Source organism: Emys orbicularis, chromosome 13 (genome assembly GCF_028017835.1).
Source record: "Emys orbicularis isolate rEmyOrb1 chromosome 13, rEmyOrb1.hap1, whole genome shotgun sequence".
NCBI classification, from domain to species: Eukaryota; Metazoa; Chordata; order Testudines; family Emydidae; genus Emys; species Emys orbicularis.
This window is the reverse complement of record NC_088695.1, coordinates 6,841,035-6,911,337: the sequence shown is the minus strand read 5'-3', so window position 1 is coordinate 6,911,337 and position 70,303 is coordinate 6,841,035. Positions and strand designations below refer to the sequence as shown.

The 70,303-nt window shown below is 52.1% G+C and overlaps 2 protein-coding genes across 2 annotated transcripts; both read left to right on the top strand.

Moving 5' to 3' along the window:
- The first annotated feature begins 945 nt into the window (after positions 1-945).
- Positions 946-4,423, top strand: LOC135888220 (zinc finger protein 850-like). The gene is made up of 4 exons (XM_065416030.1): positions 946-1,072; positions 1,697-1,810; positions 2,127-2,274; positions 2,695-4,423. The coding sequence occupies exons 1-4, from the start codon at positions 946-948 to the stop codon at positions 4,421-4,423; spliced, it is 2,118 nt and encodes a 705-aa protein (XP_065272102.1).
- A 14,351-nt stretch (positions 4,424-18,774) lies between these two features.
- LOC135888219 (zinc finger protein 436-like) lies at positions 18,775-48,356 on the top strand. The gene is made up of 12 exons (XM_065416029.1): positions 18,775-18,901; positions 19,526-19,639; positions 19,956-20,035; positions 20,888-22,188; positions 22,273-22,384; positions 30,244-30,370; positions 30,976-31,089; positions 31,407-31,486; positions 32,787-32,915; positions 39,607-39,733; positions 40,358-40,471; positions 48,166-48,356. Exons 1-12 carry the CDS (start codon positions 18,775-18,777, stop codon positions 48,354-48,356), a joined length of 2,616 nt encoding a protein of 871 aa, XP_065272101.1.
- Positions 48,357-70,303: the final 21,947 nt, after the last annotated feature.

Here is a 70,303-nt window from a genome sequence, read left to right as displayed (position 1 = left end):
TACAACCCCCTTGCACAGGGCTGGGAGTGAGACCCCACTAGCCTGAGGCTGCTGTGAAATACGAAGGGAAGCTGTTGGGATTCCTGTCCCTGTCCCCGGCTCAGAGCTCTGCTTCCCGTATCAGCCTGTGTCTGGCAGGCGTGTGGGAAATGAGAAGACCCTGCCCTGCTCCGTGTCCTGTGGGGGGACAAGGAGCTCTCACCTTCTCCCCACCCCCTGAAGCCTCCTGGCTGCTCTGAGCAGGGTGGGGGTGGGATTCTGCTACTCTGGCGCTCCCAGAGCTTCCATTTCTTTATCCTTCTGTTGCCGGCACAGAGGGCCCAAGGGGGACAACAGTGGGGTTCGTTGCCCGGTGTGCTTCACGCCAATGAACACACCAGGGTAGAGAAGCAGATAAAGTTTATTCGAGATCTCTGAAAAGGCACTAGGAGACCAGCATGTCTCAAATCAAGCGTGCAGATACAAGCAGTTTTTCCCTTTTATACCCAAGTTGTTTACTTCAGCTTAGCTTCCCCCTTCCTTCCCCCCCTCCCCCCCCCCTTCCTTCCCCTGTAGCAGTTACATTAAGCAATGTTGGCTGCTGTCATTGTAGCTTGTTAGTAATTTTCCCTTCTGCAAGTTATCTTGTCCTTCAGCTGGAGACATGTAGGCCCCCTTATCTCTACCGCTTTAGACAGGTTTGAGCTGCGTTGCAACTGACAGCTGACTGTTACACATCCTGCTTTTCACCTGCTGGCATTTTAGGTGGGTTAGAGTTCAACATGGAGGAGCTTTGGTTCACTTTGGCCTAGAGCAGGAGGGCTTCATTGACACTCGTGGTCTTCCACCCCCCTCCCCCCCGAGTTACCTAGGGTGATGCCTAGTGACACCAACACTTGCTCCCTTGTGACTAGTGGGATTGTGGCTGGAGCAGCAGGTAATGAGTGGGGGCTTTTGGTGTTCCAGATGCCGGTGACCTTCGAGGAGGTGGCTGTGTATTTTACCCAGGGGCAGGGGGCTCTCCTGGACCCCGCTCAGAGAGCCCTCTACAGGGACGTCATGCAGGAGAACTACGAGACAGTGACCTCGCTGGGTAAGGGATTCCTGTCCCCTCGGTTATTCGAAGTCATGGGGTCTGCGTGTCTGAATCTCGTCAGGTTCTTCCCCGGTCAGTTAGATCAGAGGCGAATGGGTTCCATAATGCACAGCTGCCGTGGGAGAGAGACTTGCATCTCCATGCCCTCTCCAGTGGGACATGGGTGTCAAAACCTAATGGACAAGCTAAACCATCTCCACCCATCCAGCTTTCAAAGGGGCATAAATCCAGCATTGTCCTGTCTGTGTTGTTTCTCGCTGCACACACAATCCCTGTTCACCTCCCTCCCTGGGAATAGCTCCAGCCATGGGGAGGGCTCTGGGCTCTGCAGGTTTAGAAAGAGGCAGAGGTTTAAGTCCAGAGCTGTTTGTGAGTCAGCAAGGCCCCCAGAGCGCACAGATCTTGGGAACGCCTAGTGAGGGTGTAGTAATAATTCAACTCACCTCCACAGACAACTTACTCTGCATAAGGGGGCTCAGTGACCATTTTCCCGTCCTCTTGGCTTCCACGTTCCTTCAGCAGAGCGCACGGACAGGTTCCACTCACGGAATGTCCTTTCTGACAAATACTCCACCAATGCTCCATGCACCCTGATCTGGTCTGATTTCACCCTCTGCACAGGATTCCCCTTTCCCCAACCTGAGCTGATCGCCCGGCTGGAACGAGGGGAAGAGCCGTGGGTGCCCGATCTCCAGGCCTGCAAGGAAAGAAGGCTTCCGAGATGCACCCATACAGGTGAGGATTGACACATAAACCATCTAGGGAATGAAGGAAAAAGCTGAGAATCCCAAAATATGGTGTGAGTAAGCGCCCTCAGTTCTTCCTAATCTCAGCCAGGACAGGGCTGCAGTCATCAGATATAGCTCACGCCATTCCACCCAGCCTCTTATCTGCAGGAGTTTGCTTCCCAGCTTTCCTTCCCTGTGAGTGTTTGGGTGGGATGTTGAGGCAGAATCCAATTGCTCAGTCTTTGTGTTGGGTTTTCCCTTTGTGCTATTCCTCTTTCCCCCCAACACAATGACTCCTGTCTGGATTGTGTCTCTCCCAGCAGGTGCTGAGCGAGGGAGTGAGAATGAGGAGGGGAAACATCATGAAGAAGTTCCCGGGGAAGTGGAACCACAGGGGACCTTTGTGGGAAGAGCTGAAGGGAATTTTTCCCAGTGCTTGGAGCAGGCAGAAGCCTGGAGAAGTTGGCAAAGGTCAGAGAGGCTTCTGGGAAACCACCCAGGGAAGAAAGTGGATGAATCTATTAACAGTGGGGGAAGAGAGGAGGATCCTAGAGTACAGCAGACAAATCCCAAGGAAGAGACACCATGGCACTACCTTCAGTGTGGGAAAGGATTCACTGTGAGATCGCAGCTTGTGACACATCAGACAATCCATACTGGAAAGAAACTCCTTCAATGCTTGGACCATGGGGAAAGCTTCAATAAGCTCTCAGATCTTAATAACCATGGGAGATGCCACACTGGAGAGAAACCCACTCAGCCCCTCGAGTGCGGGAAATGTTTGATTTCGAAGACACAAATAATTAGACATCAGTTTAGCCACAGAGGGGAGAGACCCCATAAGTGCTTGGACTGTGGGAAAAGTTTCATACGAGGGTCAGACCTTGTTAGACATCAGGCAATCCACACAGGAGAGAAACCCCACAAGTGCTTGGACTGTGGAAAAAGTTTCACACAGAGGTCACAACTACTTCGTCATCAGGCATTACACACAGGAGAGAGACCCCACAAGTGCTTGGACTGTGGGAAAAGTTTCATACAAGCGTCAGACCTTGTTAGACATCAGGCAATCCACACAGGAGAGAAACCCCACAAGTGCTTGGACTGTGGAAAAAGTTTCATACAAGGGTCAGACCTTGTTAAACATCAGGCATTACACACAGGAGAAAGACCACACAAGTGCTTGGACTGTGGGAAAAGTTTCACACAGAGGTCAAACCTACTTCATCATCAGGCATTACACACAGGAGAGAGACCACATAAGTGCCTGGACTGTGGGAAAAGTTTCACACAGAGGTCACACCTAATTCATCATCAGGCAGTCCACACCCGAGAGAGACCCCACAAGTGCTTGGACTGTGGGAAAAGTTTCATAAGAAGGTCACACCTACTTTGTCATCAGGCATTACACACAGGAGAGAGACCCCACAAGTGCTTGGACTGTGGGAAAACTTTCATACAGAGGTCAGACCTTGTTAAACATCAGGCATTCCACACAGGAGAAAGACCGCACAAGTGCCTGGACTGTGGGAAAAGTTTCATAAGAAGGTCAGACCTTGTTCAACATCAGGCTATCCACACAGGAGAGAAACCCCACAAGTGCTTGGACTGTGGGAAAAGTTTCACACACAGGTCAAACCTACTTCATCATCAGGCATTACATACAGGAGAGAGACCACACAAGTGCCTGGACTGTGGGAAAAGTTTCATACAGAGGTCACACCTTGTTCAACATCAGGCTATCCACACAGGAGAGAAACCCCACAAGTGCTTGGACTGTGGGAAAAGTTTCACACAGAGGTCAAACCTACTTCATCATCAGGCATTACACACACGAGAGAGACCCCACAAGTGCTTGGACTGTGAGAAAAGTTTCATAAGAAGGTCACACCTTGTTCAACATCAGGCTATCCACACAGGAGAGAAACCCCACAAGTGCTTGGACTGTGGGAAAAGTTTCACACACAGGTCAAACCTACTTCATCATGAGGCATTACACACAGGAGAGAGACCACACAAGTGCTTGGACTGTGGGAAAAGTTTCATACAGAGGTCACACCTAATTCATCATCAGGCAATCCACACAGGAGAGAGACCCCACAAGTGCTTGGACTGTGGGAAAAGTTTCACACAGAGGTCAAACTTACTTCGTCATCAGGCATTACACACAGTAGAGAGACCCCACAAGTGCTTGGACTGTGGGAAAAGTTTCATACAGAGGTCACAACTTGTTCAACATCAGGCTATCCACACAGGAGAGAAACCCCACAAGTGCTTGGACTGTGGGAAAAGTTTCACACACAGGTCAAACCTACTTCATCATCAGGCATTACACACAGGAGAGAGACCACACAAGTGCTTGGACTGTGGGAAAGGTTTCATACAGAGGTCAGAGCTAATTCATCATCAGGCAATCCACACAGGAGAGAGACCCCACAAGTGCTTGGACTGTGGGAAAAGTTTCATTAGAAGGTCACACCTAGTTCGTCATCAGGCAATCCACACAGGAGAGAGACCCCACAAGTGCTTGGACTGTGGGAAAAGTTTCATACAAAGGTCAGACCTTGTTAATCATGAGGCAATCCACACAGGAGAAAGACCTCACAAGTGCTTGGACTGAGGGAAAAGTTTCATAAAGAAGTCAAATCTTGTTTAACATCAGGCAATCCACACAGGAGCGAGACCCCACAAGTGCTTGGACTGTGGGAAATGTTTCACAGTGAGGTCAAACCTTGTTAAACATCAGGCAATCGACCCATGAGCGAGACCCCACAAGTGCTTGTACTGTGGGAAAGGTTACATACAAAGGTCAGACCTTGTGCAACATTAGGCAATCTTCACAGGAGAGACTCCAGAGGTGCTTGGACTGCTGGAAAAATTTCATATGGAGTTCTGACCTCATTAAACATGGAAGAATCCACACAGAATCTAAACTTCTGTGACACATGGCAAGAAAGGGTTCAGCAACTTGCATGTAATTGACTCAGGGTCAACGTTTAGAGAGAGATTTTAAAAGTGTGTCCACCTTAGGTAGCTAGAGTTTGAAATGTAAATGTGTATTTTCAAAGATTTGGAAGAAGAGGGCAAGTCATGTCTGAGTAACCTAATTGCCTTCTATGACGAGATAACTGGCTCTGTGGATGAGGGAAAAGCAGTGGATGTGTTATTCCTTGATTTTAGCAAAGCTTTTGATATGATCTCCTACAGTATTCTTGTCAGCAAGTTAAAGAAGTATGGGCTGGATGAATGGACTATAAAGTGGATAGAAAGCTGGCTAGATCGAAGGGCTCAATGGGTAGTGATCAGTGGCTCCATGTCTAGTTGGCAGCCGGTATCAAGAGAAGTGCCCCAAGGTTCGCTCCTGGGGCCAGTTTTGTTCAGTATCTTCATTAATGATCTGGAGGATGGCGTGGATTGCACCCTCAGCAAGTTTGCAGATGACACTAAACTGGGAGAAGTGGTAGATACACTGGAGGGTAGGGATAGGATACAGAGTGACGTAGACAAATTAGAGGATTGGGCCAAAATAAATCTGATGAGGTTCAACAAGGATAAGTGCAGAGTCCTGCACTCAGGGTGAAAGAATCCCATTCACTGCTACAGACTAGGGGCTGAATGGGTAGGCAGCAGTTCTGCAGAAAAGGACCTGGGGTTACAGTGGATGAGAAGCCGGATATGAGTCAACAGTGTGCCCTTGTTGCCAAGAAGGTTAACGGCATTTTGGGCTGTATAAGTAGGGGCATTGCCAGCAGATCGAGGGACGTGATCGTTCCCCTCTATTCAACATTGGTGAGGCCTCATCTGGAGTATTGTGTTCAGTTTTGGGCCCCACACTACAAGAAGGATGTTGAAAAATTGGAAAGAGTCCAGCGGAGGGCAACAAAAATGATTAGGGGGCTGGAGCACATGACTTATGAGGAGAGGCTGAGAGAACGGGGATTGTTTAGTCTATAGAAGAGAAGAAAGAGGGGGGATTTGGTAGCTGCTTTCAACTACCTGAAAGGGGGTTCCAAAGAGGATGGATCTAGACTGTTCTCAGTGGTACCAGATGACAGAACAAGGAGTAATGGTCTCCAGTTGCAGTGGGGAAAGTTTAGGTTGGATATCAGGAAACACTTTTTTACTAGGAGGGTGGTGAAGCACTGGAATGGGTTACCTAGGGAGGTGGTGGGATCTCCTTCCTTAGAGGTTTTTAAGGTCAGGCTTGACAAAGCCCTGTCTGGGATGATTTAGTTGGGGATTATTCCTGCTTTGAGCATGGGGTTGGACTAGATGACCTCCTGAGCTCCCTTCCAACCCTGATATTCTATGATTCTAAGAGGGGTAACTGTAGTAGTCTATGTTTAGCTATCCAAAGGATTCCTGTGTTCTGTTAATTCAGGGATCAATAATTCAGCGATTATACCCATCTCCCATGCCACTTGCCCAATTCTAGCTCAGTCTCATTGAATTCACTGGGGTAGGGGCTGAAGGAGGGAATGTTTATAGCTGAAATCACCAAAATGTGTTTTGCCAGGTTAGTGTTAATCGGATCTGTTCCGCTCTCCTGCTCGGACATTTTCTCTGGGGATCCCGGAGACGGAAAGGAGCAGGTGTTACCATCTTGACTACGCATCCCCATGGTGACTCTCTACACTATCAATTCTCAAAGTGTGGGCAGAGCATCCCAGTGGAGGCACAGGAATGTGTCAAGGGAGGCGTGATCAGTGCGGGTTGTTTGGTTGGTTTTTTTAAAGAGCACTGGCTTTCGGCCCCACGTGGCTGGGGCTCATGAAGAAGGAAGAGGCCTAGCTGGGAGGTGGGGATAAATGATCAGGCTCTCAAACCCAGGTGCAGCAGCAGCACAGAAGTAGGGCTGGCAATGGGGTGATAAGTCAGCTGTGAACAGCGATATTGATGAATATTATTTTTCACGTGGCCACCCTAACTTGTGTGCTGCTATTGGAGGCCTTCAGAGCTGTGCACATCGCCAGCAACTGCTCTGCCTTTAGAGCTGGGTGGTGATATATGTGCTTTTGATGGTGGGGGCGTAAATGACCACAGACACCATGGGGGGGGGGCAATGAAACACATTTGAGAACTACTGGTCTACACTATTATGGTCACCACGTTTATAAAATGATAAATCTTCTCCAAAGTATGTCTTGTGAGGTATCATAGGAAACGTCATCGCCTGCTGAATATTAGTGTCCCATTAAAATGTGTCTATCAGCACTGTCCATGGAGCTCTGAGAGTTTGCTGTATGTTTGTTACATGCTGTAAAGCTGGAAAACGCCCACAGATGAGCTCCTCAGAGACAATGGTACCTGCACACCAGCTATGTGCTAAGTGGCCATTAATTGCTTAGTTGGCCATTCTCCAGCTGTGGAGCTGGGAACAGGAGAGTTACAATTCACCGGAAGGACGGCTGGACGCTCACTTAGGCCACAGACTGACTGTCGGCTGCCCCCCGGCTCGGGGATGAACCTCAAAGAGGAGAGTGGTATAAAAGCACAAGGGAGAATTGCCTCCATTTTTACCTCTCTCCCATCTTTACAGAAGGCAACTAGATGGCTTGAAAGGCAACAGGGGCCTTGGAGTGGGGAGGACGGACCAAGGCTGGAAGGAAATCCAGCCTGGGTACTAAGAACTGTGAACTGCCTGCAACAGCAGGTGGGGTGAGAAAACCTGCTTGCTTCGCATTTTCCTTAGATTGGTAAAATTTAAAATGCATGTTTTAATTTTATAGTTTTAACCGGTTCTGACCTTTTACATCTTTCTCCCTTGTAATCCCTGAAAACCCACTTGCTCCAGTTAATAAACTGGTTTTAGTATTTTGTCTGGACCTGTGTGTTTTCATTGAAGTGTTTGGGGGATTTGACTGGAGAGAACAAGGCTGTGGCCTAATCCGGCCCCTTTGAATGCTGGTGGCTGTGTGGGAGCAGAGCGTGGGGGGGTTTGTTGTTCACACAGGGAAGCTGCAGGGTGGATTTGATTTAAATCACTAGTCAGGAAGACTCAATTTAATCATGGTTTTCTACATAAAAACGTATTCTTGTTGGTTGTTATAACCTTAATACATATTCTTCACAACTCAGAGATAGATGTAGGTTTCATTTTTAGAAGGTACACACTATACATTTTTAAACAGTGATTTATTTTGAAAACTTTTCAGATTAGTTTTACAGCTATATCAGACAATGAATGTTTGTTTGGTTATTTCATTACCAAAGGTAATTGAAGCAGATATTTATGAAGTCATTAGGAGTGAACTATCTCCAATTCAACAGGTTAACCATTAATAGTTGGAGGATTTTCTTGCCATGCTGTATTAGGAGGAGAACATCACCAGACAGACATTTAAATTGTTTTATTTAACTAAAACAACAACGTTCAGTATTCTGGATTTGTTTCTTCAACAGCAAACATATAATATTTTAACAGAAAAGCGTATGTCCCTCTCTTCTCACATTTGTCTCCAGACTTCTCCTTCTCCAGATCTATTCCGCCTCCAACAGTCTTGTATTCATTGAACTTTTTGAAACTTTGCACTTTTTGAGAGCGGTAAGGGATTGACTCTGTGTACACAAATTTGCAGAGGGACAATAGCGGTGAGGTCTGTTATTTCTCACCTCTATATTTTAATTTATTTTAAAACATTTTTGCTGTTAACAAGCATGTTAACTTTGGAGATACAAAGTCACAGTTTTAGAACTGGAAAACTAAGCATCTCTAATGGTATCTTCTAGACTGAGCACTGAGTCACATTGGTTAGATAGAAAGATTAACCTAAGTAATCTATACAGAAGTCTGTGGAACCCAATAAGACTGGGTCCTTAATGCATGAACTAGAGGAACTCATTTACAAAACTTTTTTTAAACATGACATGACTATATTGTCTCATACTATAGAATTGGAATGTATAATCCCTATTCCATGATGAGAGATCTTTGAGCTATAATGTATCTTAATTTAAACTATCTTTAGATAAAATGGTTTTTGAGGAAAAAAATTATCAAAAAAATCCGATTTAAATAACAAAAATCTGATTTTCTTGATTTAAAAAAACAAACAAACATTGATTTTTATTCACCCTGGGAAACAGTGTAAACCATGCCCTGGGATGGAGACTTAAGAAGTTCAACAGTCCAGATTGTACCCTGGTCTATGTCTCACACCCACTGTCTCCTGGAACCCAGAATGGCACTGTTGGGCTTTCATCATCCTGATCCTGAAAGGCAAGCTGAGCAGGGCAAACCAGAGAAGAGGAACCAGCCGACATCCTCAACTCCACTGACGTTGGTTTTGGCTAAATCCTGAACTCCCCCTGGCATGGGAGACTTGAGGTTCTGCTGCCAGCCTTCCCCTCATGCGTCTGTTTCCTTCCCAATGGTCAGGGGTGAAAGTAACTTAAAGGACTTAGCACAGGGGTGAGCAAACTTTTTGGTCCGAGGGCCACATCGGGGTTGTAAAATTGTATGGTAGGTAGGCTGTGCCTCCGCAAACAGCCTGGTCCCACCCCCTATCCGCCCCCTCCCACTTCCCACCCCCTGACTGCCCCCCTCAGAATCCCCAGGAGCCTCTCCCAGGGCAGAGCCCCCAGCCTGGCCAGGGACTCTTCCCGGCCCTGCCCCTGCCCCAGGGCGGCCCCGTTCGGAGGGAAGGTAAGAGAGACCCGCTCCCCCCGGCACACCCGGGCTGCAGCGGGATGAGGATATAGAGGTGCAGGGGGGTGAGGGCAGGCGGGGGGCCACAGAAGGCGGGTGCTGGGGATACGGGTGGCAGGCTGGGTTGGGGGCAGGGGCGCACTGAAGGTAAGATGGGGAGATGCAGGGCGATCAGGGGGATTGTGGGGCTGAGGGGAGTGAGGCTGGAATGGGGGAAGATGTGAGTGTGGGGAACTGCGACAGAAGGGGGGATGTGGGGAGGCTGGCGGGGGAAGGGGGAGAGATGCCAAGGCAGCTTCTCCGCCACATGGGACATGAGGGGGGAGGGCGGAGAGAAGCTCTTCTTCTCCTGGAACTGGTCAAACCAGCTGTGGGAGTGATCAGGGGACAAACCCCACAGGGCACAGAGGCTACAAGGCAACCCCCCCCCCCCCCCCCCACAAGTGGCCCCTTTGGTTCTTCTCTTTTTCTAGCATTTGGCTCAGAGTTGCTGTTACTGGGAGGGTCTGAAGAGCCTGGGGGGGATGTGGAAGTGTGAGAACGGAAAAGGGGATTTGCAGCAGCCATCTTAGTGGTGTTAAGAGACAGAGCAGAAGACAGGCTAACCTTAACCCTAACACCGCGAGATTTGTAGAAGCTGGCATTGTGCGAGGCGGATGGGAAAACTACATGGGAAGCTGTTTTCTAACCCAGCTTTAAGCTGAGAATGGACTGCTGACTAAGATAATGGGGAGGAAAATGTATAAACAAGATTCAGCTGTATCCGTTGACATATGTGAGGGGAATCTATAAATACGTGCTTGAAACTGTTGTACTTTGGAGACCTGCCTAAGGAAGGGGACCCCCCTGTCCGTAGGCTCCCCCTGCAATTGCTTGAAATAAACTGCCTCTGACTTGCTGCTAACAAACACAAGAGTGAAGACTCAGTTTCTTCCACAGGAATCTGGGGGTGACATGGACTGAAGCCCCTTCTGTAACCTCCCCCACTGCCCCTCTCGCCCCGACAGGCTGAGGAATCACGTCCATGTTTCGCTCCAGATCGTCCTGTCTTCCAGGAGACGGGGAAAGGGAATGGCTGTGATGGAGCCAGCTCAGGTAGGGGATTTTCAGGGAGCTGCTGGGCAGAGGGAGGGAGAGGAAGGGCAGAGACAGGGTGTGATAAACCTGCTGATTTTCTGAGTAGGCCCATTGGTGATGGGGGAGGCGAGAGGGGACATTCCCCCATTTCTCAAACAGGATATAACCCCCCTCGGCAGGGCTGGGAACATTTTCCAGACTCGCAGTGCTGGAGCCTGACCCCACTGGCTTGAGGCTGCTGTGAAATACGAAGGGAAGCTGTCGGGATTCCTGTCCCTGTCCCCAGCTCAGAGCTCTGCTTCTCGAATCAGCCTGTGGCTGGCAGGCGTGTGTGAAATGAGAAGTCCCTGCCTTGCTCTGTCTGCTGAGGGCGACGGAGCTCTCACCTTCTCCCCACCCTGAAGCCTCCTGGCTGCTCTGAGCCGGGTGGGTTTGTGATTCTGCTACTCTGGCGGAGCAAAAAATTGTGGCGGAGTAAAAAAAAAAAAAAAACAGTTTTGCAGGGGCTGGGGGCATTAACAGGCCCCAGCCGTGCCACCGGATCGCATACAGCGCCCCGGCTGCGCGCGCTGCCTTCCCCGCGGAGCCTCCCACCCCCCGGCCCGCCCTGAGCACATGCAGCGCGTCCTGCCACTGGCAGGGAGCCCTGCGCCTCTCCCACTCGGCTGCGCTCTAGCGGCTCCTTCCCGGCGGGGCAAGCCGCTGGAGCGCAGCCGAGCAGGAGAGGCGCAGGGCTCCCCGGCAGCGGCGGGGAAGTTTATCGGTTCGCCAGCTGCCCCGTCTGGGACAAGTCTCGGCCCCGCAGCCCCTCTCCGCCGCGTGTCTCCAGCGGGCGGCCCACGCCCCCAGGCCGCGCCGCCCACCCGGGCCCTGCCTGCTCCGCACTGCCTCCGGACCCACCACGCTGCCCCGTGCTCTGCAGGGCTGGAGCGACCTCCGCGCTGCACTTCAGGGCTCCCGGCCCGGCCGGCCATGGCCCATGTGCCTAGGCTGCTGCACAGGGGCGTCTCCTCCCCAGGCCCAGCTCAGGATCCAATGGGGCAGGGATTTGGGGAGGGATCCAATGGGGGAAGGAAGGGGGTAGAGTCGGGGAGTGGGGGCGAGAACCCCTCCGGGCTCCGCCTGTGCGCTGGAGCGGAGGGCAAAATTGTTTGTTTGTCCAGTGTCCCGACCGAACATCGGTCGGGAAGCGGGACAAACAAGCAAAAATCGGGACAGTCCTGATAAAATCGGGACGTCTGGTCACCCTAACTCTGGCCCTCCCAGACCTTCATGGTTTTTTTCCTTTCCCATGACGAGTGGGATTGTATCTGGGGCAGCAGGTGCTGAGTGAGGGACTCTTGTTGTTTCAGATGCCGGTGACCTTCGAGGAGGTGGCTATTTATTTCACCAAAGGGCAGGGGGCTCTGCTTGACCCCGCTCAGAGAGCCCTCTACAGGGACGTCATGCAGGAGAACTACGAGACGGTGACCTCGCTGGGTAAGGGATTCCCGTCCCCTCGGTTATTAGAAGCCGTGGGGTCTGCGTGTCGGACTCTGGTCAGGTTCTTCCCCGGTCAGTTAGATCGGAGGCGAGTGGGTTCCATAATGCACAGCTGCCATGTGAGAAATACTTGCATCTCTGTGCCCTCTCCAGTGGGACGTGGGTGTCAAAACCCAATGGACATCCCCACCCCTCCAGCTTTCAAAGGGGCATATATCCAGCATTGTGTCGTTTCTCGGCTGCACACGCAATCCCTGTTCACCTCCCTCCTTGGGAATAGCTCCAGCCACGGGGAGGGCCCTGGGCTCTGCAGGTTTAGAAAGAGGCAGGGGTTTAAGTCCAGAGCTGTGTGTGAGTCAGCAAGGCCCCCAGAGCGCACAGATCCTGGGAACGCCTAGTGACGGTGTAGTAATAATTCAACTCACCTCCACAGACAACTTACTCTGCACAAGGGGGCTCAGTGACCATTTTCCCGTCCTCTTGGCTTCCACGTTCCTTCAGCAAAGATTTAGTATCCACTGGCATAGGGAGGTTAACGATATACTTAACCCTTTCCTTATCTACAAATCTTCCCCCTGCACTGAGCCGAATTCCAAGGTATTGCACTTCTCTTTGTTTGAGCTGGGATTTAGAGAGGTTAAGTTTCAAGGCCTACTTTCTGCAGCTAGTCAACAACCGCTGCATTAACGCTTCGTGTTCTTGCTCTGTTTCAAGCCCATCCCCACCTCGGCTGCTTAAGTGGGGGCGTCCCAGACATCTATTGTCATGGGTTGCTGGAAAATGCATTCCGAGTTACAGAGAGGGCTGTCCTATTCTGTTGAATTAGTGACAATCGGGTCATTCAGTCCAGATGCCAAGACCGTCGCCTGAGCTACCTTCATCCCTGTCTTATCTTCCTCCTTTCGAGACTCCTTGCCAATCATACATGCCTGCAACTGTGCCCGCAGCTTCTCAATCTCTCCCTTCAGATCTAAGTTCTCCTGTTTCAAAACTCCAGGCGCTACCCGTTCACTCTCTCCATTTCTTCCTCTGCCTTTATTCATTCCGTGACCTCTCCAACCCCGGCCACAGCCGCGGGGAGAGTATCCAGGACCCTCTGTTTTCCACTGTCCTAACTGTGTACGCCACTCAATGACAGGAGTTCTTTCCTGTTGTTTAACTGCAGTTTCCACTTTTTCAATCCATTCATTCCAGGTAGGTGACCAGACAGCAAATGTGAAAAATCGGTACGGGGGTGGGGGGTAATAGGAGCCTATATAAGAAAAAGACCCAAAAATCGGGACTGTCCCTATAAAATCGGGACATCTGGTCACGCTAATTCCAGGGTATATCTCTACCTCCGTTCTTGCACCAAGCCTTCATCCAATCTAACACCCCAGAAGGCATTGCCTCTAACACAAGTTGCTTCAAATCCTCAAGATTTGTAGCCGCCGCTGTTAACCTAGTGTATGTTTGTATTCTATCAGCTAGCTTTGCCGGAGCTTCCCCTGGCATTCTTGTAATTCCTTTAAGTATCGCTAACTCACTAGATAGCTTAAAATGCTTTTGAACCACAGGTTTAACCATTTGCATAACATTATCATCAAAACCAAGGGTATAACAGTTCAGTGGTCCCAAAAGCGTTTGTACCAGGATTGGTTCCTGTAACATGTCAATTCCCACAGCTTTTAATAACTATGAGCATTTATGGAGCCATGCCATAAATTCGTTAAAATTCTCGGAAGGCGGGGGACCGACGGCTCCAGCTACCGCAGTTAGCTCATTAATTTTTAAAGCATTGAGTCTGGCACTTAAGCCGCTTACTCGAGGCGGGTGAGGTGTGTATGTACTTTTAGATGCCTGATATCTTTCCCTCTCTATATAATTAGGTGCCTGGTTTATTTCTCTTTCTGCATAATTGCCAGGGGACCATGGTTCTCTTAAATTGTCAGTTAGTCTTTTTGTTGCCGTTTCCACTGCATTCCATGGCCTCAATGATGGTGGACTCTCAGTGCGTGGGGTAGTATCAAGGGTAAATTGGGGTGTATGCGGAGTATTGGGGTCAGGTTCTTTGGCAGGGGTTTCTCCCTCAATTTCTCCCATTTCTCCTGTTTTAACTGGAATTGATCTAGGTTTGGGGGAGGGTTTGCCCATAACCTGGTTCTCATCATAAGGTGGCGGATGTGGTGCTGTAGCCCCTACCCATGGGTCAATAGAGGATGATTCAACTGGGTCATTCCACATGTCCCCATTGCAGCATCCATTCCAATTGTCCCATGTCCCATCTTTTAATTTAGCTAGGGCTACCTGTTTCCATTTCTGTCCCCACACTTCAGGTACAATAAAAGCACTTGAAGCCTGCTGAACTAAGGGGGACGGTACCTTTGGCTTTTGCAGGTTTTCTACAGCTATCTCTAATCTCTTATTTCCCTGCTGTGTTTGCTGGAGCATATCATGAGTTTGAACTGCCTGTTGCCCTGTTAAAAGGGCTTGGGCTTTCCAGTGCTCGACTGCCTGGGTTGCTTCCTCCAAAGCTTTAGTTACCTCTTCTACTTCCCTAGTCTTTTCCATTACCTGTCTGGCTAGCATAGTGGCGTGCTGTTTAAGCCATCGTATTGCTATAGACATTAATTGCAAAATTCTTGCTTTTTTACTTTTATTATTATTCTTTAAAGCGTCTGTTTCTGCCATTGCTTTACATATGCCAGTCCATGTTTCCCCACTTTCTTTTTGAAATTCATATGGACCCCCTTTACTGGCAATCCAGAGAGTCCAGGAGTTATGAAACTCCATGGGGATTTGAAGGGAGGGGAAAAGGGGGTTCCCTAGCTCGTGGTTTTCTGCCATGTTAGATCACGATTCCTACAGCGGACAGCTTGCTTACTCACCAGATCAGAGGTCAGGGTCACCAGTGTTGTCCGTAGCTACCGGTGTGGTGCTCTACTCTTGTTCGATGATGATAACAGTCGGCGGCATGCGTGTTCCCTCTGACTGCTGCCCCAGCTCTGTGCAGATAGCTGACACAGCAGACCCCGAGAGAACCCCCAATGACCACACACTTTAGTAAGGTACGAAGGAACCCGAGCCTGGTTTATTCTCAAATGAAGCACAGTAATAGTTTCCTATAGACTCTACAGGACATACTACGAATATGTGCCCCCTGGCAATGGACACAGCTCAGTCAGTGGCGGGACTTTCCACTGCCCCCTAGGCTGGCCAAAGAGACGTACTCCGGGACCTACTTTTATACAGTTACAGGACAAATTACTCATCCCTCCTGATGTACTGAGGTACAGCCTCTTGGCTCATTAGGGTCTGTCTCCCCTTTGATCATGTTGTTCCAGACATACAGATCTATCCATCATGCTGTCCTGTCTTTAAGATGCACCTGCCTGTTCCTTGTTATGTCTATGGAGTGTCCTTGTATCGGGTTATCCAGGTGCCATCTTGGCACAAGTTCCTCTTATTAGCACTTATATGTTAAGCACCTGCTTCTAACAACCTTCTTCTCACCAACTTCTGTGAGCGGGGCCTGCCTCTGGCTCACAGCCCAGCTTTTGCTTAGCAGTGCCTGGAAGTACTTTGGTTCAGGCTTCAGGCCTCAGACTAGGCCTCTGACACAAGAATTTATATTTCAGGGCCTCATCTTACTACAACCCCATGACTGTTGGCCCCTTACTGAAACTTAGTGGGGGGGAGAGGGGTTGGTTGGCTTCTCCCAGTACCAAAAGACAGGAAGGGCCAATGAGAAAAGAAAACCCTGAGGCAGGCAGGCCAATGAGGGAGTCAGGTGCCCGTTCTCTGTGTGAGCTGGAGTTGCCTGCCAGAGAAGGACAGAGGAGCAGACAGAGCTGGGTCGGAGGCAGAGCAGCAGAAGCACTGATGCAGAGGGAAGCTGGGTCTGGAGCAGTCTGGAGCTGGGTGTGGTGAGCAGCTGGGGAGAGCGAGGGGGGGACCCTGGGCAGCGTGGGATGGCATCATGTTTTCCTTTCCCCCTTCCCATTTTTTACTTTTTTTTTTTATTACTTGCTGTTTAATAAATCGTATTTGTTCTGAACTCTATGCAATGCTGAATGGCGACATCAGGGATGCGTCTGGAGTGAAGAGAGCACCCCAGAGTGGGGATACGACACCCTAGCCTCTGTCCTGAGTGATCGCAACAAAATTGGGGATGAAGACACTGCAGGAATCTTGGGGCCAGCTTTGTCAGGGTTTCAGACACCAGAGTGGAAGGGGGGTCTCCAGGTAAAGGGAGTGGGAGCGAGGACTCAGCTCCTTTTGCTATTCGATTCTATCAGGGTGGTGTATAAGCCAGAAGAGTTCCCCACAATAGTAAGACCATTTCCCCCTCTTACCTCTCTGCATATTTATTGGCTTCTTGATAAGTTAGTTAGGATTATAGGGGAAAGTGTCAGAGCGGCCACCAGGGAGAGTTGCTGGCCACACTGTGAGGCCACCAAATTTGGTCGTGAGAACCCCTGGGCTAGATGCTCATGATGGGCCCTTCTGACCGTAGAGCCTGTGAGTGGAACAGAAGCCAGACACAACAGAGATGCTGCAGAGCGGTGGGTTGAGCGCTAGGACCCAGGAGCAGCTGGGAGGCGGCTCTGTGGGGAGCGATCGCTGCGGTCAGACCCGGCAGCGGGAAGTGACTCGCAGCCGCTGCGGTGACTCTGGCTCCCAGGCTCCTGGCGAGATCCCCGAGCCCCGGCGGCTGGTGCTGGAGCCCGGAGCCCTGGCTGCAGCCGGGAGAGGGGAATCTCCAGCAGGGCCCTTCCCGCTGCTCCCCAGGAGCCTCTCCCAGGGCAGAGCCCCCAGCCTGGCCAGGCCCCTTCCCGGCCCGGCCCCTGCCCCAGGGGGGCCCCGCTCGGAGGGAAGGTAAGAGAAACCCGCCCCCCCCCCCCCAGCACACCCGGGCTGCAGGGGGAGGAGGATAAAGAGGTGCAGGCGGGGGGGGGACGCAGGAGGCGGGTGCTGGGGATGCGGGGGGCAGGCTGGGATGGGGGCCGGGGTGCACTGAAGAGAAGATGGGGCGATTCGGGTGGATTGTGGGGCTGAAGGGTGCGAGGCTGGAATTGGGGATGATGTGAGTGGGGGGCACTGCGAGGGAAGGAGGGTGTGGGGAGACTGGCGGGGGACAGAGGCAAAAACCCAGCCCCCACACCCTGCTCCCAGTTTGTTATTGTCAGACACTCCCGTGCTGGTGGGGTCTGTGTGTCCTGAGTTTTGGGGTCGCCCAGGGCCCTGGTCTGATTTCTGGGCAGGATTCACATCTCAGCCACACCGGAGTCACTGCTGCTTTGGGCAGGCAGGGAGTGTGGATGGGCCAATGGGATCAGCCTCTCCCTGCCTGTCCCTGGGGGCTGCTGGGGGAGTCCAGGGCAGCTCATTCTTTAGGTGATGCCATCAGAGGGCTCCTGCTGCTCCTAAGGCAGAGGAGTTTACACGGCAGTGTGGGGAAATCCCCCAAAGTGGCCCCTTTAGTTCTGCTTTTTTTCTAGCATTTGGCTCAGAGATACTGTTACTGGGAGGATCTGAAGAGTCTGGGGGGGAATCGGGGTGTGACATGGACTGAAGCCCCTTCTCTAACCTCCCCCATCGCCCCTCTCGCCCTGACAGGCTGAGGAATCATATCCACATTTCGCTCCAGATGGGCCCGTCTTCCAGGAGACAGGGAAGGGAAATGTCTGTGATGGAGCCAGCTCAGGTAGGGGATTTTCAGGGAGCTCCTGGGCAGGGGCAGCGAGGAGACAGGGTGTGATAAACCTGCTGATTTTCTGAGTGGGCCCATTGGTGATGGGGGAGGGGAGACGGGACAGTCTCCCATTTCTCAAACAGGATACAACCCCCTTGCACAGGGCTGGGAGTGAGACCCCACTAGCCTGAGGCTGCTGTGAAATACGAAGGGAAGCTGTTGGGATTCCTGTCCCTGTCCCCGGCTCAGAGCTCTGCTTCCCGTATCAGCCTGTGTCTGGCAGGTGTGTGGGAAATGAGAAGACCCTGCCCTGCTCCGTGTCCTGTGGGGGGACAAGGAGCTCTCACCTTCTCCCCACCCCCTGAAGCCTCCTGGCTGCTCTGAGCAGGGTGGGGGTGGGATTCTGCTACTCTGTCGCTCCCAGAGCTTCCATTTCTTTATCCTTCTGTTGCCGGCACAGAGGGCCCAAGGGGGGCAACAGTGGGGTTCGTTGCCCGGTGTGCTTCGCGCCAATGAACACACCAGGGTGGAGAAGCAGATAAAGTTTATTCGAGGTCTCTGAAAAGGCACTAGGAGACCAGCATGTCTCAAATCAAGCGTGCAGATACAAGCAGTTTTTCCCTTTTATACCCAAGTTGTTTACTTCAGCTTAGCTTCCCCCTTCCTTCCCCCCCCTCCCCCCCCCTTCCTTCCCCTGTAGCAGTTACATTAAGCAATGTTGGCTGCTGTCATTGTAGCTTGTTAGTAATTTTCCCTTCTGCAAGTTATCTTGTCCTTCAGCTGGAGACATGTAGGCCCCCTTATCTCTACCGCTTTAGACAGGTTTGAGCTCCGTTGCAACTGACAGCTGACTGTTACACATCCTGCTTTTCAGCTGCTCGCATTTTAGGTCCGTTAGAGTTCAACATGGAGGAGCTTTGGTTCACTTTGGCCTAGAGCAGGAGGGCTTCATTGACACTCGTGGTCTTCCACCCCCCTCCCCCCCGAGTTACCTAGGGTGATGCCTAGTGACACCAACACTTCCTCCCTTGTGACTAGTGGGATTGTGGCTGGAGCAGCAGGTAATGAGTGGGGGCTTTTGGTGTTCCAGATGCCGGTGACCTTCGAGGAGGTGGCTGTGTATTTCACCCAGGGGCAGGGGGCTCTCCTGGACCCCGCTCAGAGAGCCCTCTACAGGGATGTCATGCAGGAGAACTACGAGACGGTGACCTCGCTGGGTAAGGGATTCCTGTCCCCTCGGTTATTCGAAGTCATGGGGTCTGCGTGTCTGAATCTCGTCAAGTTCTTCCCCGGTCAGTTAGATCAGAGGCGAATGGGTTCCATAATGCACAGCTGCCGTGGGAGAGAGACTTGCATCTCCATGCCCTCTCCAGTGGGACATGGGTGTCAAAACCTAATGGACAAGCTAAACCATCTCCACCCCTCCAGCTTTCAAAGGGGCATAAATCCAGCATTGTCCTGTCTGTGTTGTTTCTCGCTGCACACACAATCCCTGTTCACCTCCCTCCTTGGGAATAGCTCCAGCCATGGGGAGGGCTCTGGGCTCTGCAGGTTTAGAAAGAGGCAGAGGTTTAAGTCCAGAGCTGTTTGTGAGTCAGCAAGGCCTCCAGAGCGCACAGATCTTGGGAACGCCTATTGAGGGTGTAGTAATAATTCAACTCACCTCCACAGACAACTTACTCTGTACAAGGGGGCTCAGTGACCATTTTCCCATCCTCTTGGCTTCCACGTTCCTTCAGCAGAGCGCAGGGACAGGTTCCACTCACGGAATGTCCTTTCTGACAAATACTCCACCAATGCTCCATGCACCCTGATCTGGTCTGATTTCACCCTCTGCACAGGATTCCCCCTTCCCAAACCTGAGCTGATTGCCCGGCTGGAACGAGGGGAAGAGCCGTGGGTGCCCGATCTCCAGGCCTGCAAGGAAAGAAGGCTTCCGAGATGCACCCATACAGGTGAGGATTGACACAGAAACCATCTAGGGAATGAAGGAAAAAGCTGAGAATCCCAAAACATGGTGTGAGTAAGCGCCCTCAGTTCTTCCTAATCTCAGCCAGGACAGGGCTGCAGTCATCAGATATAGCTCACGCCATTCCACCCAGCCTCTTATCTGCAGGAGTTTGCTTCCCAGCTATCCTTCCCTGTGAGTGTTTGGGTGGGATGTTGAGGCAGAATCCAATTGCTCAGTCTTTGTGTTGGGTTTTCCCTTTGTGCTATTCCTCTTTCCCCCCAACACAATGACTCCTGTCTGGATTGTGTCTCTCCCAGCAGGTGCTGAGCGAGGGAGTGAGAATGAGGAGGGGAATCATCATGAAGAAGTTCCCGGGGAAGTGGAACCGCAGGGGACCTTTGTGGGAAGAGCTGAAGGGAATTTTTCCCAGTGCTTGGAGCAGGCAGAAGCCTGGGGAAGTTGGCAAAGGTCAGAGAGGCTTCTGGGAAACCACCCAGGGAAGAAAGTGGATGAATCTATTAACGGTGGGGGAAGAGAGGAGGATCCTAGAGTACAGCAGACAAATCCCAAGGAAGAGACACCATGGCACTACCTTCAGTGTGGGAAAGTATTCACTGTGAGATCACAGCTTGTGACACATCAGACAATCCATACTGGAAAGAAACTCCTTCAATGTTTGGACCATGGGGAAAGCTTCAATAAGCTCTCAGATCTTAATAACCATGGGAGATGCCACACTGGAGAGAAACCCACTCAGCCCCTCGAGTGCGGGAAATGTTTGATTTCGAAGACACAAATAATTAGACATAAGTTAAGCCACAGAGGGGAGAGACCCCATAAGTGTTTGGACTGTGGGAAAAGTTTCATACAGAGGTCACACCTTGTTCAACATCAGGCATTCCACACAGGAGTGAGATCCTACAAGTGCTTGGACTGTGGGAAAAGTTTCATACGAGGGTCAGACCTTGTTAGACATCAGGCAATCCACACAGGAGAGAAACCCCACAAGTGCTTGGACTGTGGGAAAAGTTTCATAAGAAGGTCACACCTTGTTGAACATCAGGCAATCCACACAGGAGAGAGACCCCACAAGTTCTTGGACTGTGGGAAAAGTTTCACACAGAGGTCACACCTACTTCGTCATCAGGCATTACACACAGGAGAGAGACCCCACAAGTGCTTGGACTGTGGGAAAAGTTTCATACAAGGGTCAGACCTTGTTAGACATCAGGCAATCCACACAGCAGAGAAACCCCACAAGTGCTTGGACTGTGGAAAAAGTTTCATAAGAAGGTCACACCTTGTTGAACATCAGGCATTACACACAGGAGAAAGACCACACAAGTGCTTGGACTGTGGGAAAAGTTTCATACAAGGGTCAGACCTTGTTAAACATCAGGCATTACACACAGGGGAAAGACCACATAAGTGCCTGGACTGTGGGAAAAGTTTCATACAGAGGTCACACCTTGTTCAACATCAGGCAATCCACACCCGAGAGAGACCCCACAAGTGCTTGGACTGTGGGAAAAGTTTCATAAGAAGGTCACACCTACTTCGTCATCAGGCATTACACACAGGAGAGAGACCCCACAAGTGCTTGGACTGTGGGAAAACTTTCATACAGAGGTCAGACCTTGTTAAACATCAGGCATTACACACAGGAGAAAGACCGCACAAGTGCTTGGACTGTGAGAAAAGTTTCATAAGAAGGTCACACCTTGTTCAACATCAGGCTATCCACACAGGAGAGAGACCCCACAAGTGCTTGGACTGTGGGAAAAGTTTCATACAGAGGTCAGACCTTGTTAAACATCAGGCTATCCACACAGGAGAGAAACCCCACAAGTGCTTGGACTGTGGGAAAAGTTTCACACACAGGTCAAACCTACTTCATCATCAGGCATTACACACAGGAGAGAGACCACACAAGTGCCTGGACTGTGGGAAAAGTTTCATACAGAGGTCACACCTTGTTCAACATCAGGCTATCCACACAGGAGAGAAACCCCACAAGTGCTTGGACTGTGGGAAAAGTTTCACACACAGGTCAAACCTACTTCATCATCAGGCATTACACACAGGAGAGAGACCACACAAGTGCTTCGACTGTGGGAAAAGTTTCATACAGAGGTCACACCTAATTCATCATCAGGCAATCCACACAGGAGAGAGACCCCACAAGTGCTTGGACTGTGGGAAAAGTTTCACACAGAGGTCAAACTTACTTCGTCATCAGGCATTACACACAGTAGAGAGACCCCACAAGTGCTTAGACTGTGGGAAAAGTTATATGAAAAGATCACACCTTGTTAAACATCAGGCATTACACACAGGAGAAACGCCACACAAGTGCTTGGACTGTGGGAAAAGTTTCATCAGAAGGTCACACCTTGTTCAACATCAGGCTATCCACACAGGAGAGAAACCCCACAAGTGCTTGGACTGTGGGAAAAGTTTCACACAGAGGTCAAACCTACTTCATCATCAAGCATTGCACACAGGAGAGAGACCACACAAGTGCTTGGACTGTGGGAAAAGTTTCATACAGAGGTCAGAGCTAATTCATCATCAGGCAATCCACACAGGAGAGAGACCCCACAAGTGCTTGGACTGTGGGAAAAGTTTCATTAGAAGGTCACACCTTGTTAAACATCAGGCATTACACACAGGAGAAAGACCACATAAGTGCTTGGACTGTGGGAAAAGTTTCATACAGAGGTCACACCTAGTTCGTCATCAGGCAATCCACACAGTAGAGAGACCCCACAAGTGCTTGGACTGTGGGAAAAGTTTCATACAAAGATCAAACCTTGTTAAACATCAGGCAATCCACACAGGAGGGAGATCCCACAAGTGCTTGGACTGTGGGAAATGTTTCACAGAGAGGTCACAACTTGTTAAACATCAGGCACTCCACACAGGAGAGAGACCCCACAAGTGCTTGGACTGTGGGAAAAGTTTCATACAAAGGTCAGACCTTGTTAATCATGAGGCAATCCACACAGGAGAAAGACCTCACAAGTGCTTGGACTGAGGGAAAAGTTTCATAAAGAAGTCAAATCTTGTTCAGCATCAGGCAATCCACACAGGAGCGAGACCCCACAAGTGCTTGGACTGTGGGAAATGTTTCACAGTGAGGTCAAACCTTGTTAAACATCAGGCAATCGACCCATGAGCGAGACCCCACAAGTGCTTGGACTGTGGGAAAGGTTACATACAAAGGTCAGACCTTGTGCAACATTAGGCAATCTTCACAGGAGAGACTCCGGAGGTGCTTGGACTGCTGGAAAAATTTCATATGGAGTTCTGACCTCATTAAACATGGAAGAATCCACACAGAATCTAAACTTCTGTGACACATGGCAAGAAAGGGTTCCGCAACTTGCATGTAATTGACTCAGGGTCAACGTTTAGAGAGAGATTTTAAAAGTGTGTCCACCTTAGATAGCTAGAGTTTGAAATGTAAATGTGTATTTTCAAAGACTTGGAAGAAGAGGGCAAGTCATGTCTGAGTAACCTAATTGCCTTCTATAACGAGATAACTGGCTCTGTGGATGAGGGAAAAGCAGTGGATGTGTTATTCCTTGATTTTAGCAAAGCTTTTGATATGATCTCCTACAGTATTCTTGCCAGCAAGTTAAAGAAGTATGGGCTGGATGAATGGACTATAAAGTGGATAGAAAGCTGGCTAGATCGAAGGGCTCAATGGGTAGTGATCAATGGCTCCATGTCTAGTTGGCAGCCGGTATCAAGAGAAGTGCCCCAAGGTTCACTCCTGGGGCCAGTTTTGTTCAGTATCTTCATTAATGATCTGGAGGATGGCGTGGATTGCACCCTCAGCAAGTTTGCAACTGGGAGAAGTGGTAGATACACTGGAGGGTAGGGATAGGATACAGAGTGACGTAGACAAATTAGAGGATTGGGCCAAAATAAATCTGATGAGGTTCAACAAGGATAAGTGCAGAGTCCTGCACTCAGGGTGAAAGAATCCCATTCACTGCTACAGACTAGGGGCTGAATGGGTAGGCAGCAGTTCTGCAGAAAAGGACCTGGGGTTACAGTGGATGAGAAGCTGGATATGAGTCAACAGTGTGCCCTTGTTGCCAAGAAGGTTAACGGCATTTTGGGCTGTATAAGTAGGGGCATTGCCAGCAGATCGAGGGACGTGATCGTTCCCCTCTATTCAACATTGGTGAGGCCTCATCTGGAGTATTGTGTTCAGTTTTGGGCCCCACACTACAAGAAGGATTTTGAAAAATTGGAAAGAGTCCAGCGGAGGGCAACAAAAATGATTAGGGGGCTGGAGCACATGACTTATGAGGAGAGGCTGAGAGAACGGGGATTGTTTAGTCTATAGAAGAGAAGAAAGAGGGGGGATTTGGTAGCTGCTTTCAACTACCTGAAAGGGGGTTCCAAAGAGGATGGATCTAGACTGTTCTCAGTGGTACCAGATGACAGAACAAGGAGTAATGGTCTCCAGTTGCAGTGGGGAAAGTTTAGGTTGGATATCAGGAAACACTTTTTTACTAGGAGGGTGGTGAAGCACTGGAATGGGTTACCTAGGGAGGTGGTGGGATCTCCTTCCTTAGAGGTTTTTAAGGTCAGGCTTGACAAAGCCCTGTCTGGGATGATTTAGTTGGGGATTATTCCTGCTTTGAGCATGGGGTTGGACTAGATGACCTCCTGAGCTCCCTTCCAACCCTGATATTCTATGATTCTAAGAGGGGTAACTGTAGTAGTCTATGTTTAGCTATCCAAAGGATTCCTGTGTTCTGTTAATTCAGGGATCAATAATTCAGCGATTATACCCATCTCCCATGCCACTTGCCCAATTCTAGCTCAGTCTCATTGAATTCACTGGGGTAGGGGCTGAAGGAGGGAATGTTTATAGCTGAAATCACCAAAATGTGTTTTGCCAGGTTAGTGTTAATCGGATCTGTTCCGCTCTCCTGCTCGGACATTTTCTCTGGGGATCCCGGAGACGGAAAGGAGCAGGTGTTACCATCTTGACTACGCATCCCCATGGTGACTCTCTACACTATCAATTCTCAAAGTGTGGGCAGAGCATCCCAGTGGAGGCACAGGAATGTGTCAAGGGAGGCGTGATCAGTGCGGGTTGTTTGGTTGGTTTTTTTAAAGAGCACTGGCTTTCGGCCCCACGTGGCTGGGGCTCATGAAGAAGGAAGAGGCCTAGCTGGGAGGTGGGGATAAATGCTCAGGCTCTCAAACCCAGGTGCAGCAGCAGCACAGAAGTAGGGCTGGCAATGGGGTGATAAGTCAGCTGTGAACAGCGATATTGATGAATATTATTTTTCACGTGGCCACCCTAACTTGTGTGCTGCTATTGGAGGCCTTCAGAGCTGTGCACATCGCCAGCAACTGCTCTGCCTTTAGAGCTGGGTGGTGATATATGTGCTTTTGATGGTGGGGGCGTAAATGACCACAGACACCATGGGGGGGGGGGGCAATGAAACACATCTGAGAACCACTGGTCTACACTCTTATGGGCACCATGTTTATAAAATGATAAATCTTCTCCAAAGTATGTCTTGTGAGGTATCATAGGAAAAGTCATCACCTGCTGAATATTAGTGTCCCATTAAAATATAAAAAGCAACAGAGGGTCCTGTGGCACCTTTAAGACTAACAGAAGTATTGGGAGCATAAGCTTTCGTGGGTAAGAACCTCACTTCTTCAGATGCAAGTCTTTAAAATATGTTAAAATATGTCTATCAAATATTAAAATATGTCTATCAGCACTGCCCATGGAGCTCTGAGAGTTTGCTGTATGTTTGTTACATGCTGTAAAGCTGGAAAACGCCCACAGATGAGCTCCTCAGAGACAATGGTACCTGCACACCAGCTAGGTGCTACGTGGCCATTAATTGCTTAGTCGGCCATTCTCCAGCTGTGGAGCTGGGAACAGGAGAGTTACAATTCACCGGAAGGACGGCTGGACGCTCACTTAGGCCACAGACTGACTGTCGGCTGCCCCCCGGCTCGGGGATGAACCTCAAAGAGGAGAGTGGTATAAAAGCACAAGGGAGAATTGCCTCCATTTTTACCTCTCTCCTCTCCCATCTTTACAGAAGGCAACAAGATGGCTTGAAAGGCAACAGGGGCCTTGGAGTGGGGAGGACGGACCAAGGCTGGAAGGAAATCCAGCCTGGGTACTAAGAACTGTGAACTGCCTGCAACAGCAGGTGGGGTGAGAAAACCTGCTTGCTTCGCATTTTCCTTAGATTGGTAAAATTTAAAATGCATGTTTTAATTTTATAGTTTTAACCGGTTCTGACCTTTTACATCTTTCTCCCTTGTAATCCCTGAAAACCCACTTGCTCCAGTTAATAAACTGGTTTTAGTATTTTGTCTGGACCTGTGTGTTTTCATTGAAGTGTTTGGGGGATTTGACTGGAGAGAACAAGGCTGTGGCCTAATCCGGCCCCTTTGAATGCTGGTGGCTGTGTGGGAGCAGAGCGTGGGGGGGTTTGTTGTTCACACAGGGAAGCTGCAGGGTGGATTTGATTTAAATCACTAGTCAGGAAGACTCAATTTAATCATGGTTTTCTACATAAAAACGTATTCTTGTTGGTTGTTATAACCTTAATACATATTCTTCACAACTCAGAGATAGATGTAGGTTTCATTTTTAGAAGGTACACACTATACATTTTTAAACAGTGATTTATTTTGAAAACTTTTCAGATTAGTTTTACAGCTATATCAGACAATGAATGTTTGTTTGGTTATTTCGTTACCAAAGGTAATTGAAGCAGATATTTATGAAGTCATTAGGAGTGAACTATCTCCAATTCAACAGGTTAATCATTAATAGTTGGAGGATTTTCTTGCCATGCTGTATTAGGAGGAGAACATCACCAGACAGACATTTAAATTGTTTTATTTAACTAAAACAACAACGTTCAGTATTCTGGATTTGTTTCTTCAACAGCAAACATATAATATTTTAACAGAAAAGTGTATGTCCCTCTCTTCTCACATTTGTCTCCAGACTTCTCCTTGTCCAGATCTATTCCGCCTCCAACAGTCTTGTATTCATTGAACTTTTTGAAACTTTGCACTTTTTGAGAGCGGTAAGGGATTGACTCTGTGTACACAAATTTGCAGAGGGACAATAGCGGTGAGGTCTGTTATTTCTCACCTCTATATTTTAATTTATTTTAAAACATTTTTACTGTTAACAAGCATGTTAACTTTGGAGATACAAAGCCACAGTTTTAGAACTGGAAAACTAAGCATCTCTAATGGTATCTTCTAGACTGAGCACTGAGTCACATTGGTTAGATAGAAAGATTAACCTAAGTAATCTATACAGAAGTCTGTGGAACCCAATAAGACTGGGTCCTTAATGCATGAACTAGAGGAACTCATTTACAAAACTTTTTTTAAACATGACATGACTATATTGTCTCATACTATAGAATTGGAATGTATAATCCCTATTCCATGATGAGAGATCTTTGAGCTATAATGTATCTTAATTTAAACTATCTTTAGATAAAATGGTTTTTGAGGAAAAAAATTATCAAAAAAATCCGATTTAAATAACAAAAATCTGATTTTCTTGATTTAAAAAAACAAACAAACATTGATTTTTATTCACCCTGGGAAACAGTGTAAACCATGCCCTGGGATGGAGACTTAAGAAGTTCAACAGTCCAGATTGTACCCTGGTCTATGTCTCACACCCACTGTCTCCTGGAACCCAGAATGGCACTGTTGGGCTTTCATCATCCTGATCCTGAAAGGCAAGCTGAGCAGGGCAAACCAGAGAAGAGGAACCAGCCGACATCCTCAACTCCACTGACGTTGGTTTTGGCTAAATCCTGAACTCCCCCTGGCATGGGAGACTTGAGGTTCTGCTGCCAGCCTTCCCCTCATGCGTCTGTTTCCTTCCCAATGGTCAGGGGTGAAAGTAACTTAAAGGACTTAGCACAGGGGTGAGCAAACTTTTTGGTCCGAGGGCCACATCGGGGTTGTAAAATTGTATGGTAGGTAGGCTGTGCCTCCGCAAACAGCCTGGTCCCACCCCCTATCCGCCCCCTCCCACTTCCCACCCCCTGACTGCCCCCCTCAGAATCCCCAGGAGCCTCTCCCAGGGCAGAGCCCCCAGCCTGGCCAGGGACTCTTCCCGGCCCTGCCCCTGCCCCAGGGCGGCCCCGTTCGGAGGGAAGGTAAGAGAGACCCGCTCCCCCCGGCACACCCGGGCTGCAGCGGGATGAGGATATAGAGGTGCAGGGGGGTGAGGGCAGGCGGGGGGCCACAGAAGGCGGGTGCTGGGGATACGGGTGGCAGGCTGGGTTGGGGGCAGGGGCGCACTGAAGGGAAGATGGGGAGATGCAGGGCGATCAGGGGGATTGTGGGGCTGAGGGGAGTGAGGCTGGAATGGGGGAAGATGTGAGTGTGGGGAACTGTGACAGAAGGGGGGATGTGGGGAGGCTGGCGGGGGAAGGGGGAGAGATGCCAAGGCAGCTTCTCCGCCCCATGGGACATGAGGGGGGAGGGGCGGAGAGAAGCTCTTCTTCTCCTGGAACTGGTCAAACCAGCTGTGGGAGTGATCAGGGGACAAACCCCACAGGGCACAGAGGCTACAAGGCAACCCCCCCCCCCACAAGTGGCCCCTTTGGTTCTTCTCTTTTTCTAGCATTTGGCTCAGAGTTGCTGTTACTGGGAGGGTCTGAAGAGCCTGGGGGGGATGTGGAAGTGTGAAAACGGAAAAGGGGATTTGCAGCAGCCATCTTAGTGTTGTTAAGAGACAGAGCAGAAGACAGGCTAACCTTAACCCTAACATCTCGAGATTTGTAGAAGCTGGGATTGTGTAAGGTGGATGGGAAAACTACATGGGAAGCTGTTTTCTAACCTAGCTTTAAGATGAGAATGGACTGCTGACTAAGATAATGGGGAGGAAAATGTATGAACAAGATTCAGCTGTATCCGTTGACATATGTGAGGGGAATCTATAAATACGTGCTTGAAACTGTTGTACTTTGGAGACCTGCCTAAGGAAGGGGACCCCCCTGTCTGTAGGCTCCCCCTGCAATTGCTTGAAATAAACTGCCTCTGACTTGCTGCTAACGAACACAAGAGTGAAGACTCAGTTTCTTCCACAGGAATCTGGGGGTGACATGGACTGAAGCCCCTTCTGTAACCTCCCCCATCGCCCCGACAGGCTGAGGAATCACGTCCATGTTTCGCTCCAGATCGTCCTGTCTTCCAGGAGACGGGGAAAGGGAATGGCTGTGATGGAGCCAGCTCAGGTAGGGGATTTTCAGGGAGCTGCTGGGGAGAGGAAGGGCAGAGACAGGGTGTGATAAACCTGCTGATTTTCTGAGTAGGCCCATTGGTGGCGGGGGAGGCGAGAGGGGACATTCCCCCATTTCTCAAACAGGATATAACCCCCCTCGGCAGGGCTGGGAACATTTTCCAGACTCCCAGTGCTGGAGCCTGAACCCACTAGCCTGAGGCTGCTGTGAAATACGAAGGGAAGCTGTCGGGATTCCTGTCCCTGTCCCGAGCTCAGAGCTCTGCTTCTCGAATCAGCCTGTGTCTGGCAGGCGTGTGGGAAATGAGAAGTCCCTGCCCTGCTCTGTCTGCTGGGGGCGACGGAGCTCTCACCTTCTCCCCACCCTGAAGCCTCCTGGCTGCTCTGAGCCGGGTGGGTTTGTGATTCTGCTACTCTGGCGGAGCAAAAAATTGTGGCGGAGTAAAAAAAAAAAAAAACAAACAGTTTTGCAGGGGCCGGGGGCATTAGCAGGCCCCAGCCGTGCCGCCGGATCGCATACAGCGCCCCGGCCACGCGCGCTGCCTTCCCCGCGGAGCCTCCCACCCCCCGTCCCGCCCTGAGCACATGCAGCGCGTCCTGCCACTGGCAGGGAGCCCCACGCCTCTCCCACTCGGCTGCGCTCCAGCGGCTCCTTCCCGGCGGGGCAAGCCGCTGGAGCGCAGCCGAGCAGGAGAGGCGCAGGGCTCCCCGGCAGCGGCGGGGAAGTTTATCGGTTCGCCAGCTGCCCCGCCTGGGACAAGTCTCGGCCCCGCAGCCCCTCTCCGCCGCGTGTCTCCAGCGGGCGGCCCACGCCCCCAGGCCGCGCCGCCCACCCGGGCCCTGCCTGCTCCGCGCTGCCTCCGGACCCACCACGCTGCCCCGTGCTCTGCAGGGCTGGAGCGACCTCCGCGCTGCACTTCAGCGCTCCCGGCCCGGCTGGCCATGGCCCATGTGCCTAGGCTGCTGCACAGGGGCGTCTCCTCCCCAGGCCCAGCTCAGGATCCAATGGGGCAGGGATTTGGGGAGGGATCCAATGGGGGAAGAAAGGGGGTAGAGTCGGGGAGTGGGGGCGAGAACCCCTCCGGGCTCCGCCTGTGCGCTGGAGCGGAGGGCAAAATTGTTTGTTTGTCCAGTGTCCCGACCGAACATCGGTCGGGAAGCGGGACAAACTAGCAAAAATCGGGACAGTCCCGATAAAATCGGGACGTCTGGTCACCCTAACTCTGGCCCTCCCAGACCTTCATGGTTTTTTTCCTTTCCCATGACGAGTGGGATTGTATCTGGGGCAGCAGGTGCTGAGTGAGGGACTCTTGGTGTTTCAGATGCCGGTGACCTTCGAGGAGGTGGCTATTTATTTCACCAAAGGGCAGGGGGCTCTGCTTGACCCCGCTCAGAGAGCCCTCTACAGGGACGTCATGCAGGAGAACTACGAGACGGTGACCTCGCTGGGTAAGGGATTCCCGTCCCCTCGGTTATTAGAAGCCGTGGAATCTGCGTGTCGGACTCTGGTCAGGTTCTTCCCCGGTCAGTTAGATCAGAGGCGAGTGGGTTCCATAATGCACAGCTGCCATGTGAGAAATACTTGCATCTCTGTGCCCTCTCCAGTGGGACGTGGGTGTCAAAACCCAATGGACATCCCCACCCCTCCAGCTTTCAAAGGGGCATATATCCAGCATTGTGTCGTTTCTCGGCTGCACACGCAATCCCTGTTCACCTCCCTCCTTGGGAATAGCTCCAGCCATGGGGAGGGTTCTGGGCTCTGCAGGTTTAGAAAGAGGCAGGGGTTTAAGTGCAGAGCTGTGTGTGAGTCAGCAAGGCCCCCAGAGCGCACAGATCCTGGGAACGCCTAGTGAGGGTGTAGTAATAATTCAACTCACCTCCCCAGACAACTTCCTCTGCGCAAGGGACTCAGTGACCATGTTCCCATCCTCTTGGATTCCACGTTGCTCCAGCAGAGCACAGGGACAGGTTCCACTCACGGAATGTCCTTTGTGACAAATACTCCACCAATGCTCCATGCACCCTGATCTGGTCTGATTCGACCCTCTGCACAGGATTTCCCATTCCCAAACCTGAGCTGATCGCCCGGCTGGAACGAGGGGAAGAGCTGTGGGGGCCCGATCTCCAGGCCTGCAAGGAAAGAAAGCTTCCGAGATGCACCCGCACAGGTGAGGACTGACATAGGAACCATCTGGGGAATGAAGGAAAAAGTTGAGAATCCCAAAATATGGTGTGAGTAACGCCCTCAGTTCTTCCTCATCTCAGCCAGGACAGGGCTGTAGTCAGCTGATATCGCTCACGCCATTCCACCCAGCCTCTTATCTGCAGGAGTTTTCTTCCCCGCTTTCCTTCCCTGTGAGTGTTTGGGTGGGATGTGGAGGCAGAATGCAATTGGTCTGTCTTTGTTTTGGGTTTTTCCTCGGTGCTATTCCTCTTTCTCCCCAGCACAATGACTCCTGTCTGGATTGTTTCTCTCTCCCAGCAGGTGCTGAGGGAGGGAGAGAGAATGAAGAGGGGAATCACCATGAGAAAGTTCCTGGGAAAGTGGAACCACAGGGGACCTTTGTAGGAAGAGCTGAAGGGAATTTTTCCAAGTGCTTGGAGCAGGCAGAAGCCTGGGGACATTGGCACAGGTCAGAGAGGCTTCTGGGAAACCACCCAGGGAAGAAAGTGGATGAATCTATTAGCGGTGGGGGAGGAGACAAGGATCCCAGGGCGCAGCAGACAAATCCCAAGGAAGAGACACCCTGGCACTACCTTCAGTGCGGGAAAGGATTCATTGTGAGATCACAGCTTGTGACACATCAGACAATCCATACTGGAGAGAAACCCCTTCAATGCTTGGACTGTGGGAAAAGCTTCAATAAGCGCACAGATCTTAATAACCATGGGAGAAGCCACACTGGAGAGAAGCCCATCCAATGCCTCAAGTGCGGGAAATGTTTCAGTTCAAAGTCAGCACGAAAGTCATTTAAGAAAAGCCACACAGGAGAGAGACCCCATAAGTGTGTGGACTGTGGGAAAAGTTTCATACAGAGGTCACACCTTGTTCAACATCAGGCATCCACATAGCAGAGAGACCCTTCAAGTGCTTGGACTGTGGGAAAAGTTTCATGCAGAGGTCATACCTTGTTAAACATCAGGCAATTCACATAGGAGAGACATCCCACAAGTGCTTGGACTGGGAAAAGTTTCAAGCGGAAGTCAGACCTTGTTTATCATCAGTCAATCCACACAGGAGGGAAACCCCACAAGTGCTTGGACTGTGGGAAAAATTTCAAGCGGAAGTCAGACCTTGTTTATCATCAGTCAATCCACACAGGAGGGAAACCCCACAAGTGCTTGGACTGTGGGAAAGGTTTCAAACGGAGATCAGCCCTGGTTAAACATCAGAGAATCCACACAAAGAGTGACTCTGTAAGTTTTTTGGTTGAAGGATGGCAACTTTTAAATCTGTTATTGAATGTCCGGGAGGTTGCCATCCTTCAACCAAAAAACCATGGTAGAGGGGCATTGCTGGCACATGATGGCATATATTACGTTAGTAGATGTGCACCAGAATGTGCCCCTTATAGTGTGGCTGATATGGTTGGGTCCTATGATGGTGTCGCTAGAGTAGATATGGGGACAGAGTTGGCAACGGGGTTTGTTGCAGGGATTGGTTCCTGGGTTAGTGTTTCTGTGGTGTGGTGTGTAGTTGCTGGTGAGTATTTGCTTCACATTGGGGGCTGTCTGTAAGCGAGGACTGGCCTGTCTCCCAAGGTCTCGATGGAAGCTGGAGTCAGGTAGGTAAGTATAGCGGTCAGTAGGTTTCCGGTATAGGGTGGTGTTTATGTGACCATCACTTATTTGCTGTGGTGTCCAGGATCTCTTGTGTGGAGTGGTCCAGGCTGAGGTGGATGGTGGGGTGGAAATTGTTGAAATCCTGGTGGAATTCTTCAAGGGCCTCCTTCCCATGCGTCCATATGATGAAGATGTCATCAATGTAGCGCAAGTAGAGGAGGGGGCTCTAAGGGATGAGAGCCGAGGAAGCGTTGTTCTAAGTTGGCCATAAAATGTTGGCATGCTGTGGGGCCATGTGGATACCCGCTGACTTGAAGGTATAAGTTGTTCCCAAATCTGAAATTGTTGTGGGCGAGGACAAAGTCACAAAGCTCAGCCACCAGGTGTGCTGTGGCCTCATCAGGGATACTGTTCCTGACAGCTTGTAGCCCATCCTCGTGTGTCATATTGGTGTAGAGAGCTTCTACATCCATGGTGGCCAGGATGGTGTTTTCAGGAAGATCACCAATGCATTGTAGTTTTCTCAGGAAATCGGTGGTGTCTTGAAGATAGCTAGGAGTGCTGGTAGCGTAGGGTCTGAGAAGAGAGTCCACGTAGCCAGATAATCCTGCTGTAAGAGTGCCAATGCCTGAGATGATGGGGCGTCCAGGATTTCCAGATTTATGGATCTTGGGTAGCAGATAGAATACCCCTGATTGGGGCTCTAGGGGTGTGTCTCTCTAGATTTGTTCCCGTGCTATAGCAGGGAGTTTCTTGAGCAGTTGGTGTAGTTTCTTTTGGTACGTCTCAGTGGGATCGGAGGATAGTGGCCTGTAGAAAGTGGTGTTGGAGAGTTGCTTGGCAGCCTCCTGTTCATAATCCGACCTATTCATGATAACTACAGCACCTCCTTTGTCAGCCCCTTTGATTAGAATGTCAGGGTTGTTTCTGAGGCTGTGGATGGCCTTGCGTTCTGTGCAGCTGAGGTTATGGGGCAAGTGATGCTGTTTGTTCAGAATCTGAGCCTGTGCACGTCTGCGGAAGCACTCTGTGTAGAAGTCCAGTCTGTCATTTCGACCGTCAGGAGGAGTTCACGCAGAATTCTTCTTCTCGTAGTGCTGATAGGAGGGTTCCTTTTGGTCAGTGCGCTGTTCAATGGTGTGTTGAAACTATTCCTTGAGTCGGAGACGACAAAAGTAGGCTTCCAGATCACCACAGAATTGTATAGTGTGCGGGCGGGTGGTGGGGCAGAAAGAGAGTCCCCAAGATAGGACAGACTCTTCTGACAGGTTAAGTGTGTGGTTGGATAGATTAACAATATTGTTGGGTGTGTTAAGGGTACCCTTGTTGAAGCCCCCTGTGGCATGTAGGAGTTTAGATCATTTACTGCCCTTTATAGGCATCAGAAAATAAACACAGGAGAGAGACCCCATAAGTGTTTGGACTGTGGGAAAGGTTTCACAGAGAGATCACCACTTCTTACACATCAGACACTTCACACAGGAGAGGGACCTCATAAGTTCTTGGACTGTGGGAAAGGTTTCATACTAAGCTCACAACTTATTAGACATCAGAGAATCCACACCGTAGTGAACCCTTTTAAATGCTTGGACTGTGGGGAAAATTGTAACTGTAGCTCAAAACTCACTCAACATGAGAAAACCCACATGTGAGAAAGACACTATAAATATTTTGAAAGTGGGAAAAGTTTAATTGGAGCTCTCGTCTTATTGCACACCTCACATTCCTTCTTAAGACAAACCTCAGAATTGCCTCGACTGTCGGAAATGTTTCCTGTAGAAGTCAGCCCTTGTAACACATCAAAGGATCCACACAGGAGAGAGACCTCATCAGTGCTTGGACTGTGGGGAAAGCTTCATTCAGCGATCACCCCTCATTAAAAGTAAGAGAATCCACAGAGGTATGAGGGAGCCTAGGAATAGCCGGACTGCAGGAAAAGATTCAATTTGACTTCACACCTCAGTGATCCACACAGCAGAGAGGCCTTGAATGCGGGGGAAGCTTCATTAGCTGCTCCCGGAGTATCAAGCATCTAGAAATCCGCACAGGGAAGAAACCTCTGAGATGTTCTCAGTGCGGAAAATGCTCCAAGTGGAGCTAACACCATGTTGGACATCAGAGACTCCCCCACACAGCAGGGAAATTCTCTCAGGGCCCTGACTAGGCCATAGGAACAACCCCATTTCCTCGTTCCCACACACGTCAGGGGCTTTTGGCTCCCAAGGATCCAGCTGCCCCTGACTGGGGTGAGGATCCATCAGCAGCCGAGCATCAGCTGGTCAGTGACCCACTGGCTCTGCCTGGTCTAAGCAAACCCCAGGCAGAGGAGGAGAAGCCCCGATCAGCCCCTCCTCCCTGCTGCAGCCCTGGCTGCTGAGCTGATGGGCCATAGGTGGGGGAAGGGAGAGAGAGAAACTCCTCCAGCCGCTCCCTCTGCCTGGCTGAAGTTCCCCCCTCTCCCTTCCCCTGCCAGCCAGGATCCCTTTGCCATGGAGATGAGGAGAAGGACACTTGGGCCAGGCCCACCTTCACTTTAGACACCTGTACCCATCCCCCATCTTCCACCAGCCCCTGAGCTGGGCTCCCCCACTGACTTGAGCTGTTCCCTTTTGGACAAGTGTCCCCGGGGGCTGCTAATTCCTCCCCTCCCCCAATCCCCCAGGGTGCTGGGCTCTGGGGGAATCAAATGTTAAGGGACCAGGACTTTGGGTTCTGTGGATGTCTCTGGGGATTGAATGGCTGGGGCTGGTGGAGCTTGATATCAGGGGAACTGGGTGCTGGGGTATCGAGTGTTTGGGCATCATGGGATAAGCGCATTCAGACAGCACCACTGAGAGGCACTGATTCCCACAGGACCTTTTGTCAGAGGCCTGGAGATCCCACCTCTGCCTCCGCAGCATCACCCTCTGAAGTTCTGGCTACGCTAGGAGGTGTGGTCGGGATTAGCCAGCAGATCTCTGTGACCCTCCACCAGATTTCCTAGTGTAAACTCACTCTGAGCATCTGATGTGTTCTGACCAGTGTTCCCTCAGTTTTTACATCCATGTGTGGAATGAATTTGGTTCTATGCACCGGTATGTGATGCATCATCTCCATACTAGTTCACATGGGGGTGGGGCCAAGGGGTTTGGAGTGGGGGGGGGGCTCCGGGCTGGGACAGAGGGATGGTGTGCAGAGGGGTGAGGGCTCTGGCCAGGTGTGCGGACTGTGGGATGGGGATGCGGATGAGGAGTTTGGGGTGCAGACTGCGGTGGGGAGAGGACTCCCCCCAGCCCTCTCTCACCACAGCTGCTTGGGACTGGGTGAGAGGCACCTCTCCCCAGCTGTGGCAGCTCCTGTGGTCCTGGGCTGGGCTGAGGGAGGGGTTCCTCTCCCCAGCAGCTCCAGTGGACCTGGGCCAAGCCTGGGGAGGGGCTCCTCTCCCTGCCTTCCTCCACGGCCCTCGATAGCCAGCCGGTCATGCCCTCCCCATGTCCCACCGTGTCCTGCATTGGGATGACAGAGAGTTTCTTTGACCCACTCGCCCCACACTGATCCCTCTTGTGATAACCTCTGCACCCCATGTTCACCACTTGTGTAGGGTTATGATATTTTGTGTGCAAAGTGTGCCTGGTGAGGGATCATTGGAAAACTCATGATCTGCTGAATGTTGTGCTGTTGAAATGCGTGTGACACCAGTGCATGTAGAATGGTGAGATTTTAATGTATGTTTGTTGCTAGGCTGACCATATTCCAGGTGCCCCAAAAGAGGACACTAATGGGGGGTGGGAGCTGATGGGGGGTGTAGAGTTAGGGGTGCTGGAGGGGGTGCGGTGGGGATACTCATGAGGTGAGGGCAGTGTTGGCAGCTGTCACAGTGGCAGAGTGCTGGCAACAGCTGTCAGTCAGCGCCGACCTGCGGGACACCCCCCAGGACTGGGAGTCTGAGCCTGGGTGGGAGGGATCTCACAGCAATCAATCACCTATGGATGCAGGGCGATTTGCTAGTTGGGAAGGTGACTAATCAGGGATGTTTCTGAGCTTCAGTGGTTGTGCTCTGCAAACACCCCCGGACATTTGCTGTTATGGCAAAACCCCTCAGCAGGCTCAAAGAAGAGGATCTGTCCATAAAGACCCAGACATATGTCAAAGTTTTTGTTAGTGAAATATTTCATAGTTCAAGGGATTGTCCCACTCAAACTCCTGAGAGATGACAAAGGACCGACTGTGGGTATTAGAAAACTCTTATCTGGCCGTCCATCACCAACAGGAAGAAAGGGGTAAACAAAGAAATTTATAATTCACCTGAAGGATGCTTTGGAGCTCACACACACCATGAAGTTGCCTGACCCCATGACGGTTGGCCCCTTACTGAAACTTAGTGGGGGTGGGAGGGGTTGGTTGGTACCAAAAGACAGGAAGGGCCAATGAGAAAAGAAAACCCTGAGGCAGGCAGGCCAATGAGGGAGTCAGGTGCCCGTTCTCTGTGTGAGCTGGAGTTGCCTGCCAGAGAAGGGCAGAGGAGCAGCCAGAGCTGGGTTGGAGGCAGAGCAGCAGAAGCATTGATGCAGAGGGAAGCTGGGTCTGGAGCAGTCTGGAGCTGGGTGTGGTGAGCAGCTGGGTAGAGCGAGGGGGGACCCTGGGCAGTGTGGGATGACATCATGTTTTCCTTTCCCCTTTCCCATTTTTTCCTTAATCTTTTTTATTACTTGCTGTTTAATAAATCGTATTTGTTCTGAACTTTATGCAATGCTGAATGGTGACATCAGGGATGTGTCCGGAGTGAAGAGAGCACCCCAGAGTGGGGATACGACACCCTAGCCTCTGTCCTGAGTGATCGCAACAAAATTGGGTATGAATGCCCTGCAGGAATCTTGGGGCCAGCCTGGTCGGGGTTTCAGACACCGGAGTGGAAGGGGAGTCCTCGAGGTCAGGCAGGTCTCCAGGTAAAGGGACTGGGAACAAGGACTCAGGTCCTTATGCTATTCCATACTATCAGGGTGGTGTATAAGCCAGAAAAGTTCCCCACAATAGTAAGACCGTTTCCCCCTCTTACCTCTCTGCATATTTATTGGTTTCTCCTAAAGTTAGTTAGGATTATAGGGGAAAGTGTCAGAGCGGCCACCAGGGAGAGTTGCTGGCCACACTGTGAGGCCACCAAATTTGGTCGTGAGAATCCCTGCGCTAGATGCTCATGATGGGCCCTTCTGACTGTAGAGCCTGTGAGTGGAACAGGAGCCGGACACAGAGATGCTGCATCGCGGTGGGTTGATCGCTAGGACCCAGGAGCAGCTGGGAGGCGGCTCTGGGGGGAGCGATCGCTGGGCTCAGGCCCGGCAGCAGGAAGTGACTCGCAGCCGCTGCGGTGACTCTGTCTCCTGGCGAGATCCCCGAGCCCCGGCGCCTGGTGCTGGGAGCCCGGAGCCCTGGCTGCAGCCGGGAGAGGGGAATCTCCAGCAGGGCCCTTCCCGCTGCTCCCCAGGAGCCTCTCCCAGGGCAGAGCCCCCAGCCCGGCCAGGCCCCTTCCCGGCCCGGCCCCTGCCCCAGGGGGACCCCGCTCGGAGGGAAGGTAAGAGAGACCCCCCCCCCGTCACCCCCGGGCTGCAGGGGGAGGAGGATAAAGAGGTGCAGGGGGTGAGGGCAGGCAGGGAGGGCGCAGGAGGCGGGTGCTGGGGATGCGGGGGGCAGGCTGAGTTGGGGGCCGCGGCGCACTGAAGAGAAGATGAGGCCATGCGGGGGGATTGGGGGGCTGAGGGGAGGGAGGCTGGAATGGGGGAAGATGTGAGTGGGGGGCACTGCGAGGGAATGGGTTTATGTGGGGAGACTGGCGGGGAACAGAGGCAAAAACCCAGCCCCATCCCCCCACACCCACACCCTGCTCCCAGTGTGTTATTGTCAGACACACCCGTGCTGGTGGGGTCTGTGTCTCATGAGTTTTGGGGTCGCCCAGGGCCCTGGTCTGATTTCTGGGCAGGATTCACATCTCAGCCACACCGGAGTCACTGCTGCTTTGGCAGGCAGGGAGTGTGGATGGGCCAATGGGATCAGCCTCTGCCTGCCTGTCCCTGGGGGATGCTGCAGGAGTCCAGGGCAGCTCATTCTTTAGGTGATGCCATCAGAGGGCTCCTGCTGCTCCTAAGGTGAGAGGGGTTTACACGGCAGTGTGGGGAAATCCCCTAATGTGGCCCCTTTAGTTCTGCTTTTTTTCTAGCATTTGGCTCAGAGACACTGTTACTGGGAGGGTCTGAAGAGTCTGGGGGGGAATTGGGGTGTGACATGGACTGAAGCCCCTTCTCTAACCTCCCCCATCGCCCCTCTTGCCCCAACAGGCTGAGGAATCACGTCCACGTTTTGCTCCAGTCTTCCAGGACGCAGGGAAGGGAAATGTCTGTGATGGAGCCAGCTCAGGTAGGGGATTTTCAGGGAGCTCCTGGGCAGGGAGGAGACAAGGTGTGATAAACCTGCTGATTTTCTGAGTGGGCCCATTGGTGATGGGGGAGGGGAGACGGTACATTCTCCCATTTCTCAAACAGGATACAACCCCCTTACACAGGGCTGGGAACATTTTCAAGGCTCCCAGTGCTGGAGTGAGACCCCACTAGCCTGGGGCTGCTGTAAAATACGAAGGGAAGCTGTTGGGATTCCTGTCCCTGGCTCAGAGCTCTGCTTCCCGTATCAGCCTGTGTCTGGCAGGTGTGTGGGAAATGAGAAGACCCTGCCCTGCTCCGTGTGCTGGGGGGGGACAAGGAGCTCTCACCTTCTCCCCATCCCCTGAAGCCTCCTGGCTGCTCGGAGCAGGATGGGGGTGGGATTCTGCTACTCTGTCGCTCCCAGAGCTTCCATTTCTTTATCCGTCCTCACACATGACTAGTGGGATTGTGGCTGGAGCAGCAGGTAATGAGTGGGGGCTTTTGGTGTTCCAGATGCCGGTGACCTTCGAGGAGGTGGCTGTGTATTTCACCCAGGGGCAGGGGGCTCTCCTGGACCCCGCTCAGAGAGCCTTCTACAGGCACGTTATGCAGGAGAACTACGAGACGGTGACCTCGCTGGGTAAGAGATTCTTGTCCCCTCGGTTATTCGAAGTCGTGGGGTCTGCGTGTCTAACTCTGGTCAGGTTCTTCCCTGGTCAGTTAGATCAGAGGCGAGTGGGTTCCATAATGCACAGCTGCCGTGTGAGAGAGACTTGCATCTCTGTGCCCTCTCCAGTGGGACATGGGTGTCAAAACCCAATGGACAAGCTAAACCATCCCCACCCCTCCAGCTTTCAAAGGGGCATAAATCCATCATTGCCCTGTCTGTGTTGTTTCGCAGCTGCACACACAATCCCTGTTCACCTCCCTCCTTGGGAATAGCTCCAGCCATGGGGAGGGCTCTGGGCTCTGCAGGTTTAGAAAGAGGCAGGGGTTTAAGTGCAGAGCTGTGTGTGAGTCAGCAAGGCCTCCAGAGTGCACAGATCTTGGGAACGCCTAGTGAGGGTGTAGTAATAATTCAACTCACCTCCCCAGACAACTTCCTCTGCGCAAGGGACTGAGTGACCATTTTCCCGTCCTCTTGGCTTCCATGTTCCTCCAGCAGAGCGCAGGGACAGGTTCCACTCACGGAATGTCCTTTCTGACAAATACTCCACCAATGCTCCATGCACCCTAATCTGGTCTGATTTCACCCTCTGCACAGGATTCCCCCTTCCCAAACCTGAGCTGATTGCCCGGCTGGAACGAGGGGAAGAGCCGTGGGTGCCCGATCTCCAGGCCTGCGAGGAAAGAAGGCTTCTGAGATGCACCCATACAGGTGAGGACTGACACAGAAACCATCTAGGGAATGAAGGAAAAAGGTGAGGATCCCAAAATATGGTGTGAGTAATCGCCCTCAGTTCTTCCTCATCTCAGCCAGGACAGGGCTGCAGTCATCAGATATAGCTCACGCCATTCCACCCAGCCTCTTAGCTGCAGGAGTTTGCTTCCCAGCTTTCCTTCCCTGTGAGTGTTTGGGTGGGATGTGGAGGCGGAGTCCCGTTGCTCAGTCTTTGTGTTGGGTTTTCCCTTTGTGCTATTCCTCTTTTTCCCCAGCACAATGACTCCTGTCCGGATTGTGTCTCTCCCAGCAGGTGCTGAGCGAGGGAGTGAGAATGAGGCGGGGAATCATCATGAGGAAGTTCCCAGGGAAGTGGAACCACAGGGGACCTTTGTGGGCAGAGCTGAAGGGAATTTTTCCCAGTGCTTGGAGCAGGCAGAAGGCTGGGGAAGTTGGCACAGGTCAGAGAGGCTTCTGGGACACCTCCCAGGGAAGAAAGTGGATGAATCTATTAAGGGTGGGGGAAGAGAGGAGGATCCCAGAGCGCCGCAGACAAATCCCAAGAAAGAGACACCCTGGCACTACCTTCAGTCCCTCGAGTGCGGGAAATGTTTCATTTCAAAGACACAAATAATTAGACATCAGTTAAGCCACACAGGGGAGAGACCCCACAACTGCTTGGACTGTGGGAAAAGTTTCACAGAGAGGGCAAACCTTGTTCAACATCAAGCAATCCACACAGGAGAAAGACCCCAAAGGTGCTTGGACTGTGGGAAAAGTTTCATACAGAGGTCACACCTAGTTCGTCATCAGGCAATCCACACAGGAGAGAGACCCCACAAGTGCTTGGACTGTGGGAAAAGTTTCATAAGAAGGTCAGACCTTGTTAAACATAAGTCATTACACACAGGACAAAGACCACACAAGTGCTTGGACTGTGGGAAAAGTTTTTTACAAAGATCAAACCTTGTTCAACATCAGGCAATCCACACAGAAGAGAGACCCCACAAGTGCTTGGACTGTGGGAAAAGTTTCATAAGAAGGTCACACCTTGTTTATCATCAGACAATCCAAAGAGGAGTAAGACCCCACAAGTGCTTGGACTGTGGGAAAGGTTACATACAAAGGTCAGACCTTGTTAAACATCAGGCATTACACACAGGAGAAAGACCCCACAAGTGCTTGGACTGTGGAAAAAGTTTCATACAGAGGTCACACCTAGTTCGCCATCAGGCATTACACACAGGAGAGAGACCCCACAAATGCTTGGACTGTGGGAAAAGTTTCATAGAGCGGTCAAACCTTGTTAAACATCAGGCAATCCACACAGGAGAAAAACCCCACAGGTGCTTGGACTGTGGGAAAAGTTTTTTAAAAAGATCAAACCTTGTTCAACATCAGGCAATCCACACAGAAGAGAGACCCCACAAGTGCTTGGACTGTGGGAAAAGTTTCATAAGAAGGACACACCTTGTTTATCATCAGACAATCCACAGAGGAGTAAGACCCCACAAGTGCTTGGACTGTGGGAAAGGTTACATACAAAGGTCAGACCTTGTTAAACATCAGGCATTACATACAGGAGAGAGACCCCACAAGTGCTTGGACTGTGGGAAAAGTTTCATAAGAAGGTCAGACCTTGTTAAACATCAGGCATTACACACAGGAGAGAGACCCCACAAGTGCTTGGACTGTGGGAAATGTTTCACAGAGAGGTCAAACCTTGTTAAACATCAGGCACTCCATACAGGAGAGAGACCCCACAAGTGCTTGGACTGTGGGAAATGTTTCACAGAGAGGTCAAACCTTGTTCAACATCAGGCACTCCACACAGGAGAGAGACCCCACAAGTGCTTGGACTGTGGGAAAAGTTTCATAAGAAGGTCACACCTTGTAGAACATCAGGCAATCCATACAGGAGAGAGACCCCACAAGTGCTTGGACTGTGGGAAAAGTTTCATAAGAAGGTCAGACCTTGTTAAACATCAGGCATTACACACAGGAGAGAGACCCCACAAGTGCTTGGACTGTGGGAAAAGTTTTATACAGATGTCACACCTTGTTCAACATCAGGCAATGCACACAGGAGAGACTCCAGAGGTGCTTGGACTGCGGAAAATGTTTCATATGGAGGTCTGACCTTATTAAACATGGAAGAATCCACACAGGATCTAAACTTCTGTGACACGTGGCAAGAAAGGGTTAAGTAACTTGCATGTAATTGACTCAGGGTCAACGTTTAGAGAGAGATTTTAAAAGTGTGTCCACCTTAGATAGCTAGAGTTTGAAATGTAAATGTGTATTTTCAAAGACTTGGAAGAAGAGGGCAAGTCATGTCTGAGTAACCTAATTGCCTTCTATGACGAGATAACTGGCTCTGTGGATGAGGGGAAAGCAGTGGATGTGTTATTCCTTGATTTTAGCAAAGCTTTTATATGATCTCCTACAGAATTCTTGCCAGCAAGTTAAAGAAGTGTGGGCTGGATGAATGGACCATAAAGGGGATAGAAAGCTGGGTAGATTGACGGGCTCAACTGGTAGTGATCAATGGCTCCATGTCTAGTTGGCAGCCGGTATCAAGAGGAGTGCCCCAAGGGTCGATCCTGGGGCCGGTTTTGTTCAGTATCTTCATTAATGATCTGGAGGATGATGTGGACTGCACCCTCAGCAAGTTTGCAGATGACACTAAACTGGGAGAAGTGGTAGATACGCTGGATGGTAAGGATAGGATACAGAGAGGATTGGGCCAAAATAAATCTGATGAGGTTCAACAAGGACAAGTGCAGAGTCCTGCACTTAGGATGAAAGAGTCCCATTCACTGCTACAGACTAGGGACCGAATGGCTAGGCAGCAGTTCTGCAGAAAAGGACCTAGGAGTTACAGTGGATGAGAAGCTGGATATAAGTCAACAGTGTGCCCTTGTTGCCAAGAAGGCTAACGGCATTTTGGGCTGTATAAGTAGGAACATTGCCAGCAGATTGAGGGACGTGATCGTTCCCCTCTATTCAACATTGGTGAGGCACATCTGGAGTATTGTGTCCCGTTTTGGGCCCCACACTAAAAGAAGGATGTGGAAAAATTGGAAAGAGTCCAGCGGAGGGCAACAAAAATGATTAGGGGGCTGGAGCACATGACTTATGAGGAGAGGCTGAGAGAACAGGGATTGTTTAGTCTACAGAAGAGAAGAAAGAGGGGGGATTTGGTAGCTACTTTCAACTACCTGAAAGGGGGTTCCAAAGAGGATGGATCTAGACTGTTCTCAGTGGTACCAGATGACAGAACAAGGAGTAATGGTGTCCAGTTGCAGTGGGGAAAGTTTAGGTTGGATATCAGGAAAAACTTTTTCACTAGGAGGGTGGTGAAGCACTGGAATCGGTTACCTGGAGAGGTGGTGGAATCTCCTTTCTTAGAGGTTTTTAAGGTCAGGCTTGACAAAGCCCTGTCTGGAATGGTTTATTTGGGGAGTGGTCCTGCTTTAAGCAGGGGGTTGGAGTAGATGACCTCCTGAGGTCCCTTCCAACCCTGATATTCTATCATTCTAAGAGGGGTAACTGTAGTAGTCTATGTTTAGCTATCCAAAGTGTTCCTGTATTCTGTTAAATCAGGGATCAATAATTCAGTGATTATACCCATGTCCCATGCCACTTGCCCAATTGCAACTCAGTCTCATTGAATTCGCTGGGGGTAGGGGCTGAAGGATGGAGGGAAAGTTTATAGCTGAAATTTTGCAAGGTTAGTGTTAATTGGATCTGTTTCGCTTTCCTGCTCGGACATTTTCTCTGGGGATCCCGGAGACGGAAAGGAGCAGGTGTTACTATCTTGACTACGCATCCCCATGGTGACTCTCTACACTATCAATTCTCAAAGTGTGGGCAGAGCATCCCAGTGGAGGCACAGGAATGTGTCAAGGGAGGCGTGATCAGTGCGGGTTGTTTGGTTGTTTTTTTTAAAGAGCACTGGCTGTGGGCCTCAGTTGGCTGGGGCTCATGAAGAAGGAACAGGCCTATCTGGGAGGTGGGGATAAATGCTCAGGCTCTCAAACCCAGGTGGAGCAGCAGCACAGAAGTTAGGGTGTCAATGGGGTGAAAAGTCTGCTGTGAACAGCGATATTGAGGAATATCACTTTTCACGTGGCCACCCTAACTTCTGTGCTGCTATTGGAGGACATCAGATCTGTGCACGTCGCCAGCGACTACTCTGCCTTTAGAGCTGGGTGGTGATATATGTGCTTTTGAGGGTGGGGGCGTAAATGACCACAGACACCAAGGTGGGGGGGGCAATGAAACACATCTGAGAACCACTAGTCTACACTCTTATGGGCACCACGTTTATAAAATGATAAATATTCTCCAAAGTATGTCTTGTGAGGTATCATGGGAAAAGTCATCATCTGCTGAATATTATTATCCAATTAAAATGTGTCTATCAGCACTGTCCATGGAGCTCTGAGAGTTTGCTGTATGTTTGTTACATGCTGTAAAGCTGGAAAATGCCCACAGACGAGCTCCTCAGAGACAATGTCACCTGCACACCAGCTAGGTGCTACGTGGCCATTAATTGCTTAGCCGGCCATTCACCAGCTGTGGAGCTGGGAACAAGAGAGTTACAATTCACCGGAAGCACGGCTGGACGCTCACTTAGGCCACAGACTGATTGTCGCCTGCCCCCCGGCTGGGGGATGAACCTCAAAGAGGAGAGTGGTATAAAAGCACAAGGGAGAATTGCCTCCATTTTTACCTCTCCTCTCCCATCTTTAAAGAAGGCAACAAGATGGCTTGAAAGGCAACAGGGGCCTTGGAGTGGGGAGGACAGACCAAGGCTGGAAGGAAATCCAGGCTGTGTACTAAAAACTATGAACTGCCTGCAACAGCAGGTGGGGTGAGAAAACGGGCTTGCTTTGTATTTTCCTTAGGCCTTGGCTACACTTTCAGATGTACAGCGCTGAGAATTAAACCAGACTTCATACAGCTGAGTAGGGAAAGCGCTGCAGTCTGTCCACACTGACAGCTGCCCAGCGCACTGTCGTGGCCACATTTGCAGCATTTGCTGCGCCATTGGGAGCGGTAGATTATGGGCAGCTATCCCACAGAGCACTTCTTCCCATTCTGGCGCCGTGGGTTGTGGGAAGGGGGCATGGGTGCGGGGGATTCTGGGTCCTGTCCCAATGCCCAGTTATGCATCGCTTCGCATCCCAGAAATCCCTTTCTTTTCATCCACCTTTGGCGCCATCTTTCAACGGTTTCTGTGCAGCGTGATCTGTCTGCGGGAAATGGAGCCCGAACTGGTGAGGCGTATGATGACTTATCTCGCCAGCACGTCACGTTTGGCTGTCGAACTATTCCTTAAGATCCAAAGTGACAGTGAGAGTGAGAGTGAGGAGTCCGATGATGCTATCGAGCCGCGTAACGCGTACGACACGAAATTGCTTGTGGCATCCACGAACATGCTCAGCACCGTGGAACACCGCTTTTGGGCTCGGGAAACAAGCACTGAGTGGTGGGATCACATCGTCATTGATGTCTGGGATGACGAGCAGTGGCTGCAGAACTTTTGGATGAGAAAAGCCACTTTCATGGGACTGTGTGAGGAGCTCGCTCCCACCCTGCGGCGCAAGGACACGAGATTGAGAGCTGCCCTGCCAGTGGAGAAGCGGGTGGCTATTGCAATCCGGAAGCTGGCAACTCCAGACTGCTACCAGTCGGTCGCAAACCAGTTTGGAGTGGGAAAGTCGACCGTTGGAATCGTGTCGATGCAAGTTTGCAAGGCCATTAATCGCATCCTACTCAGAAGAACCGTGATTCTGGGTAACCTGCAGGAAATAGTGGATGGCTTTGCACAAATGGGGTTCCCTAACTGTGGAGGGGCGATAGATGGGACGCACATTCCTATTCTGCCACCACCCCACCTAGGATCCGAGTATGTTAATCGGAAGGGGTATTTCTCTATGGTTCTCCAGGCGCTTGTGGATCACCGTGGGCGTTTCATTGACATTAACACAGGCTGGCACGGAAAGGTGCATGACGCACGCATCTTTCAGAACACTTGGCTGTTCAGGAAGATGCAGGCCAGTACTTTTTTCCCAGAGCGGAAGATCACGGTAGGGGAACTCTAAATGCCCATTGTGATCCTTGGAGATCGTGCTTACCCGTTAATGCCATGGCTCATGAAACCCTACACAGGGAGACTTGACAGCAGCAAGGAACGGTTCAACTACAGGCTGAGCCGGTGCCGAATGACTGTGGAGTGTGCCTTTGGCTGTTTAAAGGCCCGCTGACGATCTCTGTATGGGAAGCTGGACTTGGGCGAAAACAGCATCCCCGCGGTTATATCCGCGTGCTGTGCCCTCCATAATATTTGTGAAGGGAAGGGTGAAAGCTTCACTCAGGCATGAACCTCCGAGGTTGAACACCTGGAGGCTGAATTTTCACAGCCAGAGAGCAGGGCTAGTACAGGGGCCCAGCGTGGGTCTGCAAGGATTAGGGATGCCTTGAGGGAGCAATTTGAGGCTGAAAACCAGCAGTGATATCTGGTGCCCTGCACGGGAGTGAAGTGCAGTAGTTCCAATCTTTAGGAATCAGTGTTTGCTAAGCAGACAAGCAGTCTTGCAGTGCCTGTTTATTTCCTGGGCTAAGGAGTCTTTTACTTTATGCAATAATAAAGAATGTTTTCAAAGCCAAAAAATCCATTTATTAAAAAGAAAACAAATGTATTTATTGAAAAGAAACAAGGGGGTGGAGTGGGGAACGGTACAATCACAGATTCGCGTATGTCCTGTCTGGTGTGCTGTGCAGTGAGTGCTGCACTTCAGGACAGCTATACTGCATGGTGATGGGGGTTGAGTGCAGAGGATAAGGGTCGTGGTTTTCAGGGCTGGGTGGTGAAGATACTTGTGTTGGAGTAAATGGGGAAAGTGGGTTGGAGGTGACAGTGGGGCACAACGGAAAGAGTTTTGGGACAAGGGCTTAAGAGGGGGTGGCGTTTGCATTTCTGGTATTGCTCCTTCTGCATGGCTACGAGCTCCTGGATAGCGTCTCCTTGGTGCTCCAGGATGCTTATGAGCCTATCAGTGCTTTGCTGCCGGTGCTCCGTGCTTTGCCGCCGGTGCGCTACGTTTTCCTGGCGGATCCTGCTTTCTCTCTCCCTCCAGTCCTGTGCTTTCTCATTCTCTTTAATAGATTGCCACATCACTTCTTGCAGCATGTCTTCTTTGCTTTTTCGCGGTCTCTTCCTGAGTCTTTGCAGTCTCTGAGCAGGCGATAAGCGGGACGGCTGAGATCTCAAGGTTGATGCAGCTGTATAGGCAAAATGCAACATTTAACAGAGACAGCACTGTTTATACCAGACAGTAGTGACTCCCCCCGCACTTAAGGAGTAGAAAACACATAGGGTCTACACAATAGCATAATTTTCCCGTCCGAACCAGAGCACACATATCCCACGGGAGCCTCAAAATGGTGAGTAAGGGGGACTGATTGTTTCAGGGCTGGGCTGCACTGTCCTCTGGGTTTCTGTGCCTTGGGGAGAGCCAATAGCTTCAGGGGGCACGTACACTGAACACTGTCCCAACATTTTCCACAGGAGTTCGTCCTGGACGATATCTCGCTGCTGAGGGTGACCTGGGAAGCAAGGGAGGGTCTTCTACTGCAATGCGGCTTCCGCCCTGGCCCATATGCAGCTTGCCTGTGTGCAGCAATGGTCCCCCCGCCCCTCGTGGCACAGTGGCGCGGACACGTTAGCCTGGCTGGGACAAGGACCACGGTGGTTCTCCCGATAAACCTACGCAAGTGCATTGCACACGTTCTGGATGAGACATTCGAGGAGATTACCAAGGCCGATTACCGTGATGTGATAAACCACATCAATGCACTATTCCGCATCTAGGCATGCATGCCTAACCCTCCTCTCCCAAAGAGGCCGCACGGAAAAAATTTCTTCCCGAAAAAAACCCCGCTTACCGGGAACCTGCTCTTCTGTTTGTCCTCCACCAAGTACTGGCCACTGCGACTGGCTACCTTTCTCCTGGCTCAAGAAGAGCTCCTGGCTGCATGGCTCCAGGGTGTCTCCATCCGCCCCACCACCCTCACTGCCGTTTACCTCCTCCACTTCCCCCCCCCCAGCTCTGAAGTGTCCATGGAGGTGCTCGGAGTGGAGGTGGGGTTAACCCCAAGTATCACATCCAGCTCTTTGTAGAATCGGCAGGTCGTGGGGGGAGCACCCGAGCGGCCGTTTGCGTCGCGGGCTTTGCGGTAGGCACTCCGCAGCTCCTTCACTTTAATCCTGCACTGCAGGGCGTCCTGGTCATGGCCCCTTTCCATCATGTCCTTTTATACCTTCCCAAAGGTATAGTAATTCCTACGGCTGGAGCGCAGCTGGGACTGGACAGCTTCCTCCCCCCCAAACACTGATGAGGTCCAGCAACTCGCCATTGCTCCATGCTGGGGCTCGCTTGGCGCATGGAGGCATGGTCACCTGGAAAGATTCGCTGATAGCACTCCACGCCATGCCGGGCTGAGCAAACAGGAAGGGGATTTTTAAAATTCCCAGGGAATGTAAAGGATGGGTCACATGGTTGGTTACCTGAGGCCAGGGCAGTAGAGTTTGAACCGATGACCAGAGTGGCTAGAACAGGCATTGTGGAATACTGCCGAATACTTCTGGAGTCCATTCACCGCACATTGGGCGGCCACACTGGCGCCGCAGCGGCAGCGCAATACTCGCTATTCCTCTCGGGGAGGTGGAGTACATGTAGCGCTGCACCACGGAGATACAGCGCTGCAAATGCCTTGCCAGTGTGGACGGGGAGTGAGTTACAGCGCTGGGGGCGGCTTTACAGCGCTGCACCTCGCAAGTGTACCAAAGCCTTAGGTTGGTAAAATTTAAGATTTAAAATGCATATTTTAATTTTATAGTTTTAACCGGTTCTGACCTTATATCTTTCTCCCTTGTAATCCCCTTGCTCCACTTAATAAACTGGTTTTAGTGTTTTGTCTGGACCTGTGTGTTTTCATTGAAGTGTTTGGGGGATTTGACTGGAGAGAACAAGGCTGTGGCCTAATCCAGCCCCTTTATGGGGGCGACCCACTAATTATTGAGTTTGTCCATCACAGTGGACAGACTGAGCAGTCCAAGATGCACATTCCCAGGTGCAAGGCTGGGAGTAGAAAACTGGCTGATGTTGCTGTGCCGTTTGGTACATTCCCGAGTGTCTGGCTAGTTGCACTCAGTACAGTGCAGCCAGGAGTGACTTTGAAGGCTGGTGGCTGTGTGGGAGCAGAGCGTGGTGGGGTTTGTTGTTCACACAGGGAAGAAGCAGGGTGGATTTGATTTAAATCACTAGTCAGGAAGACTCAATTTAATCATGGTTTTCTACATAAAGATGTATTCTCGTTGGTTGTTATAACCTTAATACATATTCTTCACAGCCAGGGCCGGTGGAAGGCTTTTTCACTGCCCTAGCTCCCTCCATCTAAATGCCAGCGGCGACAGGGCGGCTGAAGATCCGGCTGCCGCGGTCGCTGCCGAAAAATATGGCGCCCCCCGAATTCTAGTGCCCTAGGCGACCACTTAGGTCGCCAAAATGTTTGCACCGGCCCTGTTCACAATGCAGAGATAGATGTAGGTTTCATTTTTAAAGGTACACACTATACATGTTTAAACAGTGATTTATTTTGAAAACTTTTCAGATTAGTTTTACAGCTATATCAGACAATGAATGTTTGTTTGGTTATTTCATTACCAAAGGTAATTGAAGCAGATATTTATGAAGTCATTAGGAGTGAACTATCTCCAATTCAACAGGTTAATCATTAATAGTTGGAGGATTTTCTTGCCATGCTGTATTAGGTGGAGAACATCACCAGACAGACATTTAAATTGTTTTATTTAACTAAAACAACAACATTCAGTATTCTGGATTTGTTTCTTCAACAGCAAACATATAATATTTTAACAGAAAAGCATATGTCCCTCTCTACTCACGTTTGTCTCCAGCTTTCTCCTTGTCCAGATCTATTCCGCCTCCAACAGTCTTGTATTCATTGAACTTTTTGAAACTCTGCACTTTTTGAGAGCGGTAAGGGATTGACTCTTTGTACACAAATTTGCAGAGGGACAATAGAGGTGAGGTCTGTTATTTCTCACCTCTCTATATTAATTTATTTTCAAACATTTTTACTGTTAACAAACATGTTCCCTGTGGAGACACAAAGCCACAGTTTGAGAACTGGAAAACTAAGCATCTCTAATGGTATCTTCTAGACTGAGCACTGAGTCCCATTGGGTAGATAGAAAGATTAACCTAAGTAATCTATACAGAAGCCTGTGGAACCCCATAATACTGGGTCCTTAATGCATGAACTACACGAACTCATTTACAAAATGTTTCTTAAACATGACATGACTATATTGTCTCATACTATAGAATTGGAATTTATAATCCCTATTCCATGATTAGAGATCTTTGAGCTATAATGTATCTTAATTAAAATTATCTTTAGATAAAATGGTTTTTGAGGAAAAAAGTTATCAAAAAAATCCAATTTAAATAACAAAAATCTATTTTCTTGATTTTTCTTTAAAAAAAAAGTCATTGATTTTTATTCACCCTGGGAAACAGTGTAAAACATGCCCTGGGATGGAGACTTAAGAAGTTCAACAGTCCAGATTGTACCCTGGGGTATGTCTCACACCCGCTGTCTCCTGGAACCCAGCATGGCACCATTGGGCTTTCATCATCCTGATCCTGAAAGGCAAGCTAAGCAGGGCAAACCAGAGAAGAGGAACCAGCCGACATCCTCAACTCCACGGACGTTGGTTTTGGCTCCCCCTGGTATGTGAGACGCGAGGTTCTGCTGCCAGCCTTCCCCTCATGCATCTGTTTCCTTCCCCATGGTCAGGGGTGAAAGTAAGTGAAAGGACTTAGCGATTTGCCAGAGTCCTGAGCAGGGGGTGGGGCCTCAACCGGAATTGGCAGCATCTTCAAATCCCTGGGCCCTTTACATTGAGATTTAAAGGGCCCGGGACTCCGGCTGCAGTAGCAGGGAGCCCCTGGCCCTTTAAATTGCCACCAGAGTCCTGCTGCCAGAGTGGTGGCCGGGAGCACCGGGATTTGGGAGGTGATTTAAAGGGCCAGTGCCAGGAGCCCCGAGCCCTTTAAATCGCTGGCCTGGGGAAGCTGCCCCCTGCCAGTGCGGTCGGTGGTGTACCGGTTCTTGCCAGTATGCCTGACCAGATCGGCTTATTTTCATCTCTCCCAGTGGTCTAAACTATTATGCCAGACCTCACTTCTACGCTCTCTCCTTTGGCCTTCTCTCTCTCCCCTACAATTCTGGCCCAGCCAGCTGAGACACCCAGATGTTTTGCACCAGTGCCGGTAGCCTGTGACCAGGGAGGCAGGTTAGAGCACGGCCTTAGCCAGCCCAATGCGGAGAGAAGTTTTTCAAGTCTCAGATGGGCTGATCAGCCAGGACCCATGCCCGGGTTTGTCCTGCAGGGAGGCTGCAAGCGGAACTGAATGCTGACAGGAGAAGTTTCTACAGAGGACTGGGAGAAGCTGCCTGAGCCCAAGGGAGGTGGGTCCCCAGGGGGAAGGGTCTGGGGCAGAGGGGCTGCAGTGCGATGGGTTTATCGCTAGGACCCAGGAGCAGCTGGGAGGCGGCTCTGGGGGAAGCGATCGCTGGGCTCAGTCCCGGCAGCAGGAAGTGACTCGCAGCCGCTGCGGGGACTCTGGCTCCCAGGCTCCTGGCGAGATCCCCGAGCCCCGGCGGCTGGTGCTGGGAGCCCGGAGCCCTGGCTGCAGCCGGGAGAGGGGAACCTCCAGCAGGGCCCTTCCCGCTGCTCCCCAGGAGCCTCTCCCAGGGCAGAGCCCCCCAGCCTGGCCACGGCCCCTTCCCGGCCCGGCCCCTACCCCAGGGTGGCCCCCACTCGGAGGGAAGATAACAGACCCCCCTCCCATCACACCCAGGCTGCAGGGGAAAGAGGATAAAGAGGTGCAGGGCATGGGGGTGGGCAGGTGATGCACAGGGCCGGCTCTAGGTTTTTTGCTGCCCCAAGCAACAACAACAAAAATTTGGCTGCCCTCCACCCCAGCCCTGGGCTGCCCTCCCCCACCCGCACCCCCTGATGCCCCAGCCCTGGGCTCTCTCTTCCCCCTCCCACCAGCACCCCCTGCTGCCCCAGCCCTGAGCTCCCCCCCAAACATGACCTCCTTGTTCACCACAGCAAACCCCATTTACACTTGCAGTGGGGATCAAACCGTTTCTCCTATTTTTATTTCACTTTAGTATAAATCTCGCCCCCGCAACCCCATCTTTAGTGCTCCAAATGCACATGGAAGGCATAGGGACTAACCCTCAAACCTTGTACCCAGAAAGGGATGGGGATCTAGTAAAGAGGTTCAGGCAGAGGAGCAGGTGTGGGGGTGCTTGGGGGCTCTACACTGGCACAGAAGCGGGGTGTGATGTACTCGCGAAGCAGGGTGGAGGAGAGGGGGTATCAGGAGGGTTGCGGGAGAAGAGGTGCGGGGAAGGGGGGAGGAGAGGGCTGTGGGAGGGTACAAGGGAAGAGGTGTGGGTGAAGGGAGAGTACAAGGGGAAGGGGTGTGGTGAAGGAGCGATGGGGGAGGTACAAGTGGAGGGGCTGCGAGCGGGATAGGGGGTAAAAGGATGAGAGGGGCAGGCGCTGACAGCTGCTTCCCCAGCCCCGTGCAGGCAGAGCCGAGAGGACAGACACTGACCCCCAGGTGCCCGAGCCACGGGGGATCCCCCAGCAGGGCAGTATCCCCCGCTGCCCCGCTCAGAGCCGGGCTCTGCCTCTCCCCGCCCAGGGCAGGCAGCGCGGAGCTGAGGCAGGGGAGGTGCGTGGCGGGCTGGGTCCGGGGGCAGGAGGGGGCGGCGGCAGCTCCCTGGCAGCTCGGGCTGCCCAGCCACTCGCCCTGTCAGTGCGCGAGCCGGGATCCGCGCCCCCTGCCCAGCCCGGCGGTGCCTGCACAGCCCCCTCGGGCGGGGAAACGCCGCGCCGCCCTGGGGAGACTCAGAGCAGCAGCGGCAACAGGACCCCTCCCCCCTCCCTGCATCCCGGGCCCCACTTCCCTCCCTCCCGCCCCGGCTCCTCACACCCAGGCTGGGCTGCAGCTCAGGGTGCCCGGCCGCTGGAGAGCCGGAGCATCATCCCCCGGAGCTGAGCCCCTCTCGCCGCCGCAGCCGGGCTCAGCTCCGGGGATGACGCTCCGGCTCTCCAGCGGCCGGGCAGCCTGAACTGCCGTCCAGCCTGGGCGACTCAGGCTGCCGTGAGCGCCATCTAGCGTCTGCAGCCAGAACTGCAGCGTCAGTTCCAGCTCAGCCTGAAAGCCTCCGCTGACAGGGAACAGCTTGGTTCAGGGCCGGCTCCCGGCTCTTTACGCCCCAAGAAAAAAAAAAAAAGCGGAGGGGGGGGCTGGAGTGCCGCCCCTTGGAAAGTGCTGCCCCAAGCACATGCTTGGAGCGTTGGTGCCTAGAGCCGGCCCTGGTGATGCAGATGCTGGATCAATTCTCCAAAGAGGATCGGGAGAATGTCACCTCATATGTCAATGACATATTAGTTTGGGGAGAGACTGAGGAGGTGCTGACTGAGTGGACTAAAAGGGTGTTGAGACTTATTCAGGGAACGGGTTTTAAGGCTAATCGAGAGAAAGCCCAATTAGTGCAACAGAGGGTGAATTATTTGGTGGTGACCCTAGGGGAGCAAGGAATTCAGGTAGATCAATAAAAGGTGACGACATTGCTGAAAAGAGTCCTGTGGCACGTTATAGTGGGTATTCACCCATGAAAGCTTATGCTCCAATACGTCTGTTAGTCTATAAGGTGCCACAGGACTCTGTTGCTTTTTACAGATCCACACTAACACGGCTACCCCTCTGATACTTGACATCATTGCTGAAATTACCCAGGCCAGCGGATTCTCGTGCATTGAGAGTAATGTTAGGAGGGTTAAACTATTTAAGGAAGCACATTTCGAATTTTGCCATTATAACTAGACCCTTGTGGCATTGATTGAAAAAGAAAGTAGAATGGGAGTGGGGACCTGAGCAAGAAAAAGCTTTTTGTGACTTAAAACAGGCTTAAAACTGTTGTTACCATATGTTCTCCTGACCATATGTTCTCCTGACACAAGGAGAAGAGCATGAATGCCCACTTCTAGAAACTGAACCAAAGTTAGTTGAAGAAGCACCCCGGTAGATGAAGTGTTACGTCTTGGAGAAAAAGAGGTTTGGTTCACAGATGGTTGTTCGTATCATGAAAGGTGTAAGCAATATATGGGTGATGCTGCTGTGCAAGTTAATGGGGAGACTCTCTGGATCCATGGCAGGACTTCAGCTCAGGTAGCAGAGATCAGAGCTCTTAGGCCAGGTCTACACTGACACATTACAGCGCAGTAACTTGCTCGGTCAGGTGTGAAAAAAAGTCACCCTTCCCCAAGTGCAGCAAGTTTGTGCCCCGTAACGCGCCAGTGTAGACAGGCTCCCGGCGCTCGGAGCTATTCCCCTCATCGAGGTGGAATACATAGAGTGCTGGGAGAGCTCTCACCCGAGCACTCGTGGGTGGCCAGACTGTCAGAGCAAAGCGCTGACGCGGGAGCGCTTTGAGGTTTTTACTGTAGACTTAGCCTTTGTGATCTGCTTAAACAGAAAAAATAATGTTGCACTTTGCCTTTATGTCTATATGGATTCAGACTTTGTGGTACAGGGACTGTTACCCTGGATTTGGAAAAAGAACGATAGCTGAGGGTGGAAATTTGGTCCAAAAGGAAAACTGAAAATGTATCTATGATTGGTTGAAAGAACATCTGCGAAAATTAAAAGTAAGACATACTAAACGTCATCCAAAGGGAGAAGGGGATGAAAAATATCGGAATGATGAAGTGGCTGCTTTAGCTAAATTAGCAAAAAAGGAACCTTTGGGGGTTATGGTAATTACCAGAGCTCACTCCATAAAACAGGAGGCTGAACCTAAAGATTGGGAACCTGGAGTATGAAAGGGGGTTATTCAGTGAATAAGAAAACAAGAGAGGTAAAGTGGGTACCTGACAAACTTTAAAGAGAAGAGATCATTAACCTGTGTCACTCTATGGCCCAGTGAGGAATAGAAAATACTCTTTTAAGCTAAACACAGATTGGAATACGGCCTAAGGTGCAAGAGGACGTAGAAAATTTGGTTAAAAACTGCATAAGGTGTGCAGCAGATGGGAATAGACCACTGAATTTGGGACCCTTGTGGCACCAAAGACTTGTAGGGCCATGGAGTAGAATACAGGTTTGTAATCAGATGCAGACTCACCCTTGCAGCGCCTCCTACTGGTCATCTCAGGAATTAGTTCACCAGTCATCAGAGCGCCCTCTGCAGGCCAGGTGTCCTGCCTGTCATGGGCCCCCATGTCCCTCCCGGACCCCAGTGTCCTTGGCTTAGGTGCTGCCCCCCTGACAGTACCCCACTCTCTCTCTGGGTCTCCCCACCCAGGGGAACCCCCACCACCTATCCCAATGTTGCCTCAGTCATTGCTACTGCCAGTCACCATCTAGCCCCCATGCCCTGGGGCAAACTGCAGTCTATCAGCCAATCATCACAGGCAACAAGGAGTTTGGTCTGGCTGCCTTTACCCACCCTCAGGTTGCCCCTCTGCAACCCCAATACCTATGTGGGCCTAGGACCAGGCCCTGCAGCCTGGGGAGTTGCTGGCCTAGGGCTTCCCAGCCCCCAAGGCCTTTCCCAAGCCCTGCCTCACTCTAAGTCCCCAGTGAGCTCTCTGCAATCAGAGGAAGACTCCTCAGCTTCTGGCTACCCTGGCCTTCTTATACGGCTGAGTTGCTCTGTTTGGGGCATGGCCCCAGCTGCAGCCACTTCCCCAATCAGCCGGGGTTTTGCCCCTTTACAGAGCCCCAGCCTTCTCCCAGGGCTGTTCCAAACCCCTGAGAGCAGGAGTGGGTGTCCACCCCTCTACAGAGCATGCTCAGTATCCTCTCTGGCTGCCCTGTTGGCTGGAGCTCTTCCTCCTTCTCCTCTCCAGTTGCCCTGCTAGCTGGAGCTCCTTCACCCTTCTTTCCTGGACTACTGCTGGCTAGAGCTCCTTCCCTGGACTGCTGCTGCTGAGCAAGGGGTGGGTACTTTTCGAACTGTGCTCTAGGGGTGGGGGTCTAGACTGTGTTTGTGGGGACACAGGGGGTGTGGTGTGGAGTGGAGCCTGCCCCCTGGTCCATCTGTGTCCCACCCCCCCCAACCCCCCACCACCACCGTTGCCCCCTCCACCACCCCCACAGCCCATTTACCATCTGCCTCCGCTCCTGCCTCTGGGACTCTGCTGCTCTCCTGGCCTGCCGCGCCCTATTGACATTGTTTGGGCCTGCAGCGGCAGGCAGGCAGCCCACACATTGCCTTTGCACAAGTGCTCGTGGGCACACCTACCCCCCCTGGACTGACCCCTTCCCCTTCGCAACAGGCCTCCCAGCTTTGCCCCTTGCTGCCTACCCCATTTGCCCGCTGTAACCTTTTGCCCCTCCCCAGATTTAGTTTATTTGCCTGCCCCGCCCTTTTCCCTCTACAGTTTGGTTCGGTTGTCCCACCCCAGCCCTGCAATTAGCCCCTTGGTTTCTCTGCCCCATTCCCAGCCTAGTTGCTCCCCTTCCTTTGCACCCCCCCTTGCCCTGATTGACCCCTCCCCTCGTGTGCCCATGCCCCCTCCCGTGCGCTTGTGCCCCCCATCACGTTTTTGTTAATCACTGCACCCCCTGATGTTATTGTGACCTTCCCTCCCCTAGTACAACTAGAGGAGCCGGTGTCAGTGACTGCCCCCCCCAAGCCCTTGATACCCCCCATCTCCCCCCGTTTCAGCGCCCTCCTCCCCTGCCTGCAGCCTAGTGGGGAGGAGTGGTTGACCTGCTTTCCCTTTAGCCACCCCCCCTCTCCAGTGTGTTTTCCCCTCCCACCTTGCTCATAATGGAGGGGAAGACGGCGGGTGAGCCCCCCCAAGTAGGCCCTATCACCCCTCCCCCGCCTGCCCCCTTAGCAGCTGCCAAACCACCTGCCGCCGCTACGGCATCGGCAGCGGTGGCCGACGGGGTGCCCTCCGCTGCTGCCACGTCCCTCGCTCCCTCCAATTCTGGGGGAGCTGCCCCAGCCGTCAGGAAAGGCCAGGGCAAAAAGAAGGGGAAGAGCCCCGTTAGGAAGACTGGGCCCTCCATGGCAGGGGCTACCCCCACTGCCGCGGCCCCGCCACCAGCCGCGGCGTCCCTTCCCACTGCTCCCTCCACCAGCTCTGCGGGTGCCCCTCCCCCAGCCCCCAGGGCTTATACCCAGGTGGCGGCGGCCCCCCCTCCTGCCGGTACGCCATCTCATCTATCCACCACCTCGGTTTCCATCTGTAGCGGCCTGGGCCCCTTTCCCACCTTGACTAGGAAGCACGGTGTCCGTTGCCTCCTGGTGCCCGCCTCGCCCCACGTGGAGACCTACGTGCGGGCGTTGGCGAGGGTGGTGGGGCCCACGGCCATCGTGGCGGCCTCCAAAATGTATGGCAAGGTTGTTTTCTTCCTTGCCTCGGTGGCCGCCGCCCAGGAGGCGGTGGAGAAGGGCCTGGTGGTGGGGGGCGTGTTCGTCCCCCTGGAGCCGCTGGAGGACCTGGGTGTCCGTGTGGTCCTCACCTCCGTTCCTCCTTTCCTCCCCAATATTGCCCTGCTACCTGCCTTTTCTACCCTGGGGAAACAGATTTCCATCGTCAGCCCTCTCTTGCTGGGCTGCAAAGACCCCGCCCTCCGTCACGTCCTCTCGTTCCGCCGGCACGTGCAGCTCCAACTGCCGCTGGCGGCGAATGGCGGAGAGGCGCTCGAGGGGTCTTTCCTGGTCCCCTATCGGGGAGCCCATTACCGGGTGCACTATTCCACGGGGGAGACCCGGTGCTACCTTTGCCGGGCGATAGGGCACGTCCGGAGGGACTGCCTCTTGGCCCGGCACGGAGGAGCGTCTGGGACCCCCGAGCCCCGGCAGGGCGCCAGCCCCACCATTGCTGGCGCCCCTGGTTGCCCAGTACCCGGAGCCGCCCCTCCTCCTTCTTGGACCACCACTGCTCCCGCTCGGGCTCAAGGGGTACCTCCCCCACCATGCCCAGACGAGTGGGAGAGCCCCGCCTCTGCTACGTGCATTGTGGCGGGGCCTGTAGAGGAGGGTGCGGTGGGGGTCTTGCCGGGTGCGGGAGAGGGCCCTCCCCAGGGGCATTCCGTCCCCCCTCCTGCTGCCCCATTGTTACCTCCTCAGGTCCTCGAGCCATCATCTCTGCCCCCCGACCCAATCCCTGTCACCCAGCCCGCAGACAATGCCATGGAGGGCTGGACCCTAGCACAGGGAAAGCGGGGCAAGCAGAAGGCTCGAGCTCCGCTCCTGCCATCCAGTGTGGAGGCCCCCCGGAAAACCAGGAAGGGGGGCACAGCTGCCGAGCCTTCTGCTTTGCCCGCGGGTGCATTACATCTACCGTTGCCGGCTGGGGAAGATGTGGCAGCACCGGAGGATGCCGCCATCCATTCTCCGCGGTCCCTCCTCGCGGAGGCCCCCGTTGCAGCCCCTCCTACCCCCTTACCACCTATACCCCCTGCGATGCTTGAGGCAAGCGTCGCCTCGGGTGCTAACGGGGATGACCCCGGGGTGGTGGGAGGTGAGCTGCCCTCTATCTATGAGGAGATCCAGGCCCTGGGTCTGACCCCGGTCACCCAGGGGGAGGACGACCCTCTGCCAGCAGGCCTCGATCTGGCCGACCTCACCCCAGCCCCCCTTTCTCCATCTTCCGTGCCCCTAACCGCTGCTCCTGCCCCAGCGGAGCCCCTGGACTCTTTGACCTGCCCGGCTGTGGGTGCCACCCTGCTGACGGCCGCCGAGCCTGTTGAGGCGACGGCCGGTGCCTAGCGGCTGGGACCCGAGTTACCAGGGGTATCCCTCGTTGGCGTGGGGCAACCGAGTTCCTTCCTGGGTGGGGGCCCCGTTGTGGATTGTTCATCTCCTGCTGCCGTGGCTGTTCCATCTGCCATAGAGCTTGAGCCCGGCATCACTGGGGACCCCCTCCCTAACCCTCAGACCCCTGGGCCAGGCCGAGAGGAGCCACCTTCCAGCAGTCCAGCTCCTGGGGCCCAGGATCCCACCTCTGTCCCTCTTCCCGACCCTACTTCTGGCCCTGGCCCTGCCCTTACTCCTGACCTGATTCCTATTCCCTCCACCTCCCGCGATGCTATTGCCGCCCCAGGGGCCGTCTCCTTTCCTTTCCCGGAGGATGACCCCCAGGGAGTGGCCTTTGTGTTCCCCAGTCCCGATCCACCAGGGGCTGCTATCCTCCCTCCGCCGCCGCCCCCCATTGAGCCGGGGTCTGAGGCGGACCATGTGGCGCTGGCCCATCGGGCGCCATGTCGAGGGTCTGTCCCTTGCCTGCCCATCTCGGTGGGCCACGGGGCCGTGCCAGGGGCCCCAGCAGGGGATGATCAGAAGCCAGTGACCCCACCCCCTGAGCTTGGGGGGGGGGGGACGACAGTCACCGACACCGGCTTCTCTAGGGGAGGGAAGGTCACACTAACATCAGGGGGTGCAGTGATTAACCAAAATGTGATGGGGGGCACAAGCGCATGGGAGGGGGCATGGGCACACGAGGGGGGGGTCAATCAGGGCAATTGGGGGCGCAAAGGAAGGGGAGCAACTAGGCTGGGAATGGGGCAGAGGAACCAAGGGGCTAACCGCAGGGCTGGGGTGGGACAACCGAACTAAACTGCAGAGGGAAAAGGGTGGGGCAGGCAAACAAACTGAAGCTGGGGAGGGGCAAAAGGCTACAGAGGGCAAATGGGGTAGGCAGCAAGGGGCAAAGCTGGGGGGCCTGTCGCAAAGGGGAAGGGGTCAGTCCAGGGGGGTAGGTGCGCCCACGAGCGCTTGTGCAAAGTCAATGTGCGGTTGCCTGCCGCTGCAGGCCCAAACGATGTCAATAGGGCGCGGCAGGCCAGGAGAGCAGCAGAGTCCCAGAGGCAGGAGCGGAGGCAGATGGTAAATGGGCTGTGGGGGTGGTGGAGGGGGCAACGGTGGTGGTGGGGGGTTGGGGGGGACACAGCTGGACCAGGGGGCAGGCTCCATGCCACACCCCCTGTGTCCCCACAAACACAGTCTAGACCCCCCACCACTAGAGCACAGTTCGAAAATTACTCAGTCCTGAACGGCCCCCTCCACAGTGGTCTCCAGAGTCTTGTGAGCTCCCCCAGCAGCCGATGGTCTACGTAGTCCTCTTCCTCCACCTCCAGGCTCCAGCAGCTCCCCAGGACACGCGGCAGCAGCAGCAGCTCCAGCAACCCTGGCAGCCAGGCAGGAAAGACCCCCCACAGGTGGTAGTGGTGATGGTGAAGATGGGGTCCTGGCTTCTCCCTCCAGAGATGGTGGGGAGGGGGGGCTGGCCGGCAAAGGCCCCCCCACCCCATGCTCAGCAGCAGTGGCAGCAGCAGCAGTCCAGGGAAGGAGCTCTAGCCAGCAGCAGCAGCCCAGGGAATAAGGGAGAAGGAGCTCCAGCCAGCAGGGCAGCTGGAGAGGAGAAGGAGAAGGGAGAGCTCCAGCCAACAGGGCAGCCAGAGAACACTGAGCACGCTTTGTACCTATTGGGTTCCGGGAAGTGGGTGGGCTTCTGCTAAAGGATCCCCCCCCAGCCTAAGGGGAGGACCCACAGGACCTAAAACCCAAATGATTACGGGGGACAACTAATGTAAAAACAGGGACAGGAGTGCGATTAAAGGATCAAAAGAAGGGAACCTGACGGGGACACCGAGCAGAGAACCCCGGACAGCGCCCACTGCTCCTCAAAGGTGTCAAGGGAGCCAGTGGACGCCGCCCAGAGGAACTCTGCCTGGATACGTGAACGGACAGAGGATCGGAAACAGGCCCCACAGTCACAGGAACCGTCATTGGCCAACCTCCTCTCCCTGGTTTTATAGATGGCCTGTTTAGCCAGGGCTAAGAGGAAGCTGACCAGGAGGTCCCGTGACTTTGTGGGGCCACGGATAGGGAGTGCATAAATGAGAAGGTGGGGGGAAAAGTGTAACCAAAAATGCAACATAATGTCGGTGAGAAGCAGGTGTAGGAGCTGCAACCTGGCACACTCTAAGTAAACGTGAGCCAGGGTCTCCCTCACGCCGCAGAAAGGACAGGTGTCAGGGACAGGGGTAAACCACGCCAAGTACACGCCCGTGCTCACGGCCCCATGAAGGAGCCGCCAACTGACATCCCCGGCGGGCCTCGGGACCAGGGTGGAATAAAAGCTGACCCACCAGGGCTTCTCACCCTCGACAGGTGGCAGGAGGTCCCGCCACTTCGTATCGGGGCGGGACACGAGGGTGAGGAAGTGAAGAGTGTGGAGCACGAGCGCGTATAGATGTTTCCTTGGCGCGGTCAGGAAACGAACCGGCTGCAAGTCGTCCAGCCGGCACACAGAAAAGGGGCGCTGGGGCCTGTTGGGTCCACGGGGCAGGGGCCCGATGAAAAGGTCCGGAGGGCCAGGGGTAGAGGGTGGGCGGGGCGTGCCCTCATGCAGGACGCGGTCGAGGCAAACCCGAGCAGCAGGCGGCAAAGCGGCCCTCACCTCCTGAAGTTTGCGCCAGGGAGTACAAGGCCTGGAGAGCCCCATGCGCCGAGCGAGCGTCAGGGGATCCAGCCAGTCTCCCCAGTCGTAGTCCAGGAGGTCTCCGACTCCAGTGACTTCTGCCAGGACCAACCTCTGGTGCACCGCGGGGGACTCCGCACCTGCTCACGGAGCTGGGGGTTGTGTAGCAGGGGCTCAATCTCCGGGTCCGCGTGGAGGGGCTTGTGGTCAACCTTATCAACGTCTATGCCCCGACGTTGGGCCCGGAGCGGCTGCCTTTTTATCAGCAGGCGTCCGCCTTCCTCGGCTCCTTGGATCCTCGTGAGTGCCTGGTCCTGGGTGGGGACTTCAATGCTACCCTCGAGGAGCGGGACTTTTCTTGAGGATCCAAGTATCTGCAGGTCTGTCTCTCCAGCTGGAAGCAGTCTGAACGAGGGAGAGTTCTAAACAGTGTAGAGTCGAGTGGGACTTTAAAGGGCTCTTGAAGAATACAGCACATGCTTCCTCACCTATGGGAGAGACCTTTAAAACTGCCTTAAATCATCCTAAACAAGAGCCACTGTTCAAATCAGGCTTGGCTGTGTGCTGAGTTATACCCAGTACAGTCCCACAGAGCCGTGTGTGGCAACCAGGTATGGGCTTGCCTACGCTGCCAAGTTGTCGACAAAGCTTTTGTCTTTCACAGGTACTTTAAAAAGTTTCCCCCCACCCCAAAGACAAAAGTTTTGCTGCAGCCAGTGGCAGTGTGAACACAGCTTTGTCGGCAGCGCGAACGCCACTTGTGGGGCTGGAAGTATTTTGTCGGCCAAAGTGTCGACAAAGAGCATTTACCCACGTGGGCTTTTAGCGACAAGGCTGTCTCGACACAGCCTTGTCGCTAAAAGTCGGCGTGGTGTAGACAAGCCCTGTGTGAATCAGAGCGGTAAAAAAAGACTGGTGCCTGAAGAGAATTCCTTTCCTTACTACACTGTGCATCCCAAGCACCGCTGTGCTTTTCAGGCTTAGAGGGAAATGTTCCATTTTAGGGAGAATGAAAGGCCATTTGGGAGATGATGGCCTAGAGCCCTGGCAGGCAAGGGCCTGGTGAGGGCTGGACTCAGCCATTGGTATCAGCTATTTCCTTTTAGTCATTCAAATGGATTTTGGGTCCTGGCTGACATGCCAGCCACCATGTGAAACGCTTCCCTGTGGCCTTTTGACATGCACACATAGGAATCTCACTGCCAAGTCCCTCTCCTAGGAGGGGAGGGGGAAGGCTGCAGGGTGATCTCCCACCTCCATGCAGCTAGGGGCCAATGCTTGCCACTGCCATTCTGGAGCCTCCACATGTATGTACTGACTAGGGCCATCCGCAAAGTACGCAGCTATGTAGGGCACCAGGAAGTTTGGGGCAGCAAATTTCCTGGTGCCCTGTGCAGCCCCTGCTCTGCCTCTTCCCCAGGGCCTCTGCCCCTGCTCCGCCCCAGCCCTGCCCTCACTTCACCCCTTCCCCAAAGCCCCTGCCCTTGCTTTGCCCCACCCACCTCTTCCTGCCCCTGCTCCGCCCCAGCCCCGCCCCTGAGGACTCTGCAGCAGAGCCAGGCCTGCACTCACCGGTGGCAGGAAGTACAGAGACCCAGCCCCAGCCGCGCTGCCGGTGAGTGCTAGGGGGTGGTTCCCGCCATCTCCCAAGCCAAGCCCCCCCTGCAGAGGCCTGGGGTCCCCTCCCCATGGAAGGCTGCCCCCCCCAGGGGCACTGTGTAGGGCCCCAGAATAGCTAGGGACGGCCCTGGTATTAACAAATAAAATTGACAGAATTTTAAAATATTGTGCACAGAATTTTTAATGTTTTGGTGCTGAAAGCCCTCGGGAATATGGCATGCTGGACAGTTGTGGGGTGGGGGGCTGTGAGGGGGTGCTGGGCAGTGTGGGGAGTCTGTGGGGGGAGGCCACTGGGCATAGAGATCGATAGTGATCTCTGGGTGAGGGGCCACTGGGCATGGGAGTTGCTGGGCATAAGGGAGTGGGGGGACCTGGGCAGGGCAGCAGTGTGGCAGGCATACGGGCAGTGCAGGGCTGGGGTTGGGGGCGCAGGTGTGAGGGAAGTGCAGGGGTTAGGATGAAGGTGGCACTGTGGAGAGGTTGGGGTGAAGGTGGCAAAATGTAGGGGTTAGGAGCACAGTGTAGGAGTTAGGGTGCAGAAGGGGACAAGGGTTAGTGGCAAAAGGGGTGCAGGATGGGGAGCCCACGGGGGCCAAGGGAAAAGCCCCCGAGGCCGGCCCTGCACACTGGTGGATATGAGAGTGGGTTTCTGCTGTCACCCTTCCCCTCATGCATCATTTTCCTTCCCCCCTTATTTCTGCTCTTTCTCCTTTTGCTTCTCTTTCTCACAAGTCTGGCTCAGCCAGCCCAGACAGTTCCAACTTTTGCACCAGTGCTGGTAGGATGACCAGATGTCCCAATTGTATAGGAACAGTCCCAATATTTGGGACTTTGTCTTATATAGGTGATTATTACCCCCATCCCCTGTCCTGATTTTTCACACTTGCTATCTGGTCACCCAGTGCTGGTAACATGCGCTCAGAGATGCTGCAGCGCGATGGGTTGATCGCTAGGACCCAGGAGCAGCTGGGAGGTGGCTCTGGGGGGAGCGATCGCTGGGCTCAGGCCCGGTGTAAGGACACAAACAGCTCCCTCTCCCAATTCCCTACTTTGGGTGACTTTTGATGCACTGAGCATGTGCTCCCGAACTGAGCATGCCCAGTAACCTTCGCTGTTGCCACTGCCCTCTCTCTGCCTTTACTTCTACTTACGCTTTGCTGCCTCCTCTTTGTGGGAGGAGGGGTTAAAAGGATTAAGGCGGCAAATCGCAGCGGGGGGAGTTCAGGGTCTGAGCAGGGGGCAGAAATTTACTGGCCGGGGGATCAAGCTACTGTAGGTAGCGGCAGAAGAGGGTCTGAAGGGGAAAAATCGGGGGTGGGAGCCGGGGTTAAGCCTCGGGGGGGAAGAGACACCGCCAGACCCTGTGTGGGGATAAAACCCCATTTAGGGAGGGGGAACAGTGACCCCGTGGGATGAGCCACCTGCTGTGCTCGCAAATCTAGGGGTGTGTGGGGTGCAGAGGCTGTTTTCAAATAGGGTTACCATATTTCAACAATCAAAGAAGAGGACATGGGTTGCCGCCCTAGCCCCGCCCCAGCCCCACCCCCTCCCACTTCCCACCCCCCTCAGAATCCCCCTACCCACTACCTGTCCCCTGACTGCCCTCTCCTGAGACCCCCCCACCCTAACTGCCCCCAGGACCCCACCCCTATCTAAGTCTCCCTGATCCCTGTCCCCTGACTGCCCCAACCACTCTCTACACCCCCTTCTCCCGACAGCCCCCCCAGAACCCCCGACCAATCTAACCCCCCTGTTCCCTGTCCCTTGCCTGCCCCAACCGCTCTCTACACCCCCTTCTCCTGACAGCCGCCCCCAGAACCCCCGACCAATCTAACCCCCGTTCCCTGTCCCTTGCCTGCCCTAACCGCTCTCTACACCCCCTTCTCCCGACAGCCCCTCCAGAACCCCCGACCAATCTAACCCCCCTGTTCCCTGTCCCTTGCCTGCCCCAACCGCTCTCTACACCCCCTTCTCCTGACAGCCGCCCCCAGAACCCCCGACCAATCTAACCCCCCGTTCCCTGTCCCTTGCCTGCCCTAACCGCTCTCTACACCCCCTTCTCCTGACAGCCCCCCCAGAACCCCCGACCAATCTAACCCCCCTGTTCCCTGTCCCTTGCATGCCCCCCCACCAGGCCGAAGGAGAGCTGCGAGCTCCACGTGCAGCCAAACACTGTGGCGCTGCTCTGCGGGGTAGGAGGGAGTGGGGGAGGGGGTGGGACTCTGGCTGTTAGAGGCCCCAATGGCTGTGAGCGGCTTTCAATCAGGCCCAGCCGTCCAATCAGCCGCGCCTCACTCTGCATGAGGGGAAGGGGGAAATCCCGGACATTTCTACTTTATTAGAAATCCCCCCCCGGACGGCCATTTAAAGCTGAAAAAGCCGGACATGTCCGGGGAAACCTGGACGGATGCTAACCCTACTGTTTTCCTTCTGCTCACAGGACGCTGCATGTCAGCCCCAGAGCAGGGGGTGGGTTCCTGGGGCTGGGGTCTTAAAGGCACAGGCCTCCCAATTCCTAGACTGTCAAAGCTTAGACATCGTAGCTCCTCCCTCTCATAATCAAGTGCTGCAGGGCTACGTTACTGCTCCAGCCAGGAGACTGAATGCTGTGAAATAGTGTACAGACGCCCCCTCTCTCCCTCCAACCCTGCCTCTCACAGTTTGAATATGTAAAAGAGTCTTCCAGAAGTGTCTATGTTTATATGAAGTCACTGCAGCTCCTTTCTCTTATATAACAGCCACACACCCCTCCTGTACCCCGACCCCCTGCCCCAGGTCAGAGCCCGCACCCCTCTCCCAAACTCCCCAGAGCCTGCACCCCTCCTGCATCGATTTGCTGTCAACTTTTCTTTGGAAGGCAAGGAATACTTTTTTAAAGAAAATACTGACACATTACACTGGAAACTTCAACCTGTAAATTATGGTCCTGATGTCCCAACACTGGGATTATTTGGAGTGTTAACCTTACCTTCAATGTGACCGGTATTGGGATCTCTGGTTTTATTAAAATTTTCCAGAAAATCTCCTTTGCTATTTATGCCGGTGGTGCAACAAACGCAGTGTGCAGTTACGTGAGAAATTAGTACAAATTTTACAAAAAAACCCTATGACTTTGCTTCATTTCATAAGTATGTTATCCAGTCTGCTGCAAGCACCAACAACAATCACTATATGTTCAATGAGCAATAATTTCTAACTATACACTGAAATTCCCCCCTTGTACTCAAGGCATTATGAACCATATTGTATATAGATGTCTTTGATAGGCATATGCCTTATAATTAATGAATGGCTTTGCAAATAGCCGGTCATAGCTTAAGTGCAACATGTTGCCCCCACCCCAGCCCCGGCAGAAGCCGCGGGGCAGCAGGGGAAGCCCCTATGCCCGACCCGGTCTCCAGAAGAAGTGCCTGGTGGGGCAGGAGAATCCACCCTGCTCCTGGTCCCCTAAAAAAACGCAGCATCCAAACCCCCGCCGCAGCCCTGGGACTGGAAGAGCTCTCACTCCCTGGTACAGCCCTGGGGCCGTGACACAGGGACAGAGCTTCTCCAGTCCTGGGGTTGTGTGGAAGAGCGGGGTGGGTGGAAAATGAGCAAAGGAGTTGTGGGACAGGTGGAATGGTGGGTAGCCTAGGTGGAACATGGCTGAGATCCTGGGGAAGAGGACGAAAGGGATAGGGCCATATGTGGTGCAGCCGGCGGACAGGGTGGGTAGGGGCCCAACAATTGCTCTGGCCCAGGGCCCAGAGAAACCTTAATCATCCTCCGTTCTCCATCTTCTATGATCAACAGAGGGGACATTGTTCCATTCTGCAAAAGGAAGAAAGGTTGGCGTTGTGCATACCATGAAAGAAGCCCTGCAACTCCTTGAAAGGTATCATGACAGTCTATTGGGTGGACATCTAGGAATATTCAAAATGAGGAATATGCTGACATCAAAATACTATTGGCCAGGGATGACAAAAAACATTGCCAATTGGGTATGTAAAGTAATGAAACTAAATCCTGAAGAATGCTATTTACAATTGAAAAAGAAGCTCAAAATGTATAAACGCAATATAAAAATATATTTGGTGTGCAAATGTGAACTCTGTTCCCTTAACGAAATGTTAATGTCATATTGTTCCATCAAAAACAGGTTGCACGATGTCTGACTTGCCAGAAAGAGGGAAAGGAATTAAATCTGGATACCACCTTGAAAAGCATAAAGGTGAATTTTGGAATCAGACACATTATTGTTTATCATTATCCATTGTTATTTCTGCGACACAATGACGCTTTGATTTTGAAACGAGTCCAATGCATACAAGTGGCACAGCATAGTGCAGCAATTACCTCTAATGCGCCTTTGCACTTCTTTTTGTTTGTTTGTTTTTTCTTTCTTTTTCTTCTGTATTTAAAAGTGGGCTTTACATTCTGATTCTATGGCTGTTGTAACCATATTACATTGTGTACTCTGCTTATGACATAGGGGTTTATTGAGAACATTTAGTAAGAAACACGTGTAGTATGACTGTAACTGGTACTCTTGTATGGAGGTCACTCGGATCTGGGAATTGGTGGGAATAGATTTAAGAGGACCATTACCAGTAACAAAGGATGGATACCGGTATATACTGACAGCCATAGATTATCTTTCAAGATGGGTGGAAGCCTTGCCACTTAGAAGTAAGTCAGCATCTGAGGTGGCAAAGAGCATGTACAAAATGATTGTTCGACATGGATGCCCACAGCGGATTCTGACAGATCTTGGTCCGGAATTCAATAATAAGGTAATGGCTGTTTTTTTCCTGGTTATTTGTACTATGTAGTCAAACTCACTATCAGGTCACCCATTGATCTCAAACAATCGTCATACTTTTTTTTTATAAACTGCTGTTGGTCACCGTCAGTGTTGCTATAAAATTATTTTTCGGTGTCTTCATATTTAGCAAAGAAATACACAACTACTTGTTTCCAAAACAAATATTAAAAGATTGGCTATTCCTGTTGCTAATTACACATAAAAGTAGTGGCAAATACGCAAAGGAACATTCCTTAACACAAGTCTATATGTAAGTTTATGGTGTAACTTATTTTCTTTCAGTTTAACCTGTATATTTCTGAAAGATTGAGAATAGAACGTAACTTCACCAGCCCGTACCACCCACAAACCAATGGTTTGGCTGAAAACGCTAATAAATCCATAAAAAGGTAAGTGAATGGGTGGGAATATTACAGTACTAATGGCAAGTAGAGTGTGCTATGCAAGAAGATGCAACTCACAAAAAAATCTTCAAAATCAATGTGTTACATGGAAAGTCTTTTTCATTATGTATTACACCTTTTTGATTATGTATGATCTGTTTCAGTCAAGACTGTACGTGTGACTTTCTTTTTTTAAACAAACAAATCAATGAGCATTTGTTACAGAGCATTGTGGAAGATGGTTGATGACAATGGGAGTAACTGGGATGAATTACTTGACCCCATTTTGTTTTCTTTGCAAACTAAAGTACACGCAACAACAAAAATTTCACCCTTTCGACTAATGTCTTGTGCTGACCCAGTGTTTCCAGAAGAAGTCTCAGAGAATTACACGGTAAGTGTATGTTATTACCAGCACCTTTCCTGTACACATGGCGTTCAGTGTGTCTTCATTTTACAAATACAACCCCTTCTCCATTTGTTTACAAAGATCCCAGATATGAATGCATTCGGGGAAGATTTCTGCAAAGAGTACAGCATCAATATGAAATCGAGACATGATGCTGACATTGCACTGGCTCTAAGTAACATTTCTAAAGCACAAGAAAAACAACTAAGACATTATGCTAAAAGAAAGAATTCTAAATATGGGGAAATAACATTTGATGTTGGGGACTTTGTTCTGTTAGGGTACGTCTTCACTTACATCCGGGTCCGGATGTAAGCAATCGATTTTCTGAGTTCGATTTATCGCGTCTGGTTAAGACGCGATAAATCGATCCCGGATCGATCCCGGAAGTGCTCGCCTTCGACGCTGGTACTCCAGCTCGACGAGCGGAGTACGCAGCATCGACGGGGGAGCCTTCCTGCCGCGTCTGGACCGCGGTAACTTCGGACTAAGGTACTTCGAATTCAGCTACGTTATTAACGTAGCTGAATTTGCGTACCTTAGTCCGAAGTGGGGGGGTTAGTGTAGACCAGCCCTTTCTGAATGCTAGAAAGAGAACAAGAAAAGGAGGAGTACTGGAAACTAGGTATCGGGGACCATACAAAATTATGACTGTTGAGGGTAAGAGAGTGAAATTAGAAACCATCTCAGGGAAATGGTTAGGAACCATGTACAATATCGCACACTTAAAACCATTTGAAGAGCCACCAACATTAGCTGCTGAAAGCACATCAGAGGGAAAAATCGGAACTGAAATTGCAGTTGGTGACACTGAACCAGAAACACCCACAGGAGAGATTAGAAAAGTGGATGGCACTGTATCTCACGACAGCACAGTGAAAACCATAGAGGTCACAGCAATGGAAGAAGAGGAGTATATAGGGCAAGATGTTTCAAACAATGATACAAGTGATGCTGATGACAATTTTGATGACATGCATCT

Excerpts from the sequence above, each read along its gene's own strand:
- LOC135888219 (XM_065416029.1), top strand. The coding sequence starts at position 18,775 with ATGCCGGTGACCTTCGAGGAGGTGGCTGTGTATTTCACCCAGGGGCAG. Across the intron at positions 22,189-22,272 it reads GGGAAAAGTTTCATACAGAG|GTCACACCTTGTTAAACATC; the intron begins GTCAGAGCTAAT and ends TTTCATTAGAAG. Across the intron at positions 40,472-48,165 it reads TCTGAGATGCACCCATACAG|CAATGGTCCCCCCGCCCCTC; the intron begins GTGAGGACTGAC and ends GCCTGTGTGCAG.
- LOC135888220 (XM_065416030.1), top strand. The coding sequence starts at position 946 with ATGCCGGTGACCTTCGAGGAGGTGGCTGTGTATTTTACCCAGGGGCAG. Across the intron at positions 1,073-1,696 it reads CGAGACAGTGACCTCGCTGG|GATTCCCCTTTCCCCAACCT; the intron begins GTAAGGGATTCC and ends CCCTCTGCACAG. Across the intron at positions 1,811-2,126 it reads TCCGAGATGCACCCATACAG|GTGCTGAGCGAGGGAGTGAG; the intron begins GTGAGGATTGAC and ends CTCTCCCAGCAG.